Consider the following 72,089-nt stretch of genomic DNA (forward strand, 5'->3'; position numbering starts at 1 on the left):
GACTTGTGCCTCGACCTTTTCATCTATAATTCTGTGGCCTTGAACGAACCCTGGCTTGCCCAGACCAGCCCAATTGTCTTCCAACCAACCAGAATAGAAAGGGGTACAACCGGCATGATATCTGTCTGGCTCAATGGTGTCTTTCTCCATTACGATCTTGCAGTGCCACATGTGCTGGGCTTGGCACTTGTGGGGACTATCATCATTTTGGAAGTCAGCTTGAAGATGGCTCATCTTGTCGACCCTGGGTATGACTTGCTTCCTACCTGCTTGCCTCATAACTCGAAGAGGGACGTAAGGGTATGTTCCTCTTAGACCAATCAGTATCAGGAAAGGTGCATCTCTGGATCAGGCGATGAACTCCTCTGTCGGAAACCACTCGAACATCCACTGAACCTGTTCTTCAGTCAAGTTATCAAAGAGCTCAACCCATTCTTTGGCATTCTCAGGCTAAGCGAACATGTCGGGGATGTAATTCATTCGCTTTGGATGGTGGAAAGCGATGTGGTCATCCCAGGCCCTTCGCTGAATTTCTTGTTGGTATTCGCCCTTTTGGAGATGTTCCATGAGCCAAAGCTGAAGTAGTAGATTGTAGTCTTCGAAGTGTCTTGCTCCTTGTTGACACTTCTCTAAGGCTCGGTATATGTCTGCAATGATCATGGGTACAATGCTGAATGTCTGCCCACCAATCCCCTCCATTAGGGTCTTGGTTACCATAGCCAGCCTAGTATGGATTCTCCCTTTCTTCATTGGAAACACGATCAGACCCACAAAGCAAAACATGAAAACGAATACCCTACGATGGATATGTCCCAAGGATGTGATGGCAAACTCATCATGGTAGGTACGGTATGATTTGCTGTGACCGTACCTTTCATACAGGTAGTCAAAAGGGATGTACGATTCTTTAGGCATACCAATTCTGCATTCTTCTTCAAACCCATCATTTTTAGGAAACCCTTGCCTGTGCGGTTCTCAGGCATTAGCAAACCTGGGGTTTCCCACACTAGACCGGCCAGTCCTCCTATCTCTTCTAGCAAAGGTGACATTTCGATGTCCCCAAAGCGGAACACGGCCCTTTCACTATCCCAAAATAAGGTAACAGCGCCTCTATTATCATGGCGTTAGGCTGGGTCTCCAGGAGGGATGGTAGATTACCCAGATATATTCTGACGAGGGTTTTGTCACTAGAATGCAAATCTTCCTACCAACTCAGCAATCTTGGGTAGATATTGGTGACCTTGCCGAATCTGGGGACTTCGTGCCTCATGTTTCTGCAAGGCAAACAAGGTTAGGCCCTTACCGCCACCAGACTTGACTATTTAACATCAACAATTAGCATGAAGCATTTAGTTCTCCAAATAAATGCACAAAACATGATGATGTCCGTTTGGGTTTAGGGAAACCCAGTGGACTTTTGGACAAGGCTATCTAAAAGCTATTGTGCGGACAACACTTTTAGCCTGGCTAGGTTTGACCATGATGCATGCAACAACAATAACAGAGTAAGGTTTCCATGGGGTTTTAGACTAGTACCCTTGAGCGGACAACTCAAGGGGGAAGGCACGGAACCGTCGACTGCACCGCTGATCGACTAGTTTTACCGCAAAAAGCCTTTCCGAATTTAGGGGTAATGATATAGGAAGGGCGCAACCACTCATCAAGTGTTGCTATAGTATTTTGTTAGGTACGAGTGGAGTATGATGTTGAGCATGATTATGCAATAATTAAAAGCATGTTGTCATGTATTTGCACGTTAAGAAAGCAATAAATACAGTAGTTTTATAATTTAAAACGGTTATAAAGGAAGGAAACAGGAAAGATACGTCAGTTTGCTTTTGAAGAAGAAATTAAACGCTTAAAGGAATTAAACAAATAATTGCACATAGGGGGGTACAAATTCACAAAAACGGCCTGAAATGGTAAAAGCCTAAAAATCCCCAGCGGAGTTGCCATGCTATCGCGCCCCCTTTTTCTCGCGAAATCGGGTTTGTGGCATTTTGGTTGAGACAACTCAATCCTTTTGGGAAAGGGGTTTGCATTTTTTGAAGAGTCGCCACCTAACGATTTAATGTGCGTTAGGGCACCTATAGGGTTTATTTATAACTACGTTTGGTAACCAGAGACAGGGTAAGGGCTTGAAATTATCCTAAGGGGAAGGTGTTAGGCACCCCTCAGGATCCACTAGTGTGGTTCCCGGCCAAACAGTTTTTGTGGATTTGTACAATTAGAAAATAAACAAGTATGGCTCAAATAGTAGGGGATTTATGTTTAAGTACACAGATGTTTCAAAAAAAAACAGTTAATGAAAAGCTAGAAAAAGAAGTACAATCTAAGCATATTTGTGAACGTAAAAAGGTGTCCTAGGTTGGTTAGCCTATAGGATCACATCAGTACAATGCCCGGTAATCACTCCTTAGAAAGGTGCTATGGGTGGCATTAGCGCACCGGTCATCATATCCATGTCTACCATTCCCGTCCCCTTATTGGTCATGCAAAGCGAGTGTTGGTCTCGGATTCCTATCGTGTGCTGCTACCCGTCCCTTCTTAATGATCCTGGAGGGAGTTAGGACCTCTACCTATAGGTGGTTCTAGACGTACCCCTAAGGTTTTAAAAAGGCAAAAATTCTAATGCGACAGTCAAAAACATTTAGGACTTTCACACTTAATGGGAGCATTTAAAAGGCTCAGAGTTTCCTCCTCAAACAAACACATAAGCAGCACGACTCAAGCACAGTTAAGGGCAGTATTCAGATTCCTAAGGCATGACATCTAGGTGCTTTTTAGAAGGTAAGCAGATAGCCGATTTGTTGTATTACTCAGAAAGGCCTAATCAGTTTGCCTACTGATTTTAAAACCTGTTGAGAATTTAGGCAGCATACACAAGAAGGCAGATTTTTGATTTTAACAGCTTGGTTGCCTAAGACTTGCTTAGTTGTGAGATAGTATACCAATCCTCAAAAATAAGGAAAACTAATTGAAAACAGGTTGTTTAAACATGCTATTCTACGTGTTCAGCACATAGAATTATCACCAGTTAATTGTAAGAACTGAGTAAAATTGTTTTGTCCCCTTTTTGTGCATTCATAGTTGGCCTAAGCGCGCGTAAGCAAATATAAAATCTTAAAGACATGGTATCTAATGCGCAAAGATGCAGAATCCTAAGCAGGATTTCTATATGCACAAATATTACAGCCTTTGAACATGATTTTCAGAATATGCAGGAATGATATGTTTGTTAGTGTTGTTTAGCCTTAAAACAGGATCTCTAAGTGCATATGGCAGTAGGAACATGATCGCAAAAAACACCGGTTATTAACACATTTAACACAGGATTTTCTAAGTGATATGATAGCGAAATGGACATGCTGAAAACAGTAAGTGTAAGTCCTAGGGAACATGATCTCTAATGCATGAAATGAGTCCTAAGCATGGTTTCTATTGCGCAAGTAGGAATATAAACCTAATAACGTGTTTTCTACCCTTTTAATAGCTAAAGCATGCATAGTCACCCCTTCCCTTTCCACTATCCATCCCCGGAGTTGTTTACAATAGTTATTACAAACCATTTGCATAAATTACACAATTGAAATAAGAAAGAAAAAAAGTTATGCTATAGGGAGCCTACTGATAGGCCCAAAATCTCCAGAATGCCTCAAATGCCATGATTCTTAGCCTTTCTCATATCGGGGTGTGTCAGAGTTTCCTAAGGACCTCAAGGGATCCCGGGCAGTGCTCACACCCAGATTTTATAGCCAAGACAGAGTAAGTGCAGTGTGGAAAGGCCAACTTTTGTATGTCCAAGTTCTGAGGGAGCTCAAGGGTCCTAAGGTAAGGCTCACACAAAAGGGGCAGAACTTAGTGGTCTAAGAGTAGAGTGAGAGTGCTTGACATATTTTTGAAAAGATTTAAGCAGGAAAATAGTTTGAAAAGAGACTTGTTTGTAATAGTTTTGTAAAACAACAGAGGGAGTTATTAAATAAGACAATTTGAAAAGGGTAAGGTGACTAACAATCAATCAAACCAAATACAGAACCAGAAGAGGTTCATCAGCACTTCAATACATGAAATCAAACAAGACACACATCCACTCAGGGGTAATGGGGATTTGGGCTAAGTATAGGGCACATAGTAAGCAAAGTGCACAGAGTTACAGAATCAAAGGAGCCTTGAAAGGGGTCAGGGCTTTTAAAGTACAACACGAACTTTAGGGCAATACAGAATCAAACAGACTTAGGATAGACAACTACCTTACATAGAAAGGTGCATGCTAGGGATTAGAGAAACATAGTCACATTGGGGTACACTAGAAAGGGATTCAAGAGCAGGCTAATCCTAAGGGGGTATATTTAGAAGCATGTAGTAAAGAAGACAGTGAATTAGACATGTTAATTGCAGGTTGAGCAACAAAATCATAGATGGAAGCATATTAGAAACATAACAAATTGAAGTAATAGGAGAAGCATATTGTTTTGGGACTTGAATTGAAATTAGAACATACCAGTAAAGAAGATAGTAAACACAAAGTGAGGAGCAAGAGAGTAGAGTAAAGAGCATTGGCTTGCAGCCGGCTGACTTGGAACAATAGCAAGTAACCAGAGAAAAGAGAGCAGAAGTGTTTTTTTTGTGTGTGAAAGAGAGCTTTTGAACTAATGTGTTCGTGTGTTGTGTTAACGAAAAGCAGGGTATTTATAGTTTAAAGGACAGGCAACAAATAAGGCAGGAAACATAGTTCGGCAGTAATTAAAGCAATATGTATCAATTAGAACCAAATCAGCATAGGTAATTCCCTTAATTAAGGAATTAAAAAAAATCAAACGGTAATAAGCAGTGACAAATAAGGAATGAAATCATGTAAGACTGAACATGACATATAAGGAGATAAGCATAGTACAGAGCATGTAATAGAGGCTAGGTTCGACAAATTCTAATTAAGGAAAATGTCTAAGAATCAATTTGATAGCATAGTCAACCACAAAATAAGGCAAGAAAGAGGTTGAAATCAGTAGAGAATATCACAAGAAATCAGTGAAGGATCAGTCACAGAGATTCAAAGATTCAAAAATAGCAAATAGCACTGATTTAGCACAACTTTACGAGAACAAGCACATAGTAAGCAAAATCAGAACTCTAAGAGGCTGAGTAGGGCAAAAATCATATAAAAAAATTAGGGATTCATGTAGAGCATAGCATGAGTTAATAGAATAAACATGACATAGGCGGAAGAAGTAAAAGTAAGAGGCACTGATGAACAAGATAGGGTAAACCCACAGAGAATCATAAGGCTCGTGAGAAACAACACATATACAGATTAAGCGAACATGTTATCACAAAACAGACTCAGAATCCAGGATTAAAACCAAGAAGCTTAGGGTTTTTAACATAATAACTCAGATAAAAAGAGAAAACTCAAATAAACGTTTAAACATAGTGAAAATCATAGATTAATACTAAAATCAGAAGGAAAAGCCATTTTGAAAAGGGGTTAAGAAACCCTAGTTTGAAGACGAAGAGTCGTTTTAGAAGAAATCGGAGAAATCCTTAAGAAAACAGTAAAGACAACTCGAATAAACTCAGATCTTGTTACAGATCTTAGAAATCAAGAGTCAAATAAGGGTTTTAGAGAGAGAACCCAAAGAGAGAGAATCGGCTCAAAAATCACAGGTTCTAGCCGGAGATGGCAGGATCTTACTCGGACAGGCCAAGATTGGCCTGAGAATGACATGAAAAACCATGGGGGTGAGTTGAACCGCCTCTGGTTCCTTGAGGACCTTAGGGTAGCAATAATCTGGCATGGGGGGAGCCATGGAGGCTAGGGGTAGTGGTGGAACCGCCATTGTTACCGGCGAGCCAACGGCCGGTGAAAGGAACCATGGTTTAGCAGAGGGAGCTTGAGAGAATTTGAGAGAGAATGGGAGGGTGTGTCGGCAGAGAGTGATGAGAGAATGAGAGAATCGGGGGGGGAGGGGGTAGTCTATTAGGTTAAATTAGGAAAGGGAGGATCTGGACCGTTGATTAAAATTGATCAACGGTCCAGATTGGACCAGGGATTGGGTCGGGTAGGATTGATGGATTGGGCCTGGGGTTTGGGCTGTTCTAATTGGGTTGGGGTCTGATTTAATTAGGCTAGAATTGAAATAAAATTGGCTATTTGTTAAATACCCAATTAAATTAAATAAAACAATTTACAAAAATAGCTGATAATTGTACAAAATGAATTTTATGCATAGAAAATAATTAAAAATGATTATTTAATATTTTAAAATATAAATGATTAATTTCTGGTAAAAAATAGTATAAAATCATATGCTTGGGCTATAATTGCAAAGTTATTGCAATTGTAGCCAAATGATGCCAATTTGGCTAATTATGAAATAATTTGGTTTAAATAGGATCATGAATAATAAATTAAATTGAGAAATGCTTTTGAAATCGTTTGTAATGCCATTTTGTAATTATTTATTGGAAATAAAATGCTGGGTAAATTAATAAAATATAGAAAAATTATGAAAAAATACCAATTGCTATTGATGCATGATTTTGAAGGTATATATGCAAAATAAAAAAATATCTTGGGAAAAATTGGGTATCAACAGCTGCAAAACTCAAAGGCAGCCTAACGTAACTCAGGAAGCAATAAAGTGGTTGTTGTTTCCATTCTCAGTGACAGGAGCTGCTCAGACTTGGCTAAACTCACTCCCCATTAACTTCATCACGACTTGGGAGGAGTTAGTCAAGCAATATGTAAATAAGTTCCATCCACCCAACAAGATTGCTCAGCAAATTGATGAAATTTTGAGCTTCAAACAGAAACCAATGGAAACTCTGCAAGAAACATGGGAACGATTCAAAGGAATGTTGGTTATATGTCCGTACCATGGTATTCCAAAGCAGATGTTGGGGCAGCGATTTTACATGGGTCTGACAGATGGTGTGAAGGCAAATGTTGATGCTTCAGCTGGTGGAGCATTTTTGAGCAAAACATGGAGAGAAAGCCAGGTCCTTCTTGACAAGATGGCACAGAATTCGGGGTGGACAACCAGAAATGCACCTATCACCCCAGTAGTTCACTCAGTGCCCTTAGATCCATCCAACACTCTTGCTGAAAATATGGCCACATTAATGACATAGATGAGTATACTCACCAAAAAGGTGGAAGAGTCAGGGCAGAAGTAGCAGGTACACATTGTAGATACTACCAATGGGGGCTTATGCACATCTTGCATTAGTCAGCCAATTGGTAACCAATGGAATGCAGAAAGTGATCATCATCATTACCTTGAGGACATGAATTATGTGGCTAACAATGGGGGCCAGAGACAGGGTGGTCAGAATTGGGGCCAACAGAATCAGCCATACAGGCCAGTCCAGCCACAGCTCAAGAGTGGAAATATGGGAGGTATGCAACCTCACAATAATATGGCGCCTTATCAAAGGCCGCAGGGATACGATAATCAAAATTAGCAGCAGGGTTATCATCCTCCTCAGCAGCAGCATGGTGGGAGACAGGAAGCTGGGTTTGCCAGACTCGAGGCAATAACGCAGCAGGTTGTTGGGTCAAATGCAAAAATGAGTGAAAGTGTAGATGCACATGAGTCAGCTATAAAGAATATTGAAGTGCAGATGGGCCAGATTTCGATGTCTTTGAATAATCTTCCTCATGGGACATTTCCTGCAGACACGCAGGTAAATCCAAAAGATCAGGGCCCGAAGCAGTTGATGACAGTGAGTCTATGAAATGGCAGAGACTTAGACTTAGAACAAGAGAGGGCTCGAGAAAGCAGACAGGCTGAGACACTTGTACCAGTGCCCATTGAGCTGGATGATTCAACAAAACTGACAGAGGTGATAGTATAGCTTGCCCAGGAAGAACCCAGCACACACATTGAGGCTGAGAAAGAAGCTGAGGCAGCCCGGGAACCGGTAGTTGAGGTAGTGTCTGACAAAGAGAAAACCCAAATCATTGGGAAGAAGAGACCTCCAGCACCATTCCCACAGAGGCTGGCCAAATACCAGAAAGAGGAACAATACCAAAAAATTTTGGAGATGCTGAAACAAATCTAGGTAAATATTCCATTGATTGACGCTTTAAAGGAGATGTCGGGTTATGCAAAAATGATGAAGGACTTGATGTCCCGAAAATTTAATTTCCAAGACTTGGCCACGGTGACTCTAACTCAGACCTGTAGTGCTGTGGTGACTAGACCAGTTGCTGAGAAGTTGTCTGATCCACGAAGTTTCACAATTCCCTGCACCATTGGTAACTTTGCTTTTGCCAAGGCACTTTGTGATTTGGGGGCTAGCACAAATATTATGCCCCTGGCGATCTATAAGAGGTTGGGGATTGGAAGAGCTAGATCCACGTCTATGTTATTGCAGCTGGCTGACAGAACAGTGAAAAGACCCTCTGGTATCTTGCATGATGTGTTGATTCAGGTAGGGAAATTTGTGTTCCCTGTAGATTTTGTGATTCTAGATTGCAAGGTGGGTGAAGAAATTCCCATAATTTTGGGAAGGCCGTTCTTGGCCACAGGGAGAGCTCTCATTGATTATGAAACTGGGGAGCTCAAGATGAGGTTGAACGATGAGGAGATAACATTCAATGTGCATAAATCTATGAGGCAACCAAGTGAATTTGCCAATTGTTCTCTTATTGATGACGTGTATGTAATCGTAGAAGCAGATGATGAGACGTTGACTATTGAGGACCCTCTTGCTGCATGTCTGGTAAATTTTGATGAGGTGAATGGGGAAGTATTGGCAGAATGGGTGCTGGCTTTAGAGGGCAGAGGGTTTTGGGATAGAACACTTGAATTCGAGCCCCTACACTTAGAAAATAGAGAAACTCCTCCAGCCAAGCCATCCATAGAATAACCACCAAAGCTGGAGTTAAAGCCACTGCCCGCCCATCTCAGGTATGAGTTCCTTGGACCTAATCCACATTAACTGTTATTATCTCATCTAGTTTGTTAGATGTGCAGGCACAACAGCTTTGCAGGTACTCAAGGAGTGCAAGACTGCCATTGGTTGGACCATGGCAGACATTAAGGGAATCAGCTCGGCATATTGCATGCATAAAATTCTGCTGGAAGAGGGGCACAAACCTTCCAGGGAGCACCAAAGAAGGCTGAACCCCAAGATGAAGGAAGTGGTGAAGAAAGAGGTGATTAAGTGGTTGGATGCAGGAATCATTTTCCCTATCTCTGACAGCAACTGGGTTAGCCCGGTGCAATGTGTTCCTAAGAAGGGTGGCATGACGGTGGTCAAAAATGATAATAATGAGCTAATATCTACAAGGACCTCCACAGGCTGGAGAATTTGTCTGGACTATAGGAAATTAAATCTGGCCACCCGGAAAGACCACTTCCCACTTCCCTTCATTGATCAGATGCTTGACAGATTGGCAGGGAGGTCCCACTTCTGTTTTCTGGATGGGTACTCAGGGTACAATCAAATCTCCATTGCACCAGAGGACAGAGAGAAAACCTCTTTCACATGCCCATATGGCATTTATGCTTTTCGGAGGATGCCCTTTGGCCTATGCAATGCACCTGCCACATTCCAAAGGTGCATGATGGGCATATTCACTAACATGGTCAAAGACATAATGGAGGTGTTCATGGATGATTTCTCAGTGGTGGGAAACTCATTCGACGAGTGCCTTATAAATTTGACCCGAGTGTTGAAAAGATATATTGAGACTAACCTGGCACTTAATTGGGAAAAGTGCCATTTCATGGTACAAAAGGGCATAGTCTTGGAACACCGGGTATCAAGCAAGGGAATCGAGGTGGATCGTGCTAAAGTTGACGTGATAGCAAAGCTGCCACCCCCACTTCAGTCAAGGCAATCAGGAGCTTCTTCAGGCATGCCGGTTTCTACCGGAGATTCATAGAAGACTTCTCAAAAATTGCCAACCTTCTCTGTAAGTTGTTAGAAAAAGATCACCCTTTCTTTTTTTTTGATGATTACAGGGTAGCATTCAAGGAGTTGAAAAGAAGGCTAGTCACAGCACCCATCATTGTTGCCCCCGACTGGGAGCAACCATTCGAACTCATGTGTGACGCTAGTGACTATGCAGTAGGAGCAGTGCTGGGACAGCGGAAAGACAAGCTAATGCACCCAATTTACTATGCCAGTAGAACGTTGAGTGGAGCTCAGCTGAACTACACCGTGACTGAAAAGGAGATGCTGGCGGTGGTGTTTGCATTCGACAAGTTCAGATCATACCTGATCAGCTCTAAGGTAATTGTATATACTGATCATGCAGCTCTCAGGTACTTGATTGAGAAGAAGGAGTCCAAACCGCGCCTGATTCGTTAGGTGCTGTTACTACAAGATTTCGACCTGGAGATTCGTGACAGTAAGGACACAGAAAACCAAGTCGCTGATCATGTATCGCGACTTGAAGGAGCTGAAAAAGCAGTTGAGGTAGAGGATATTCTGGAAACCTTTCCAGACGAGCAGTTACTCGCCACAAGCCTTGAGGAAGTGCCATGGTATGCAGACTTTGCAAATTACCTGGCAAGTGGTATAGTTCCCTATGACCTTTCCTCTGTGCAAAAGAAAAAGTTTTATCGTGATTGCCGCATATATTACTGGGATGAACCTTATTTGTTTAGAATATGAGTTGATAATATGATCTGGAGGTGTGTCCCCGAGATAGAACAATCTTCTGTTTTGCACGCATGTCACGCATCGGCATATGGCAGGCATTTTGGAGGAGTCAGGACGGCAGCAAAAGTGCTAGAAGCCGGTTTCTACTGGCCAACAGTGTTCAAGGAAGCACATCAATGGGTGAAGGGCTGTGATGAATGTTAGCGAATTGGGAACATTACCCATCGCCATGAGATGCCCATAAACCCAATTCAAGATATTGAAGTGTTCGATGTATGGGGGATAGACTTCATGGGCCCCTTCGTCAGCTCTTTTGGCAATAGGTACATACTTGTTGCTGTAGATTACGTGTCCAAATGGGTGTAAGCTGCAGCATTTCCCACCAATGATGCAAGAGTGGTGGTGGGGATTTTGAAGAAGAATATATTCACCCGTTTCAAGACCCCGAGAGCTGTTATCAGTGACGGAGGCACTCACTTCTGCAATCGAGCCTTCGAGAAATTGCTAGCAAAGTACGATGTGCGCCACAAGGTGGCAACGCCATATCATCCTCAGACTAGTGGACAGGTCGAAGTGTCAAATAGAGAGATAAAGAGTGTACTGACCAAGACTGTGAACGCCACAAGAACTGATTGGGCGAAAAAGCTAGATGATGCACTCTGGGCCTACAGAACTGCTTTTAAAACACCAATTGGTATGTCGCCATATAAGTTGGTGTACGGGAAGGCCTGCCACTTGCCTGTGGAACTAGAACATAGAGCTTGGTGGGCAATGAAACAGCTGAATCTGGACATTGAGGCTGCGGGAACCACTAGAGTCACAGAATTGCATGAGCTAGACAAGTTCCGATATCTTGCTTTCGAGAGCACGAGGTTATATAAGGAGAGAATGAAGAGGTTGCACGACAAGAACATTCTAGAGAGAAATTTCAAGCCCGGAGACGTGGTATTGCTTTATAACTCAAGATTAAGGTTATTTCCGGGTAAACTCAAGTCACGATGGTCTGGACCATTTCGAATGGTCGAAGTATTCCCCTCAAGTGCCGTAGAGATTGCCTCAGAGAATGACTCTCATACATTTAGAGTCAATGGGCAGAGATTGAAACTATATATGGGCATGGATAAACCAAAGGAAGTGTTAGTGATCCATCTGACTGAACCTCAGAGGTCGAGCGAGCCTTAAATGCCCTTATCTGCGTCGTGCCGCGACGTTAAATCAGGCGCTGCATGGGAGGCAACCCATTGATTTGTTGTAACTGTCGTGCCACGATATTAACTAAGGCACTGGTTGGGAGGCAACCCAATGATAGTTAGTAGTTATTAATTTTGATTTTGGAAAGTACTAAACAATGCAGGTGAGCTTGGGCAGGTGATAAGTTCATCGGACGCGGAAAGAACAGGTGAAAAAATGAAAAAATTTCGTGCCCAGGAACGCGCTCGCGCTACCGACCGCGCTACAGGCCGCGCATATGGGCAAACATTCTGCCTCAGCATCTCCATCACTAGCGCGACCGCGCTAGTGGCCGCACATATGGCCAAGTACAATATTTTGACTAGCGCGGCCGCGCTAGTACCGCGCTACGACCGCGCTAGTTCAGCCTGTTTAACTTAACATTTTGTTTTATTTTTTTATTTTGTATTATTATTTAAGTGTTATCTCCCTAACTATCCCCCCCCCATCCACCCACTCTAATTACTCCCCTCTTCTTCACTTCCAAAATCCCCAACGCTCAAAAATTCCCAACCCTAAGTCCCTTCTTCTTAAAAAATTCCCTCTTCTCCATTCCCAAACTCCCCAAGGCTCAAGCCCAACCCTCCCCTATTCTTCTTCACTTCTCACCATCTCTCTCACTACAGGTAAGGTTTCTCTTTTTTCCAATTTTCTTTTTTTTTACAGATTTTTGTTTTTTATTTATTTGTTATGTAGTAGCTTTTGCTTTTCTTTTCTTAGTAGAAAATTGTAGTGTGTGTGTAGTGTTTGTGGGTGGTGATGTTGGTGGCATTGTATCTTAACTTAGTAGGTGATTTTGGGGTAATTGTGGTGGTATTGTGTTACAACATGTTTGAATTGGGGTGTGGGTATATAATGCCCACAAGGTGTTTGTTTAAATGCCACAGTGAGCGTAAATGAGTAATCGTGACCAATTGTGCGCGTGAAGTCTGAGTAACCGCATTGAGTCACATTTTTTTTGGGCTGTGCTAATGTTATTCCTTTTCCATGTACTATGGCTCCATCCAGGAAACGCCGCACCACAGGTGCTTCTTCCAGCGGTCAAGCTGGATCGTCCAGGGCGCGCGGGTCAGCTCCTACTCGTCCCTTCGATAGTAGCAGGTTCCTAAGTCAAAAATCACCTGACGGAGCTAACGAAACCGACGGAGCTACATTTCGGAGTCGTCTTCACACAGTTCAAACTACGGTCAAAATCCTAGGACTTAAGCTTCTGTTTTAGGGACTAAGTGTCCCAAATCACTCCGAAACCAAAAATAAAACCTCCTGGCAAGTCACATAAGCAATAAATGATATGGGAAAAGCGATAAATAGGGGATCGGGGCTAATACTCTCAAAAAAACCGGCCGAGTCGTTACAGGAGCAACCTGGCTAGGCCTGGTCTGGGCGAGATTGGGGACCTAGCCAGGTTTGGTGCGAGATTGGAGACTTGGCTAGACGAGGTATGGGGCAAGATAGGGGACCTAGCCTCCTACATGCCTTGCGCCAATTCTCCTTTCTTTCTCTATTCTTGTACTTTCAACATCGTTGTATGCACTTTTTATTCTTCTTCACGTTCAAATGGTTCTACACATAAAATCAATTCAGTTAAGCTTAAACGCCATACAATTTATCATTAAAACACCAAAATATAAGGTAAGTAACGTACTAAAAATATAGAATTATAGCCAAACATGAGTCATCATCTCCAAAGTAAAAATTTTAAACAGTCAGAGGACAACAATTTTACATACTCTTTTACACTTAACACTTCGATACAGTGGCGGAGCCACTCATTGGCAAGGGGAGTCAATCGACACTCTTTCGTCAGAAAATCAAATTGTGTAAATACGTTATATTCTTAATTTTATGTTTTTATACTATATATTGACTCCCCTTGATTTCTTTGTGTGCTTATTTATTTATATTTTGACTCCCCTAGTTAAAATCCCGGCTCTGCTTCGATACATAAAATGTTGCACATGTGGCATCCAAATTGTTCCGCCAATGTATCACCTACGAGATCTTTGCCACAATCTCAAATAGAAGTACATTAGAGGAAGATTCCATGTTCAAATAGCAAATGGCACATGTACAATTCGATTACCTCTACAAAAGAACAATCAATCTTTTTCGGAACAATCAAAACGGCTAGAAAGAAAGGAAATAGAAATGCCAAAGAAATTAAGGAAGGTGTCAATTGAAATACGTACGTCAACTGGAAGCCTCCACCAATTGTTTATATAGATACCGGTCCAATATGGCAACTCACGATCACACATTTCCCAAAGCAAAAGGGATAAAACACACAGGAAAAGGGAAAATAATCAGTAACTTTGAAACAAGATTAGTCATAATTTGTAGTACCTTATATGTCAAGATAATACCGATAGACGAGAAACAATTCGAGAAATTATACGTTCACAATCTCTGAGAGACATTGATGAATTAAACATTTTATGGCTTAGGACCGCTTTGCGGAGAAGGCCCCTAAGAAACCCATTCCGGAGAGGGGCATAGATATAGGGTCGCTCCAGCGGGGCTGCCCTAACTTGTATCAGGAGCTGGTCAGGCGGGGGTTGCAAATCTTCTCTGAAGAGCCGGACGAGGGGAATTTGATGGTTGTCCGTAAATTCTACGCCAACGTAAAAGAACATGTGAATGGCGTAGTGACTGTGCGTAGAAAGGTTGTGGATGCCTTTGTAGAGACCATTCGGAGGATATACCAGTTGCCCGCACCGGTGGATGAATATGAAGATTATTATGAAATGTATGGGAGGAAATACCCAGTGGGAGTTGTTCTTCGAAACCATTTGTGTACCCGGTAAGGAAATTGTATGGATGATGTATGGGAAGAAGTTTCACTCCTCGGCGCTTACTTTTGAGGGGAAATGTTGGTTATATGTCATTAACAACCGCCTGATCCCGTCTTCCAGCACCACGGAGGTGAATGCTCCTCGAGCTGCTCTGATTTGGTGCTTTATGAATTGCCACAATTTTGACGTGGCCAGGTGATTCATGAGGAGATGTTCACCCGTTGTCCGGTGAAAAGGTATGGGTTCTTCTTCCCTTCTTTAGTCACTCGACTTTGCCGGGCAGCTCGGGTGCCGGAAAATCTGCCTGTGGATGGGATAGTGCCAAAAGACCACAAGTTCCGAGCAGATAAGGTCACTACTGGGAAGGAGCCGGTGGCAGCAGGTGGTGATGATAGTGGTGAATCTGATGACTCTGAGGAAGCGGAGGCTGACCAGGAGGATGTGAGGGCCGAGCACCGGCCCATGAGCAAATTGCGGAGGCTGCCGCACCATCTGGGGCTGCTCGGGTTACCCAGTTCACAGCTTTGGAGAGGGAGGTGGCCGGATTGCATACCTCGGTCGCTGACTTAGGTACACGTGTTGACGCGGTGGCTGCCCAGCAGGTGAAATCGGAGAAGAAAGTCTTGGGTTGGCTGAGAGCTCTGGGTCGTGCTTGCAATCTGAACCCAGACACGGTTTCCGATCAGGAGTGATCAATCAGGGGAGTCCCTTCACCTCACTGTTCTTTATTTTGTATGCCATGAGGACATGTCTTCCGTTTAAGTGTGGGGTGGGGGATACTTCAATGTATGTGTGTATATGTAACAACTTGACTGTTTTATATTTTATTTGTTTTTCTTGATTGTTTTTGGTGTTTGTGAGTAATAGTCAAATTAGGTAAGTTGACTTGTCCCGCCGATGGATCTTTCGACGGGGTTCTTGAGGGTCTAAGTCGACGTGAAAAAAAACAGAAATATGTTGGACTCTTCCTGATGACGGATCTTCGAGCAGTTTTCTTGAGGGAAGTAAGTCTCAAGAAAATACCAAAAAGATTTTTGTTTTGTTTTAGGTAGTGTAGTAACTCCCCTTTGGTTTTTCTTTGGGCCATGGTTCTTTTCCAAGGATTTTGCTTGAACCGGGTGTAGTTAGTTTTTGTTTATTTTGTTTCTAGTTTTTAGTTAGTATTGATGGGCGATGAGCTGAAATAGAAAGAGAAAATTTCTTGGCGTGGATACACCTGAACACAGTAGACACTAGAGTGTGACACGTAGTCTCAGTGGTTGATTCTCGTTAAGAGTGCCTTAAATTGTATGTCTGTAACTGACTTGAGTGCTCGATTGAGAGTGTCTTCATGAGCCGATCTGGAGTGAGTCATGTGCCATGTGTGTGTGAGTTGTTTTGTATTCTATGCTCTACATTTGATGCCTAGAACTTGCCCCGTGTGTTTGCAAACGAAATAGTAGCTTTATTCAGTCTTAGAAGTGATATAGGCATTTCTTTGTTAAGCCAGATATATAAACTAGACCCATCTAAATGTGATAAATCGTAGTTAGCCCCGTTGAGCCTATAAGCATGTTTCTTTGGCAACCACATTACAAACCTTACCCAATTGTTTGAACGGCCCATCTGTTTGAACTCCTTTACCTCCCATGAGCACTTGAATGGTTATGAAATATGCAAAAGCTAGAGTGTGGGGTGGTGGTTTGATTTTTGAGTGGAACCGATGAAATAGCGAAAAAGGTGCAGTAATTTGAAAAAGTAGAAGAATAAGCACCACAGAAAAAAATAGAAAAAAAAAGAATGAGTAAGTGTAGTACTTGATAAGTGGTGGCTTGATACAATTGCACCTAATGAAGTTTGGGGTATTATAAATAGAAGTGGGGTGGAATGGCTGGTTTGACATAAGTATGGCTTCGGAATGTGAATGGTATTGTATTAATAGTTCTTAGGGAGGTTAGTTACTATACCCAACTATATCCTACCCGTCCCTTAGCCTACATCACAACCAAATGAAGACCTACTTGATCTTAGACTGTATGGGCTCGATTAGTAGAGTAGTACACTACGGGCAAGCCTATGGTGCATCTGTGTGGCATATGAATTTCTTTCTAAGAGTGAGCGAATTTTGTCTATCTAAGTTCCTAATTGTTCTTAATATTATAATTTGTGGAACTACTCTCTTGTGTGATGTGAGGGCATGTGATTCACGAAGGAAAGGTAAGTCTTGATCTCCGTATAGAGTAATTTGAGTAAGTAGGAATATTGCACGGCACGTGAGAGTCTAATTTTGAGGCAAAGATTGTACACTACTAGACGTAACTTTGGTGAATTGTTCTTGGTGTGATACGTTAGGGGAAAAGCTTAGTGAAGGATCCTTTAGAGAGTAGAGTGGATTGCTCGAGGACTAGCAATAATTTAAGTGTGGGGTGTTGATAATAGGCTAGATTCATGTAGTTTGGCGACTATTTATGCCCCAACTTGACTATGCTTCACTGTTCTAAGATGGTTAAATGACGATTAATTGGCTCTAATTGTGAATTTCATGTTTTGCAGGAGCGAGTTGCGCTTATGAGGACTTAAGACAGTTTTTGAAGCTAAATTGAAGCAAGGGAAGCCCCTCGGAGCTGAGTACAGCCCCTCGGAGCTGAGTACTATGAAAGAAGAGAGCAAAGAAGAGCTAAAATGATGAACCAGCTTAGCGCGGCCATTAGCGCAACCGCGCTAGCCCAGGAACTCGAGACAGAATACTATGCTATATGCGCGGCCGCGCTAGTCCAGTTCGGATTTCATAATTGCAGGGGTAAACTTGGAAGTTCGGGGGTAATTCCACTTAACCTATAAGAGGTCCAGCTCGCCCAAAGGGACATTATCAAGGTTTTTACAATTGAGTTGAAGGCAAGAAGAGGCAAGAGGCAAGGAGGATAATTCGACATCGAGTTCTATCTTTCTTCCTTTTGTATTTATCATGTATGATAAATTTTGATGCTATGATGAACACGTTTATGAGTAGCTAATTATTTAGTCTAGGATTTTGATGGAACCTGTTGAAGGATAAACTTCATGTTATGTTAATATAGTTTGCCCAGTTTAATCTCTATTTGTTCAACTACGTTCTTGTTGTAGTTAATTGATAGGATCCTCAATTAGCTGTGCCTATTTAGTAAGTATTACTCGGGAGAGAGTGCATATTTAGGTAATTGTTCAACAACACCACTCCCAAAGTATATGAGGGATCAATAACTGAGGGTTTAAAGGCGGGACTAGGGATAATGAAGCCTTGGGTGTGATCTAAAGTGAGCTGTAATAAAAGCCAGCTAGCGTAACTTGGGAGAGTGCGTCTAGTAAATTGTCGTAATTACTAGGGAGAGATTTGCGGTAGTAAGAGTGCTCATGATCGATAGAGACGATTATGCAAATCTATATGAAACATAACAGGAAGGGATTCCATCAATAGGGGAAATCACAACCTTAGATCCTTCTCTAATTTGCTTACAACTCAATCATAGTTAGTTGTTAGTTTACTTAACGTTCTTCAGTTATAGTTAGTTAAAACATCACCAATTGTTATTCAAAATATTTGGGAAGTTGACAACGAAGAATTTAGTGAGTCTAACAAAAGTAATTGGTAGGTTAATTCCCTGAGGATTCGACTATGGGCTAAATACTCAGATTATACTTGCAACGTCCGCTTGTCCTTTTTATAAGGCATAGTTGATCGTGATCATGGAGTAACATGTAAAACCCCTAACTTTTTTTAAAAGCTAATTTGGACTAATTTAATAGCTCAATGATTTATGAATAGTGTGTAACTAAGAAGTTTGAAAAATCAGTTGAGAGGCGTTAACAGATGTACGGGATGTTATGGAATTAGTAGGGATATTAGCAGTGGCGAAGCCAGAAATATATTCAAGGGTGTTCAAACTTAAAAGAAGTAGAAAAAAAAATTCCGACAAAGGGTGTTCAATATACGTTTTATATATCTAAAATCAATATATTACTTATATACACAGTGTAATTTTTCGTAATTTTTCAGCGAAGGGTGGTCAGTTGACCATCCTTTGCTAAAGGTGGCTTCGCCCATGGATATTAGGATGGCTTGAAAATGTTATTGACTCGGGCTCTACATTTTTTGTTTGGCAAATAAAAATATCTTGCTTACCGGTGAGAAATTCAAAAATAGCCAGATTTACAAGTGGTCATTCAAAAATAGCCACAGTTTCAAAAGTAATCGAAATTTAGCCACTTTTCATGTAAATATAAATCTGAACAAAAACAATGTTTAAAATTCGGAAAATACTCCAGCATAATATACTAGAGTTCCAGCATAAGTATACTGGAACTCCAGTATATTATAATGGAGTTTTAGCATAAGTATACTAGAACTCCAGCATATTATAATGATGTTCCGGCATAAGTATACTGGAACTCCAGCATAATATACTGGAGTTCAGTATAATATGCTGGAAGTTCACACAAGTGCTCCAATCTCCAGTATATTATGCTGGAACTTTCCGCGTGTTGGAGTTCCAGCATAATATGCTGGAAGTTCATACACAGGTGCACTGATCTCCAGTATATTATGCTGGACCGGTCCCTGTTGTAGCAAAATAGTAGCTATTTTTCAATGACTTTGCAAACGCTGGCTATTTTTAAATGACCAGTCCGAAAACTGGCTAGCCCATACTATTTTAACTGCTTACCAAGTAAACTATGTATAGGTTAAATTTTTAAACAAAATAAAAGAAACAGCCTAGAACGGGCGCATGCTCTAATTACAAGGGTAACCAAATCGACCCCTCTAACCTCCTAACTACGAGCATCACAGTATATCCAAAAACGAATAACCTAAGGACTAGAAATTGAAGCTCCTCTACGCTTCTTAGCTAATCTAGTATCATAGTTCCTCTAGAGGAGATGTCCTGTATTACCAGCCTTGTAATCTGCTCAGCCAAAATGGATTAGAAAAATAATTATCCATCCATATTATCCACTAAGAAATAAGTTGGATAATGACCTTTTTAAAAATAAGGTCAAATATGAATATGGTCCATATTATGCTGCTTAAAAATGAATAACTAATTATGAGTTAACTTTTACATTTGTAAAGATCAACTTAGTGATTCCTCAAGTTTGGGGGACTAGTATTCTCCAAAACATATCATATTCAAAGAGTCATGGATATCTATATTATCCGTCGGCTAACCCATTTTCTATCTGTATTAAATATGGATTGGGTCAGATATTTTATCCGTTTTTGCGTGTGCTCGTTTCGACCTGCCCATATCCGACCTGACCCGCCCGTGTTACCCCTAGTTAAAACATAGCTGTTGCAACTTGCAAGAAGAAATATCTTCCTTGTCCTTTGTATATATTCAGTGCATCTTTAATAATCTACAAGCAGTGTTCCAATATTTGCAGCAGTGATGTTTTACGCAATGTATGGTGCCTGGTTTGATCAGGAGTACACAAAATCATGATTTGTTAAATTTGGTGTGACACTATTATATTGGAGATGCCGTGAGTAAGGGTGCACTATTTTTTGCACCAAATATGGTGTGACACTATTCATCAACATCAAATTTGATTTATTATTATTTTATTTATCTTTTTATTTTTTGGACTTTTTAATATCATATATTGTGTATATAATTAATTTTTTATATTAAGATCTTTATTAATTAATTTTATGTCCATTTTTTTTTATATATCATTTTGGTAATATATTATATTTATATAAAATTATAAGTTAATTTTATTATTATTATAATTGTTAAAAAGAAATATAATCATTATTTAAAAATGAAAAATGCAAATGTAAGATATCTAATGTTGCTAAAATTAAAAAGTGAAAACTAAAATTTAAAAAAGAAAATTAACAATACATAAAATAAAAATACATTAAAATTAAAAGTACATCAAAGGAGGATACATTAAAATTAAAATTATATTAAAAAACATAAAACATAAGTTTAGTAATCCGGTATGTCATTTCCAGGTGCACCAAAATTACTAAAAAACTGAGAGAACGGGGTAGAAGATTGTTGTGCTTGTGGTTGTTGAAATTGTTAACTTCTTTTATCGATTATTCATTTTTGTTCTTGTCACAAAAATTCACGAAGATTTGGATCGTCAATGGAATTCAACCTCGTTAATAAAATTTTATTTTCTTCTTTGAATTCTTTTTGTCTCGAAGCTTCATTTCTTGAGTTACTTGACTTTTCCATCGCCTCAACAAGCAGATTATTTTCTGATTGGATCATTTTCACGTAATCTTCATCAATTTTTCTCTTCAATTTTGCTTTCTTTACCCCAATAGGTCATTGTAATGATGTGGCCTCACCTGCAACATCCTCATTTAAATTTAGTGAAATGATAATAAGTTAGGAGACGATACCAACGGTGAATCAGGAATAGGAGCCTCAAACTCCGATGATACATAAGTAGAGCCATGCTTTCTTGCTTTTGTTCTTCCAAAATCAACATCGCTAAACTTCTTAAAATCTTTCATCATATCCCACACATGATCAAATTTAAAGCCATTTTTAAAGTTCGGATCTTGCGTAAGTAAAGTTTTTGCTTGTGCAATCTGCAGTATTTAAGTAAAAGTAAGATAAACAATAAGCAAATATATATAAATATAGTATAATCAAGTAACTAAAAAAAATACTTACGATATCTTTTTCGGAAGCACCACTTGGATGTAAATTTTCGACTTGACGAACACATCCGTTTAATTTTCTAACAGCCTTCTCAATTGTTTGAAGTCGACATTGCACCGATCTTTGGTTGCGCTCCACCCAATTCTCTTCCTTTCCACGATTGTAAGCTGCGACGACTCGATTCCAAAAATTATCTTTAGATTGATAGATTCCCGTTACAGGATCTTGAGAAACATCTAAATAAACTTGACATAATAATTTATCTTCATTTGCAGTGTATCCTGCCGGTCGACCGGACATTTTTAAGTGATTAGAGGAAAAATGGATTATATGATAACAAAGGCTAGTTGTGGTTATGGATTAGTATATTCCCACTTCAATATATAGAGATAAAGTAGACAAGGATAGATTTTATCTTAATATCAACCGTCTGATGGATTTCATCCCAATATCCCAATAACAGATGCCACTGATGAATATGTCAAAATTGGAGAGTCAACTGCAATTGAAAGCATGAAGAGATTTTGTCGAGCTCTCATAGAGGTTTTGGCGATCAGTATTTGAGATCACCAACAGCTAACAATGTTGCAAGGCTTCTGTACATCGGTGAACAACGTGGTTTTCCAGGAATGCTTGGCAGTTTAGATTGCATGCATTGGAGATGGAAAAATTGTCCAACGGCATGGGCCGGACAATATGCAGGTCGTAGTGGATCCCCAACAATTATTCTTGAAGCTGTAGCTGATTACGACCTTTGGATATGGCATGCATATTTTGGTATACCCGGCACCAACAATGACATTAATATTTTTGAATCATCAGATTTATTCTCCAATCTCGCTAATGGTATTGTTCCTCCAGCCCGTTATGTTATTCAAGGAAAAGAATATGACATGGGTTATTATTTAGCTGGCGGTATATATCCAAAATGGTCTACTATTGTGCAAACTATTCGAGAGCCACGTTCAGCAAAGAAGAAATATTTTGCAATGAAACAAGAATCATGTCGAAAAGATGTTGAACGTGCATTCGGAGTTTTGCAATATTGTTTTGCAATTGTTGCAGGTTCGTCACGTTTTTGGAGAAAAGAGGTGCTACGTGATATAATGACCACATGTATTATACTGCACAACATGATAATTGAGGACGAGCATGATATTAATGCACCAATTCAAGATGCACGTGAATGTCTAGCTCCTACGGTAGAAATGGTAGTAAATGAAGATCACCGATTTGAATAATTTTTAGCTCGACACAAAAAAATTAAGGATAAAGATGCGCATTTCGCACTTCGTAATGCATTAATCGAGCATTTATGGGAGAATACTTCAGTAGTATCACTTGAAAAATTGCAGTGGATGCTAGATGAATTCTTTTTACTTAATGGGGTGATCAATCTTGCGGATTGGGTACCTTTACTGAGTTGGTTCGACTCACAAGGGTACGTAAAGAGAATGAAGGCATTGGGAAAGAGTGTTGTAGAATTTCACAACTCTGTGCTTGAAGATCACAAGGCTAAAGCAAAGGAGAATTCAGTTCCAAGGGACATGGTTGATGTCATATTGCAGCTAGCTGATGACCTAATCTTGAAGTTAAGCTTACTAAGGATCACTTGAGGGATTAATACATGTAAGCTTTCTTGTTATATAAAACATAGCATAATACATCAAAGTCCAAAAAGATCGTCCGCATTCCTTCTTAGAGAAAGGGTTGTAGCCGCAATTTAACTATATTAAAGGATTGTTTAGAGTAATTGTTTACCTCGAAAATACGAGTAACAATTAAATTTGATTTGTGGTTTTAAAGATATATGATTTAGTTCAATACCAATAAATAATCAAGAAATATGAACTAGAAATGAAAGAAATAAGTGAATCAAACCAATGTTACTCAGCAGTGGTGACCTCAAGCTTAATGACCTCGAGATGAAGTGATGAACTAAGAGCAATAAAGTAAGAACAGTAAATGTAAAGGGCAATTTCGATGAACAGTACGAGAGAAAAGTAGGATAGTATATTCTTTGCCAATGATTAGATGGTGTTACAAATGATTGGGGTCCCCTTTATATAATAGGGGAACCCTAAATAAGGTACATTTCTATTTACAGTAAGGAATATTATTGGCACAACTGTCTAACCGCCTAGTACGGAATCATACAATCCTATTTTGGGATTTGCGCCATGATCTTGGGGACGTGGCAAGAATCTAACTCATTCTATTACAAATCCATAATGGTACAATTTCGGGGTTGAGCATACTTAACTTCGATATTCCTCGCACTCCTATCTTCGGGCATTGCATTCCGTCTTCGAGCTCGAGTCTAGTCTGTCGACCTTGAACTCGAGCTTACTTGAACTCGGACCTAAGGCGATCCCTCGAGCCTGGGAAATCGGGCGTACCTAATTTCGACCGTATACAGATAGTCCCCGCGTTTCTTAGAGCAAGGTGATAAGAAACGACTTGAACCTCGATTCTCCGGAGTCTCTAACGATGATGTCATTCCCATGACGTGGGCGCTCAAAATGACTGAAACATCCCGTCGGTTCACTTCCCCTAAACATTAAATGCATGCCAGTAATGGTCGGCCACTAGCACCGCCGAACCGTCGTTGCTCATCTATAAATGTGAGGCTACTTGTTTGAATTGAAAACTTTACTCCTTCATTCACAATTACTCTGATCATCTCTCTTCTTCACCTTTTTCTCTCACCATCTGTTTCCACCACCCCTTTAAACGCCGGAAAATGCCAAGTTCTCGTAAAACACCATGTTCTGCTACCGTCTGTATTCTTTAGCTTAGAATCATGGCTAAAACTTCCAAAACAGTTCCCAAAAAAAGATAAAGCGTTGTCTTCTTCTTCCTCTCGGCCGGACAAACCGATGGTGCCGCCGACTTTTGAAGAAATCACCCTCGGCCCTTGCGTGATTAAAAAGGACTTCAATATTGAAAATCCCCCTAATATCCCAGGCCGATGCGAACATGTATCTCGGTATATTTGTTCAATATCGAAGAAGCTCCTCAAAGCCATGAAGAGGGACTGCGGCTGGGGAGACGAGGTCATGATTCAGATCCCGAGCCCCGAGGAAAGCATCACCACCCACATGGAGGGATTCTTGAGTGTTTACACTTACCCCTTCACACTGGGTCCCCTCGATCCGGTAGTGATCGACTTCTGCAAAACATATGATGTCACCCTCGGCCAGATCCATCCCTCCTTTTGGCGCATCATGATCATGCTGCGCTATTTTTTCGCTAAGGCCGAGGGGTTGGAATTTACCCTCAACCATCTTATTCGACTGTATCGGCCTCAGCTGTTTCGAGGGCTCATCGAGCTGCAACGTCGAACAAAGAAGGCCTTCTTCGCTAGTAACGATGAAGACAAAGATCGAGGCTGGATGAGCCGGTTCATCAGAGTAAGGACTTCGGATGTCATCCCAGGGATAAAATATCGTTCCACGAGAAATGGAACTTTAATCGTAAGTGGAGTTCTTCTTCCCAATATCTATTCATATTCAGCTTCCGCATCTCATAATGCCTTTACCCTTTCTGCAGCCACTACTTGGGCGCCCCACGCGGTCCCCGACCTCGAAGACTGGGTCAGAAAGTTAGCTGCCACCTCCTCGTACGATGAGCACAAATGGCGTGAATTATCGAGGGGCAAATGGGGGGCCCGACATCATGGTAAATTTTCTTCCCGAGTTTCAGATATTTTTCATTTATTGGTGGCGTCAACTCATTCATGTTTATTTGTGCAGGCATCGGAGATGTATCCGAAGCCCCGCCCAGGGAAAAGACTGCGTCCTCGATCCCGAAATCGGGGAAGGACAGTAAAAGAAAGAGGGCTTCAAAGCCTGAAGATTCACAGGACGAGGGGACTCCTACTCGAAAGTCGAGGAGGAAACTTGTACATGCGGATTTGGATTCCGCCACTCAATATCTAGAAGATGAAGAGAACGAGGGTGAAGAAACAGCGTTGGTACCCCGAACTAGGAAACCAGTCGAGGCCGTCAATCCCTCCGAATGTGAGACTTCTTCTTATGGTGGAGGAGCTCTGGAAAAAGACTTTGGCAAAGCCCTCGAGTACCCGGAGATTGAGATCATTCCCCTTCCTTCAATAAGTACGCCTGAGGGGATAAATGCTGAGAAGGCCGCAGCTAATCAGAGCGCCCCGAGTGAGGAGCTCGGGGCCATGACAATGGGTCACTCACCATCTCTACCACCCTACTCCGATGAGACCATAAAGGATGCTCGGGCTCTACGAACACACGACCCGAGCAAAGTCTTCGAAGAAGACCCTTTCCGGGACTGTTTCACCGGGGTCGACGATGCTGTTGATCTTAACGATGCATCCACCCTCTTCGAAGAGGCTCAACGTCTCCTCTCTCGGGTAAATACTAACTTTCATTGTTGTAACTTTTTCTTTTCTTCTTTTCCTTTGACTGACGTATCTTCATTTCATGTATAGGCCATCGTCAGGTTTAGAGTTGAGTTGAGCCAATGTGAGGCCGAGCTCAGGAAGGTTTCGGGCGAAGAGAAGGCCCTGAGGCTCCTCTGTGGCCAAAAGGAGGAGGAGCTTAAGGTCCTTCGGACTGAATTGGCCAAAGCTCGGAAAAACGAGACCGAGCTAGATGAGTAGGTAACTGTGATTTTAATAGAGTATGGTCTCTTTGGCCTTACTTAACACTTCGATGTCTCAGCTGCAGTAGAAGTTGGAGATGATTGGACAGCTCCAGAGCAAGGTTGGCCAAGTTAAGACTGACTGCCGTCGATGGAAAGAGAATATGGATCAGCTCGCTGCCGATAGGGAAGCTGTTACAGCCCAACTAGCCTCGGCTGAAACTCAACTGCGAGGCATTAAAGTGAAGGTTCTGGCCCAAGCCAAGAAAATTGAGGAGTTAGAGGCAGAGCTTGCTAGAGCCCGGGCCGAAGCTGTATAGGCCAAAGCCGAAATTGAGAAGACGAAGGCTACGACAGACAAGACTATCGCCGTATATTTGAAGGATGGCGAGGCAGTTCAAGCTGAGTTGAGGGAGACCTCCGACCGGGAAAAACAGAGTAATGATTTGGCCAAGTTCCAAGCCCGGAGGGAGACTCTCGAAGAGATCCATGCCCGAGGATTTGAACTCACTAAAGAAATAGCCCAAGCAAAGGCGATGGAAACCGATGCCCGATTCTGGTTTCTTCTGATGATGAAGACGTTGCGAGTGGTTCCGAGGGCGGGGAAGGTGAAGAAGGAGCCCTCGAGGAGGTGGAGGTTCCCGAAGATAAAGCTCCCGAGGATGCTGTTCCTGAGGTTGTTGCTTCGGGGGATGTAGCCCCGAAATATATTAGGTTCTTTATCGTTTCTTTGTTTTTGTGTAAGGGACCCTCGTGGGCGTTGTAAATATACTTTGTAAATCATCTCTTGTAAATATAAAAAACCTTTTTGCTTTATCTCCAATTTGTGTTGAATTCCGTTTCGTCTTCACCTGTGAAATTTTTTATTGTATAACTCTAATGACCAGTCCGAATACTGGACTCAGCACATAATAAACCCTTAGGTTTTTTATTGATCAACATAATACCTCTTAAGGTTTTAGATAATCCTTGAGCTAAGATTAAATCAATTTGATGCGAGCTCGGAATAATGGGACTCTTGGGTCCGAGTTGAGTGAGAATGAGGTCTCGAACTCTATATGTTTTGGCCTTTAAGCTCTTTTAAGTTGGCCCTTAGGCTCTTATATATCGACCCTTAGGCTCTTTAAGTTGGCCCTTGGGCTCTTATATATCGGCCCTTAGGCTCTTTAAGTTGGGCCGATTCGGCCTCTAACGTGGCTATAATTTTTTCCTCTTTTCGGCTAAAAGACTTAGTGAAAATTTTTGTATACCTTAGCATGTGTTTTTTTTGTACCCGTTGGGTTTTCGAAGGTTCGTTCGGTTGGAACCTCATTTATAACTTGTTTATGTAATGATAATCGAATACCTCTTGAGGTATTTCTGGAGGCTGATATTATCGAAGCCTTTAAATTATTCGAGGGCTGACTTTATCGAGGCCCCTTTATTATTTGCTTTTGCCGATCGTAGCCTGAATTAACAAATTTTTTCAAAGTGTTTGAAGGTCTTCAATTTATGGCGGAAGTCGGACGTCTCCGAGCCGCATTATTTCGGCCGTAGCCTTTTTATATGACCGTAGTCTTTAATATGGCCGTAGCCTTTGATATGACCGTAGCCTTTGGGTATCTCTCTTGGACTTGTTTCCCGATAACCTTTCGAACTTGTCCGAAAGGTTAGTCCCCGAGCATGTTGGCCTTGGACTTTATATCGAGGGGATGCCTCTTTGAGGTCTTATGAGTCCGAGTTTTCGATGACTCGAATATACTGACTGTCGATGACAGTCCCCGAGTATCTCGGGGGTGCATTCGTGCTCTGGCTCTTGAGTCGTTTCCGGTAGGATTATAAGTGTAGAGCTCGTATAATAGTAGACTTCTTTGAGACACAAAGTGTTTTTGATATAAACAGAATGCTTCTTCAAATAATTGATACATGCGTACATGTTTTACCGTCGGGGCTCGACTATTCTATATGGACACGGTTTATCTGACCGTTTGGCCCATTACAAAGTTCTCCTATCGAGGTCCTCTTAGGCGTGAAATATATTCCTCGAAAACGTAACATCTGAAGGTGATGCCCCCTAGTATGAGGTTGATTGAAAAGAAACCTTGGATACTGTTGATTTCTCCTTAGGTAGCATATAGTTATTTCCTCGTTATAAACCTCGCCGGTAAAATCCATTTGGGATAAAATCCAATCTAAGGGAAAAAGAATGCAACGCATGCTTTAAAACCTAAGGCCTTTGTGTAAAAATGGTGCCTTCGATAGCTTCGATCGGAAATCTGCAATGAGTTAGTTTCAAACTCAAATGGACAAAAGGATAAAGTCATACCTTAGTAGTAGTATCGTTTGAGTAAAGATATGTTCCAATTGTTTGGCAGTTGTTCACCTTCCATTGTGCTAAGTTTGTAAGATCCGTTACCGACAACTCTAAGGACTCACTACGGTCCTTCCCAATTCGGGCCTATATTCCCTTCATTCGGGTCTCGAGTATTGAGGGTGACTTTTCGTAGAACTAAGTCCCCGATTCCGAAGTGCTGAAGGTTGGTCCTTCTATTGTAGTATCTTTCGATCCTTTGCTTTTGCGCGGCCATCCGAACAAGCGATGCTTCTCATTTTTCATCTAATAGCTCGAGGCTAGTATTCATAGCCTCATGATTTGACTCCTCCGATGTATGTCGAAACCTGGCACTGGGTTCCTCGACCTCGACAGGAATAAGGGCCTCGGAGCCATATACTAAAGAGAACGGAGTAGCCCCCGTGCTAGACTTCGATGTTGTTCGATATGACCAAAGAACCTCGGGTAGAACTTCTCTCCATTTCCCCTTTGCATCGTCCAACCTTTTCTTCAGGTTTCGAATGATAGTTTTGTTTGTTGACTCAGCCTGTCCATTTCCAGTTGGGTGGTATGGTGTCGATAAAATCCTTTTTATTTTATATGCTTCGAGGAACTCCGTCACCTTGTTGCCGATGAATTATTTTCCATTGTCACATACAATCTCAGCAGGTATCCCAAACAGCCATATGATGTGGTCCCAGATGAAGTCAATAACTTCTTTTTCTCTGACCTTCTCGAAGGCCTTTGCTTCCACCCATTTAGAAAAATAATCAGTCATAAACAAAATAAATTTAGCTTTACCTGGGGCCATTGGTAGAGGGCCGACTATGTCCATTTCCCATTTCATGAAAGGCCACGGGGATAGGACCGAATGGAGTCGTTCTCCGGGCTGGTGGATCATCGGTGCAAATCGTTGGGACTTATCACATTTCTTGACAAATTCCATAGTATCTTTTTCCATGTTATCCCAGTAATATCCTGCTCTAATAATTTTGCGAACCAAAGACTCGGCGCCGGAGTAGTTTCCACAACTGCCTTCGTGAATTTCTCGTAGAACATAATCGGTGTCCCCCGGCCCCAAACATACCGCCAATGGCCCATCGAACGTTCTTCAGTACAATGTTCCATCTTCATCTAATGCAAACCTAGCAGCCTTGGTTCGTAGGGCCCTCGATTCTTTATGGTCCGACTAGAGTTTTCCACTTTTCAAATAATCGATATCCTTATTCCTCCAGTCCCAAGTCAGACTGGTTGAATTTATCTCGGCATGACCCTCTTCAACCACAGACCTCGATAATTAGACGACAGTTCTCGGGACGATATCATCTTCTTCAACCAAGAATCCCAAATTAGCAAGTGCATCGGCCTCACTATTTTGCTCTTGAGGCACATGATCCAGAGTCCATTCTTTGAAGCGATGTAATGTTACCTGTAGTTTATCTAAGTATCATTGTATCCTATCTTCTCAAACTTCAAAACTTTTGTTTACTTGGTTTACCACCAACAGTGAATCGCACTTGGCTTCAATGACTTCTGCTCCCAAGCTCTTGGCTAGCTCGAGACCTGCAATCATGGCCTCATACTCGGCCTCATTATTAGTCAACCTAAAAGTTTTGATAGATTGTCTAATGGTACTACCCGTAGGTGGCTTTAAGACAATGCCAAGCCCGGACCCTTTCACATTCGAGGCACTATCCGTGAAAAGGGTCCATACCCCCGATGATGTACCCGAACTTAGCAGGAGTTCTTTCTCCACTTCGGGTATGACGGTCGGAGTAAAATCGGCCACGAAGTCAGCTAGGATTTGAGACTTGATGGCCATTCGGGGTTGATATTCGATATCGTATCCGCTAAGTTCGACGGCCCATTTGGCCAGCCGGCCCGATAGCTCCAGCTTATGCAAAACATTTTGAAGGGGGTAAGTGGTTAAGACACATATGGGATGTCATTGAAAATATGGGTTTAGCTTTCTAGATGCGTTTATCAATGCAAGTGTTAATTTTTCTAAGTGAGGGTATCTGGTTTCAGCATCTTCTAGAGTTCGGCTTACATAATAAACAGAAAATTGCGTACCTTGCTCTTCTCGAACTAGTACCCCACTTACCGCTATCTCGGATACTACCAAATACAGGTAAAGTTTTTAATCTACCTTTGGGGTGTGAAGCAAAGGCGGGCTTGATAAGTATCGCTTTAGTTCTTCTAAGGCTTGTTGGCATTCCGGGGTCCATGCGAAATCCTTTTTCTTTTAGATCAAGGAAAAGAACCAGTGACTTTGATCTGATGACCTCGAAATGAATCGACCCAAAGCAGTTATTCGACATGTTAGCCTTTGCACGGCCTTCACGCTATCCACGATCGTGATATCCTCGATGGCGTTGATCTTATCGGGGTTAATTTTGATGCCCCGATTCGACACCATGAAGCCGAGGAACTTACCCGAGCCGACTCCGAAGGCACATTTCTCCGGGTTAAGCTTCATATTGTATTTCCTCAAAATTTTGAATGTTTCCTGCAAATGAGCTAAATGGTCCTCTGCGCGCAGGGACATAACCAACATATCATCAATTTAAACTTTCATTGTTTTACCTATTTGTTCTTCGAACATTTTGTTAACTAGGCGTTAGTATGTAGCTCCTGCATTTTTTAGCCCGAAGGGCATTACGTTGTAATAATAGGTTCCAAATTTAGTAATAAATGAAATCTTTTCCTAGTCCTCCGGGTTCATCTGAATCTGATTGTACCTAGAGTAGGCATCGAGAAAAGTTAGGATCCCGTGGCCGGCCGTGGAGTCGATCATACGATCGATGTTCGGTAGTGGGAAAGAATCTTTCGGGCATGCTTTGTTCAAATCCTTATAATCTACGCACATTCTAAGTTTATTTCCCTTTTTAGGAACTACAACTATGTTGGCTAACCATTCGGGATATTTTACCTCCCGAATGGACCCTATTTTAAGAAGTTTGGTTACCTCGTCCTTTATGAATGCGTGCTTCACCTCGAACTAAGGTCTACTTTTTTGCTTTACCGGTTTGAACCTGGGGTCGAGGCTAAGCCGGTGCGTAGTTATTTCTGGTGGGATCCCTGTCATATCTAAATGGGACCAAGGAAATCAATCCATGTTATCAATAAGAAATTGAATGAGTTTTTTCCTGAGTTCGGAAGTTAATCCCGTTCCCAGGTATACCTTTCTCTCGGGTATGTATTCGATCAGTATGACCTGCTCCAGTTCCTCGATCGTTGACTTAGTTGCATCGGACTCTTTGGGAACGACGAAAGTTCGAGGAGTAAGGAAATCCTCATCTTCGTCTTCGATTACCTGTTGCTCCGATTCTGTCAAGGCTGGAGGCGGTGATTGCTATTTGGCCGCTTTCTTATCTTTGGTGTTCGACTTTTCCGAGGTCGAAGGCTCTAGTATCGGCGTCACTTCATCGACTGCAAACATCTCCTTTGCAGAGTGTTGCTCCTCGTAGACCGTTTTTACTCCCTCCTCTATTGGGAACTTCATCATCTGATGAAGAGTTGAAGGTACTGCCCTCATGTTGTGTATCCATGGTCTTCCAAGGAGTGCATTGTACCTCATGTCGCCTTCGATGACATGGAATTTTGTATCTTGTATGGTCTTGGCTACATTTACTGGCAGGATAATTTCTTCCTTTGTTGTTTCACTTGCCATGTTGAAGCCATTTGGATCCGAGACGCAGGTACAATCAGATCATGTAGGTCAAGTTGCTCTACGACCCTTGATCTGATTATATTTGCTGAGCTACCTGGATCCACTAGAACATGTTTAACTTGAATTTTATTTAAAAGGATAGAAATTACCAGGGCGTCTTTGTGTGGCTGAGATATGCCCTCTGCTTCCTCGTCGTAGAATGATAAGGCATCCTCAGGCACATAGCTCCGAGTCCGTTTTTCTCTTGTGATCGACACCTTGGTGCGTTTGAACACAAGTCCTTGTGGGATATCGACACCACCAACGATCATGTGGATTACATGTTGTGGTTCTTCTTGTTCATTTTTCCTTGCATCTCTTTCCCTAAAGTGATTCTTAGCTCAATTACTTAGAAATTCTCGAAGGTGACCCTCGTTGAACAACCGAGATACCTCATCTCTTAGTTGCCTGCAATCTTCGGTTTTATGACCATGTGTGCCATGATACTTGCACATCAAGTTTGGGTTCCTTTGGGAAGGATCGGTTTGTATGGGCCTAGGCCACCTGGTGTCTTTGATTCTTCCAATAGTTGACACGATCCCTGATGCATCTACGCTGAAATTATACTCTGACAATCAAGGTGCCTCTACGGGGTCGGTATGCTTATCAAACCCGCTCTTACTCATGAGTCCTCGAGAACTTTGGCCTCGATCGCTCTCCGATCATTTCGAGGGGCGTCATGACCCGAGCCGTTGTTTCTCCGATCGACGTATGGCTGATACCATTCCTTGTTCGATCTTGATTCCCTGTCTGCATCCCTCGGGGGCTTGGCTGCGAATCTGTTAGGATGAACTGAACCCGAGGGGGCTCCCAACTGGTCGTCCTCGACCCTGATTTTTGATTGGTAACGGTTGTGCACATCTGACCATGTCACAGCTGGATATTCGATCAAGTTTTGCTTTAACTGCTAAGATGCAATCGAACTCCGTTCGTTCAAACCCTGCATAAAGGCCTGTACTGCCCAGTCATCGAGACCGGCGGTAATTCCATTCTTTCCATCTGAAACCTGGACACAAACTCCCTTAACATCTCGTCGTTCCTTTGTTTTTTCTTGAAGACGTTCGATTTCCTCGTAGCCACCTTTATGGCCCCGGCGCGTGCTTTCACGAAGGCGTCTGCTAACATAGCAAACGAATCAATAGAGTTAGGAGGCAAGTTATGGTACCAAATCATGGCTCCTTTCGACAATGTTTCCCCAAACTTTTTCAATAATACTGATTCTATCTCATCTTCATTCAAGTCGTTTCCTTTGATCCCGCAAGTGTATGTAGTAATATGCTCGTTAGGGTCGGTTGTCCCGTTATATTTGGGTATATCGGGCATGCGAAACTTCTTGGGAATGGGCACCGGAGCCGCGAACTGAGGGAAATGATTTTTTTATGAACTTTTTGCATCTAAACCTTTCAAAACTAGAGGTGCCCCCGGTATTTGGTCAACGCGGGAGTTATAAGTCTCCACATTTTTATCATTGTCCTCAATTTTCTTTTCCCTGGACTCGATCCTCTTGGTGAGCTCTTCGAGCATCCTCATAATGTGGGGTCAGTCCCCGAGTCATTTCCGTTCGACCTCTCTGGTGTTGGCTCAACATGTCGAGTGTTTTCATGTTCAGCTACATTCGGAGTCTTATTTTGACTTTGAAGTTGAGTGATGGCGATCTGTTGAGCTTGCAGCATCTCGAATATCACTTGAAGGCTGATTCTCCCATCTCCCATTCCTTGTGTTCCCTGGCTACCAGATCGGGCTTCCCTGCGTACACTCTCTCCGAGGGTCTGTGCCTAAATCCGCGTTTAGAACAATTTGTGAACTAACATCAACTGGTTCCACATTTGGCATTTTCCCTAGGTTTATCGGTGGTACACCGATCCCTGCATTGCTGTTTTCTCCAAGACCTATGCTGTCATGAACATGTGCGTTTTGTGAGCTACACATGTTTCAGCCTGAGAATCAAAAAATCTTGACAAGAAAAAGTGTTAAAACAACGTGTGTAATGAGAATCAGTAATGAAATAATCACTATTATCTTTAGCCCCACTGTGGGCGCCAAACTATTTACCTCGAAAATACGAGTAACAATTAAATTTGATTTGTGGTTTTAAAGATGTGTGATTTAGTTCAATACCAATTAATAATCAAGAAATATGAAGTAGAAATGAAAGAAATAAGTGAATCAAACAAATGTTACTCAGCAGTGGTGACCTCGAGCTTAATGACCTTGAGATGAACTAAGAGCAATAAAGTAAGAACAGTAAATGTAAAGGGCAATTCTGATGAACAGTAAGAGAGAAAAGTAGGATAGTATATTCTTTGCCAATGATTAGATGGTGTTACAAATGATTGGGGTCCCATTTATATAATAGGGGAACCCTAAATAAGGTACATTTCTATTTACAGTAAGGAATATTATTGACACAACTGTCTAACCGCCTAGTACGAAATCGTACAATCCTATTCCGGGATTTGCGCCATGATCTTGGGGACGAGGCAGGAATCTAGCTAATTCTGTTACAAATCCATAACGGTACAATTTCGTGGTCGAGTATACTTAATTACGATATTCCTCGCACTCCTATCTTCGGGTATTGCATTCCGTCTTCGAGCTCGAGTCTAGTCTGTCGACCTTGAACTCGAGCTTACTTGAACACAGACCTAAGGCAATCCCTCGAGCCTGGGAAACCAGGTGTACCTAATTTCGACCGTATACAGTAATTTATTTCTACTTTTTAGAAACCTAAAACTGTATATCATTTGAAAAGTGTCAATCCCAGTTTTATTTTCTCAATTATAGCGCACAGAACACTCTATTATAGCTCATAAAAGCTTCAACAAGTTCATTTTAATAGTTGCTTTTTTTTCCTTTTTGGCTATCTATTCTAGGATTTGCTGACAGGTGGAACAGATACTTCAGCTGTAGCAGTAGAATGGGCATTTCAAGAACTTTTGAGGAATCCAAAGGTTATAGAGAAGGCAAATCAGGAACTTGACAGAGTTAATAGGAAAGAACGATGGATAGAAGAAGAGGACTTTTGTCGCCTACCTTATATAGATGCCATAATCAAAGAGACATTTAGACTGCACCCACTATGCGCATTGCTTCCTCCCCATTACTCTATTGAGGACTGCGAAGTTGCTGGTTATGACATACCAAATGGAACAACAGTATTTGTAAATGCATGGTCTTTAGGAAGAAATCCTAAGTATTGGGATAGAGCAGAAGAGTTCATTCCAGAAAGGTTGTTAGAAAATGACATTGACATAAAGGGACAAAACTTCACACTGCTGCCATTTGGTTCAGGAAGGAGGAGGTGCCCCGGATATAGCCTTGGGATTAAGGTCGTTCGGACAACGATAGCTAACTTGTTGCACGGATTCAATTGGAAATTAACTGGAGGTATGAAAGCAGAAGATATAAGCATGGAGGAAATTTATGGATTGACTACCCACCCAAAGAAGCCGACATCTATCATCATGGAACCAAGACTTAGCATCCATCTTTATTAGTACTTTATTGAGTTTATTAATCTTTATCAGCATGAGTGGTATACTAGCATTTAGAACTCTACTATTTGAAGAGATGCAATACCAATTGAAATTTCTTTGCTTTCACTTGCGTTTAGCTCTGAGATATCTTTTACATATATAAGCTGCAATTAATGGATCTGCTTTAGGAAAGACTGAGCTAATCAAGTAGGCATTTTAAAAGTATACTGACCAAGAGGAAGGTAAGAATAACTCTAAATATATGGCCCCTACCTGAGCCCTGAATTTCCTAGATATTGTGTGACTGATATTTTCTCGGTAGTGTTAGGCCAAGCTGTGCCCTGCTTGGTCCCCTCCCCAGGACAGTGGGGTTAAAGTCATGAGGCTATTATTATCTAATTTCCAATGGCGAGAACAATAACGTCAAGATTTTCACAAGAAAATCTCTTCCTTTTCTGGCTTGTTTGTTCCTCTGTCACTTCATCCATCACATCTAGCACTGAACAGACTACCTTGTATTTATCTACACTTCTGTGTAACTCCACCGAAACCAAAAGCATAGCTCCAATCTTCATCTTGCAACACTGATTTTTACTCAATGCACATTGTTTTTAGTTATAAGTGTACATGAATCTCCAGGATGCCCATCTATGAATGAACTACGATTATTATCTTAATAGACTAAAAGGAAAAAACAAAAAGAAAGAAAAAAAAAAGGACAAATTCCCTATTTTACCTAACAGTTATAGGAGTACTTGATTAATTAGCCAATGGTTTTACAAAAAGAATTTAATTGCACTGGATGGTTCTAAAGGTAAGTTCCAAAGTAATAAAGGCAAAGGTCCACCTAGTCTCAAGTTATAATGAGTCCAAGTTAAATTCATAAAGAACTGCAAGCAACAGCTGATAGAGGAAAAAGTTCCATAAAGAAGAAAACTAGCAAGCTTTACATAACACGTAGAAGGATGGCATTTCAATTTTTCAGAAATACTTAGACCACAACATCTAAATAACCTTTGGTAGAGTCCATCACATAAATGATGACATTAAGATACCTAAATTAAGGTCTCTTTCAGATATAGGGGCTTCGAAGGGCTACAAGGTCAGAATAGTTCAATTTAGTATGAGCTCCAACTATATCCTAGTGATATAGTAAGTTCGAGGGCTCGTAAGATTTATAGCCGGTCTGTCCAAGCTTCTCCAAGGCTAAAAGCACTTTTATTTTTCAAAAAAAAAGTACTTTTTGTCAAAATTGAGGTGTTTGGCCAAGCTTTTAGAAAAAAAAATTGAGTAAAAGTAGAAGCAGTTTTTGAGAAGCAGAAAAAAGGAGCTTCTCCCCGAAAGTAATGTTTTTAAAAATCTTTTGAGAAAAATACACTAATAAGCACTTTTTTAAAACCTTGGCCAAACACTAATGGCTACTGAAAAGTGCCTTCAAATTAATTAGTCAAACACAAACTGTTTCTCACCAAAAGTACTTTCTTTGACAAACACCTTTGAAAAAAGTATTTCTCAAAATAAGTTGATTCTAGAAGCTTGGTCAAACAAGCTATTATTAGGTGACGTTAGAGCCGTTTTTGAAATATATTTGACAATTCAAACAGATATTTTGTGTTTAGATAGTAATCTTTATAAACATAAATGATTGGTTTTGAGTTATAGCTATAACTTCAATTAACAATGTTCACAATTTTCTTTTTCTGATGGTCAAGGGCCATGTATTAGCTCCTGACAGCAATAGCGCTGAAATGGGGAAACAAGATGATATTTCTTAAATTCTGACGTACAAAAAGATCCATAGAACCTTTCCAATATTAATTACTCCATCCGTTTCAATTTAGATGAGGTAGTTTGACTCGGCACAGAGTTTAAGGAAAAAAAGAAGACTTTTGAAACTTGTTCTCTTAAAAGCTTAAGGGGTAAAAGCTTCTCATTAAGGGTAAAACGGGTAAAATGAAGAGTTTAAAGTTGAATTATTTCCAATTGTAGAAATGTGTCATTCCTTTTGGAACGGACTAATAAGGAAAGTGTGTCATCCAAATTGATACAGAGGGAGTACTTCTCAAGGTTGCTAAGAATTCCAAACAGTTACTACCCAAAAAGAAAAAAAAGAATTCCAAACAGTTGGAACTGTATTTTGACATTGTTGTCCGACTCTATTTACATATATTCCTTTTTCAGGCTTTAAAAACTAGCAGATAGCATTATAAATCTAAAAGCTTCCCCTGGCACTTCCTATATATTCAACTGCAGTAATCCATTGTACAATCATGGAGATTTCTTCGGTATTCATAGCCTTGGCATGGCTGCTAGCATTAGCTATTATTTCAAAAGTTATCAACCATCTATGCCCCAAAAGAAAGCTACCACCAGGACCGAAGCCATGGCCAATTATTGGCAATTTGAACCTTATTGGTTCACTCCCACATGAGTCTTTGCACCATCTCTCACAAAAATATGGAGATCTAATGCACCTAAAGTTCGGTTCCAGGCCTGTTCTGGTAGCATCATCCCCAGAAATGGCTAAAGAGATTTTGAAAACACATGATGCCATCTTTGCTTCTCGCCCTGCGTTAGCTGCTGGTAAGTACCTTAGCTTTAACAACTCAGACATGTCATGGGGACCTTATGGTGCACACTGGCGCCAAGGTCGAAAGATTTACATAACCGAGATATTTAATCCCAAAAGGCTTGATTCGTTCAAGTACATTCGTATTGAGGAAAGTAGAAATTTGATTTCTCGTCTTTTTGCACTATCAGGAAAGCCAATTTTTCTTAAAGACCATTTACCTCAGTTTACACTTTGTACCATAAGTAGGATGGTTATGAGTGGCAAGTACTATTGTGATAAGTCAGAATCTAATGATACAATAGTGACACTTGAAAAATTGCAATGGATGCTAGAAGAATGGTTCATCCTCGGTGGGGTGGTTAATATTGGGGATTGGATACCTTGGCTTAATTGGCTTGACTTGCAAGGGTACGTAAAGCGAATGAAGGCTTTGGAGAAAACCCTGGTAGAATTTCACAATTATGTACTTGAAGATCACAAGGCTAAAGCAAAGGAGAACTCTATTCCAACGGACATGGTCGATGTCTTGTTGCAACTAGCTGATGACCCTAATTCGGAAGTTAAGCTCACGACCAATCACCTAATGGGGTTAATCCTCGTAAGTATATCCTTTCTCTTATTTTCTTTTGGACTAATTGTTAGTATGGTGCGACAACTAGAGTCCAAAAAGATTAATCATCTTTTTAAGGCTTTTACCCGCACTGGCATATATTACAGGAGTACTACTTTGATAATTAAATATTTTTTTTCTTAAACCTAAAAGCTTAATATAGAGTTGATCCCAGTTTTATTTTCTCAATTTTAACATCTAAAATTTTCTGTTATAGCTTATAAAACCTTCAATATATTTATTAATACTTGCATTTTTATTGTGTTATAAATATAAATACCAGGATTTGTTGGCCGGTGGAACAGATACTTCAGCAACAACAGTAGAATGGGCATTTCAAGAATTAATGAGGAACCCAAAGATCATTGAGAAGGCAAACCAAGAACTTGACAAAACCATTGGGAAAGAAAGATGGGTAGAAGAAGAGGACCTTTCCCAACTACCTTATATAGAAGCCATAATCAAAGAGACATTTAGACTGCACCCTTTAACTACATTACTTACTCCGCATTACTCCATTGAGGACTGCAATGTTGCTGGTTATGATATACCAAAAGGCACAATGGTTTTTGTAAACTTGTGGTCTTTAGGAAGAAATCCTAAGTATTGGGATAGGCCAGAAGAGTTCATTCCAGAAAGGTTCTTAGAAAATGACATTGACATCAGGGGACAAAACTTCATACTACTTCCATTTGGTTCTGGAAGAAGAAAGTGCCCTGGATATAGTCTCGGGATTAAACTTGTTCAAACAACACTGGCTAACTTGTTGCACGGATTCAACTGGAAATTATCTGGAGATATGAAGCCAGAAGATATAAGCATGGAGGAAATCTATGGATTGACTACACATCTAAAGAAGCCAATATCTATGATCATGCAACCAAGACTGCCCCGCCATCTTTATTAGTACTTTCTTGAATACTTATCAATCTTGATCGATGTAACTTGTACTAGCGTTCAAAATTCTACTACTTCATGGAATAATTCATAAAATTGCTTCGTTTTTCCTTCTTATTCCATCCTGTAAAAGCTACTGCATATATAAGCTAGAGGTAATGAATCTGCTTTTGAAAAGACTCAGTTTTACAAGTGTACTGGCCAAGAGGAAGGAAATGTTACAAGAATAACCTAAAAATATATGGCCCATTCATATGGACCCTGAATATTCTCAGTGTTGTGTGTCTACTATTTACTCGATTGTAGGCCCTATATTGCACGGACTCTCCAAAAATACAGCCACACCCGTGTCGGATCCTCCAAGAATGCACTACTTTTGGAGGATCCGACACGCACTCACTGGCATTTTTGGAGAGTCCGAGCAACCGAAATTTTGTACCATATCTTACTTTTGGGTGTTACTATTTGTTAGATGCTGTAAGACTTTTCCAATCAATGATGGATGAGACTATTAACACTGAAACTTTCATAAGAAAATATCTTCCTTCCCTGGCTTGTCTCTCCTCTTTCATCACTTACGTTATATAAGAAATTAAGTCTATGTTACATCAACCACTGAATGGACTCCTTTGTCTTTACGTTCCTGTGCATCCCTTACTAAACTAAAAGCAAGTTCCAATTTTCTTCTTGCAACAACAATGTTTTATGCAATTGTGATATCTGATGGGTCATTTAGAGTTTTAAACCTTATATCTGTGTTTCGAAGCCTCCAATAGCTTCTTTAAGCCTTCCTCGATTTTCGTGCGCGGTCAGTGTCTTTTTTCGGAAGGTTTTTATGTGAAAAATTGATAAAAATGTGAATTTGTGCCTTAAAAGTCCATTTGAGTTGACTTCGGTCAACGTTTTGAGCAAACGGACCCGGATCCGTGTTTTGACGATCCCGGTGGGTCCGTATCGTGATTTGGGACCGGGGTGTATACCCGGAATCGAATTCGGAGGTCTCTAGCTCGAGTTATCACTTTTTGTCGAAATTTGAAGTTTAAAGGTTTAAAGAGTTTAAAAATTTGACCAAGGTTTGACTTTATTGCTACCGAGTCCGAATTTTGGTTCCGGAGCTTGGTATATGTTTATTACTATATTTATTGCTTGTCTGCAAAATTTGGTGAAAAACGGAGTTGGTTTGACGTGATTCGGACGTCCGGTTGTTAAAATAGGAATTCTTAAGTTTCATTGAAAATTGCATTTGATTTGGTGTCCGATTCGTAGTTCTAGGTGTTATTTTGGCGATTTGATCACGCGAGCGAGTTCGTATGAGGTTTTTGGACTTGTGTGCATGTTTGGTTTGGAGTCCGAGGGCTCGGGTGAGTTTCGGACAGGCTACGGAAGGATTTTGGACTTGGAATTATAGCGGAAGCCTTTGTGCTTCTGGTGTCTGCTGCAGACTTCGCAATTGTGAGGTCTGGCTCGCAAATGCGAGCCTCACATTTGCGAAGGAACCATCGCATATGCGGCATGGGCTAAGGGATTGGTTTCTCGCAATTTCGAGTACTCTGCCGCAATTGTGAAAGAGTCAGGTCCGCATTTGCGAACAAATTATTCGCATTTGCGATGGGGACTGGGGAAAGTTTGTTCACGTTTGCGATCAATTCGGTCGCATTTGCGGTAGGGCCCAATTTGCATTTGCGAATAAATCATCGCAAATGCGATGATAGTAGAAATGTGGGACTTTGTATTTGCGAAGGAAATCTCGCATTTGCGGGGTTAATTGCGACATATGCGCCTGGTCAAAAGCTGAGTTAGACGGGATTTTTCTCATTCTTTCAAATTTTCAAACCTAGAGACCTTAGAGGCGATTTTTCCAAGAGCTCTTCTTCTCCAATTTGTTGGTAAGTGATTCTAACCTACTTTCTTTCAATTACCCATTACATTTCATAAAATTTCAACCTAAAATCTAGGATTTTCATGGTAGAAATTGGGGATTTGGGTCGAATTAGGGATTTTTGTAAAATTAGAATTTAGACCTCAAATTGAGGTCGGATTTCGAAACAAATTACATAACCGGGCTCAGGGGTGAATGGGTAATCGGGTTTTGGTCCGAATTTCAGGTTTGGACCAAGCGAGCCCGGGAGTTGACTTTTGTTGACTTTTTCAATAATGACCTAAATTGAACCTCTTTCATTTGTGGGTAGTTCCTAAGGCTTATTTTGAATCGTTTGGTTGTTAAATTGCTAGATTTGATTGGCTCAGAGGCTTGTTCGAAAGGCAAAGCCGTGGTTGAGCTTTGAGTCGATTTTGGAGCGAGGTAAGTGTTGAGTTTAACCTTGATTTGAGGGATTAAGAAACCCTCGGACTATGTGCTATGTGAAATTCATGTGTTGCGGCGTATATGCGAGGTGACTAGCACTTATACGCCGCCGAATTACTTGTTTCCCTGATTTTTCGCTTTTCCTTAATTATTTCCTTCCATGCCTTAACTGTTATGTGCTTTAAATGCCTCCCATGTTTTATTTGCTACTTGTTAATCATTGTATCTCATGTTAAAAATGTTAGACATTTCCATGCTTTCATGACTCGCTGCTATTTGTCTTAATTGACTTACTTGCACCTTTTAGCTGTCATCTACTGGACTTGTCTTGCCGTGTAATATTACATATGTGAATTCCCAAGTTGGTACGATGCTTCCTTTCTGATTCAGCCTCATATTCATCAATCGTAGAGGTTCATGTTATTTGAGTTATTGAATTGATTTTACTCATTGAATATTTGATACTGATATGATGGGATCGGGTTGCACGCCGCAACAGGTGAAATAATGGTGGATTGATATAGTGAAATAAGGGTAAATTCGCACTGATATGGTGGGATCGGTTGCACGCCGCAACAGGGGAAATAAGGGTTGTTTGATACGGTGAAATAAGGGTGAAGACACTGATCTTGTTATATGGTGGGATCGGGTTGCGCGCCGCAACATATATTTATTTATGATTGTTGATATTGTTACGGTGGAATAAGGGAAGATTGTATTGTACGGTGGGATCGGGTTGCGCGCCGCAACAATCTATTTGTTTCTATTTCCATGTGCTGTGTTGGTTTTCGGTATTTTTCATACGAAACTCTAAGGATTGGTAATTCCGACCTTCACTGGCTTTCTTTGAGGATTGAGCTATTTTCTTCGGTTAACTGCCTTATTTCGTTCCGCATTTTTCTTTCCTGTCTTATTTTATACTGTGTACAGGTTATAGTGTAAGTGACCCGCCTTAGCCTCGTCACTACTTCGTCGAGGTCAGGCTCGGCACTTACAGAGTACATGGGGTCGGTTGTACTCATACTACACTCTGCACTTCTTGTGCAGATTTTGGAGTCGATTCTAGTGGCAGTCATTAGCGTGCTCGGGTTGGCTAGCAGTGTGGAGACTTGAGGTATAGTTGCTCGGCGTCCGCAGCCCCTAGAGTCCCCTTTCCTTTTTATTAGCTGTGTATTTTCTCTCAGACAGCTCCATGTTTTATTCACACATTTATTTGTACTATCCTAGTAGCTCGTGCACTTGTGACACCGGATCCAGGGTTGTATTAGATATTTCAGTTGTTATGATTTTCCGCACTATATTTTAGATTATGGCAGTTAATTCAGTTTCTTTCTTATTATTCAATTTGAATTGTTGAAAATGGATAAATTATTCTAACGTTGGCTTTCCTAGTAAGTGAATTGTTAGGCGCCATCACGATCCCGAAGGCGGGAATTCCGGGTCGTGACAGCAATTTAATCACTATACAAAAAGTCATGATTTATTAAATTTGTCATAATTCTGTCAGAAATTCAATTTAGTAACAGATTTGAAACGAACTTTTCACTGTCATAATTCTGAGCAATCACAAACTTTGTTAACGGATTAGCAGAACTATCAAAGCTTTTTGTGGCAGATTAAACGGATCCGTCACAACTGTTGGGGTTTAAATCCGTTACAGTACTGGATTTCATCCCAAATTTTTTGCTTGTGGCAAAATTTGTGACAGATTAATCCATCAAGGCACCCGAGGGTGAGGCGTAGTGGTCGTTGAAGTGGGAGAAAAAACATGAGGCCTCAGGTTCAAATCTCAGCGGAGGCAAAAACACTAAGTGATTTCTTCTCATTTGCCTAAACCTTAGTTGGCACAGTTACCTAGGTAGCAGGTACCCAATGAAATAGTAAAGTGCATGTAAGTTGGCCCAGACACAGCCGTCATAAAAAATCCATTAAAACAATTTTAGTTTGTGGGTTATTTGTTAATTCCAGTTTACATACATGTGTTATCCCGATAAACATATTTAATCTTCAGTTAAACCAACGGTACTGTTGTTTTGGTCCAATTGCGCTATTTAACAGAAATAGAGAAATGTCAAGTTGTATCAACGCCAATTCTGGTGTATATCAAATTATGGTAAATCTTCAATGTTTTTATCAGATTTGGTTTAAATGCTATACAACTGCACTTTTTATGCCAAAATAGCTTTCAATTACAGGGTTTGCTCTTGCCCAATGGGGCAAGAATGCTTCATTATTTCTTCAATTCTCCATGTAGCCGGCCAAAGTGCAAAAGATTTTTTATTTCAGTAATAAAACGCACTGAGGCAACAATATATTATACATCAGAGAGGAGAATTCTAACCTTCTTCTGTGACCTCTTGCGATGTTCACGATCTTATCCTCTATCAGCATTGAGCAATCAACCACAAAGATTACATCTTCTTCTTCCCCCCATTTGAGCCCCCGACTAGTCATGATTTAAGGGAAAAGAGCTAATTTTGTCCATGAAATATTCCAACTCCATTCAATTTTCGACTCAAAAATATCTTGCTCTCCCGCTCGAATAGAAAAAGGACAATTTACCCCTAAACTATTTCAAATGGAACAATTTTGTTCTTTGTCAACGGGTCAAATTTGATTAAAGTGTATACTTCTTTTATTAGGAAATAGAAAAATAATGTGTTTGTTTTTCTTAAATAATGATTTTGGAAAATTGATGGTAGTGTTTTTGCAACCTAAAATTAATAAAAAAGAATGACAGTTCTCCATAAAGTAAACTTAATTTGGGTGCTACGAAATGCTTTACTCATTTTAAGAAAGAATATCAAATTATCTACTTAATTTTCTTTTAATCTTTGTTTTAAGTATTGTAACGTCCTGGCCGGTCGTTTTGTGTACTTTAGCCTCGTTTCCCCTATTTGATGCTTTACATATGTGTAATTGTAGTTACGTGACTTGCCGGCTGACCTCTCCAATGAACCTTCACTGATGTTATATTCTTCGACCTCAACTTTCGAAGTTGCCTGTCCAAAATGGCCACCGGCTCCACATCATAAGTCAAATCCTCACCCAGTTGCACCGTGCTGAAGTCCTAAACATGTGACGGATCACCATAATACTTCGGGAGCATGAAAACATGACACACTGGGTGAACTCCTGATAGATAGGAGGCAAGGCAAGTCTGTAAGCCACCTCTCCACTCTGTCAAGCACCTCAAAAGGACCAATATACATAGGGCTCAACTTTCCCTTCTTCCCAAACCACATATATGCAACCTAGAACCTTCTCACCCACTATATATGCAACGTCACGAGCCTTCCTGTCAGCATAACTCTTCTGCCTAGATTGTGCTGTACGAAGCCGCTCCTAAATCAATTTCACCTTCTCCAAAGCATCATGGACCAAAGCAGTCCCCAACAACCTAGCCTCCCCAGGATCAAACCAACTAACCGGAGAATGACATCGCCTCCCATAAAAGGCCTTATAAGGAGCCATCTAGATACTCGACTAATAGTTGTTGTTGAAGGCGAACTCTGCTAGCGGTAGAAACTGATCCCATGATCCTCCAAAATCAATGATACAGGCTCGTAACATGTCCTCCAATATTTGAATAGTGCGCTCGGACTGCCCGTCTGTTTGGGATGAAATGTCGTGCTCAGCTCGATCTGTGTGCCCAACTCACGCTGCACCGTTCTCCAAAAATACGATGTAAATTGCGTGCCTCGATCCGAGATAATAGACACGGGTACGTCATGAAGGCGAATAATCTCTCGGATATAAATCCGAGCCAGCCTTCCTATAGAAAGCGTCGGCCACCACATTGGCCTTTCCCGGTGATAAAGAATGGTGATATAATAGTCCTTTAGTAGCTCTAACCACATCCGTTTCCTCAAGTTCAGATCTTTTTGTTTGAATAATTGTTGGAGACTCATGTGATCTGTGAACACCTCACAACATGGACCGTAAAGATAATGCCTCTGAATCGTACACTGGGCAGTTCTTCTCATGGGGCTTCAACTTACGCGAAGCATAAGGAATTACTCTACCCTCCTACATCAACATACATCCAATACCAATCTGTAAAGAATCACAATAGATTATATAAGAACACGATCCCGAAGGTAAAACCAGAACTGGGTTGTAGTCAATGAAGTTTTGAGCTTCTAAAAGCTCTCCTCACACTCATCAGACCATCTAAATTGGGCACCCTTCTACATCAATCTAGTCAATGGGGTTGCTATAGATGAAAACCCCTCCACAAAACGGCGATAATGCTCAGCCAAGCTAAGGAAACTCCGGATCTCAATAGCAGAAGATGGTATGGGCCAACTCTGAACTGCCTCAATCTTCTTCGAATCCACCTTAATCCCCTCATGGGACACTACGTGGATCAAGAATACCACAGAGTCTAACCAAAACTCACACTTGGAGAATTTAGCATATATCCTCTTCTCCCTCAAAGTCTGGAGCACGATCCTCAAATGCTACTCATGATCCTCCCGCCTGCGAGAATACACCAATATATCATCAATGAAAACTTTGATGAAGGAATCAAGATAGGACTGAAATACGTTGTTCATCAAGTGCATAAAATCTGCTAGGGCATTGATTAGCCCAAAAGACATCACCAGAAATTCATAGTGGCCATGGCGAGTCTTGAAAGCCATCTTCGAAATATCTAAAGCCCGGTTCTTTAACTGATGGTACCCTGATCTCAACTCAATCTTCGAGAATACCCTGGCACCCTGAAGCTGATCAAACAAATCATCAATACGCAGTAGCGAGTACTTTCCTCTTGATAGTAACCTTGTCCAGTTGCATGTAGTCAATGCACATCGTCATCAAACCATCTTTCTTCTTCAAAAATAGTACCGGTGTACCCCAAGGTGAAACACTAGGCCTCATGAAACCCTTATCAAGCAACTCTTGTATTGTTCCTTCAACTCCTTCCGCTCTACTAGTGTTATGCGATATGGTAGAATAGAGATGGGATGAGCGCCTAACACCAAATCAATACCAAAATCAATATCTATGTCGGGTAACATGCCCGGCAGGTCTACATAGAACACATATGGGAACTCAGGTCTACATACAACACATATGGGAACTCCCTAACTATCAGGACTGACTAAATAGTAGGGATATTTGCACTAACATCCCTCACAAAGGCCACATACGTTAAACACCCCTTCTCAACTATTCGTTGAGCCTTCAAATATGAAATACCTCTACCGTATTTTACCCTCAGATGGATAAGCAGTCTGAGTGGACCATTCAGATTTTTGAAGATATGTTGAGAGCCTATGTCGTAGATTTCAGTGAAGAGTAGGATAAGTTTCTACCGTTAGTAGAATTTGCATACAACAACATCTACCAATCGAGTATCCAGATGGCTTCGTATGAGGCCTTATATGTGACGCGATGTCGTTCTCTGGTTGGTTGGTTTGATCATGGCAAGGCTAGGCTATTGGGCACAGATTTAGTTCGAGATGCTTTGGAGAAGGTAAAATTGATTTAGGAACGGCTTCGTACAATGCAGTCCAAGTAAAAGAGTTATGAGGATAGGAAAGCTCGTGATGTGGCATTCATGGTAGGTGAGAAAGCTCTACTCAGAGTTTGGCCCATGAAGGGTGTGATGAGATTTGGTAAGAAGGACAAGTTGAGCCCTCGGTATATTGATCCATTCGAGGTCTTGAAGAGAGTTAGTGAGGTAGCTTACAGACTTACTTTGCTACCCAGCTTATCAGGAGTTCATACAGTGTTTCATGTTTCTATGCTACAGAAGTACTATGAGGATCCGTCACATGTGTTGGATTTCAGCTCGGTGCAATTGGACAAGGATTTGACTTATGATGCGGAGCTAGTGGCCATTTTGGATAGGTAGGTTCAAAAGCTGAGGTCGAAGGATATTGCATCGGTGAAGGTTTAGTGGAGAAGTCAACCGATCGAGGAGGCAACTTGGGAGACCAAGCATGATATGCAGAGCAAATACCCTCACCTTTTTGATATCTCAGATATGATTCTAAACTCGTTCGAGGACGAACGTTTGTTTAAGAAGGGGGGAATATAACAAACTCACCGGTCGTTTTGTGTATTTGAGCCCCATTCCCCTATTTTATGCTCCCAATATACTTAGTTTTCGTTTTATGACCTGTAAGGATGGTTGGTTTGATTTAGGATTTGACCAAGGTTTGACTTTTGTGTAGATGACCTCGGAATGGTGTTTTGATGGTTCCAATAGGTTTGTATGGTGACTTAGGCGTATGTCCGAATTTGGATTTGGAGGTTCCTACATTGAATTGGTTCTATTTGGTAAAAATTGGAAATTTGAAGGTTTGAAAAGTTCACAGGTTTGACCGGGAGTTGACTTTGAAGTTATCGTATTTGGATTATTATTCCAGAAGTTGGAATAGGTTCATTATATCATTTGGAACTTGTGTGCAAAAAATTTGGGGTTATTCCGAGTTGGCTAGATGAGGTTGAGGATGAGTCTTAGAAGTTTGAAAGTTGAATAGTTCACTAGGCTTGAATTAAGGTGCTATTTGTAGGTTTGATGTTATTTTTTGTAATTTGTGACCTCGAGTAAGACGGTGTTATGTTTAGGGGCTAGTTAGTGTGGTTAGACCGGGTTTCGGGACCTCGGGTGAGCTTTGGATGGGCTTCGGATAATTTTGATCTTGTTTGGAAGTTTTTGTTACTGGTGTTTTCACACCTGCGAGGTTATTCCGCAGGTGCGAGGCTGCAGATATGGACAGGAGGTCGCAGATGTGAAGGCAAGCGAAAGGCAGCAGTGTCCGCAAGTGTAGAGCTTTGCACAGGTGCATTAGTTTGGTCGTAGAAGCGGCTCCGCAGAAGCAAGAATTACTTTGTAGAAGCGGAGGGTTGGGGAGTCAGTGAACTTCACAAATGCGATGGGATGGTCTGCAAAAGTAAATGTGCTGGGCAGAACATATTTTATCGAGGGTTAACTTCATTTAATCATATTTAGAGACTGGCAGCTCGGATTGAGGTGATTTTTGAGGCTTTTTTCACGCACTTAAATTAGGTAAGTATTCTTGACTCGAATTTGATTATTATTCATGATCTTATCCTTGATTTGGTATTTGATTGGTGAATCTAAGTGACAAAAATTGGGGATTTTGGCAAAATGTTTCTAAATGATGGAGATTTGAACCCCGATTTGGAGTCGATTTTGGATAAGACTTGTATATTTGGAGTCATATTCGAATGAGTAGTCGAATTTTTTGACTTTTGTCGGGGTTTCGGAAAGCGAGCCCGAGTTAACTTTTTGGTTGACTTTTTGATATTTGATAAAGATCAGAGCTATTACTTGTGATCTGTTCCTATGGCTTTGTTTGATATTAATGAGTTATTTTTTTTGCTAGATTTGACCCGTTCGGAGGCCAATCCAAGAGGAAAGGGCTTTTAAGAGTATTGATTTGTCTTATTTGAGGTAAGTATATTGCCTAAACTTGTGTGAGGAAATACCCCCTTAAGATTTGGCTTTAATTGCTTATTCGTGTTATGTGAATAATGACGTCTAGAGACGTGCGTGCACACGGGTGTTATGTGTGGCTTATGAATGGATTAGACCTTAGGCTATTAATATGCCTAAATTTGAGGATGTATTTTATATGAAACATGCTTAATCACTTTGTGGATAGTGAACATGATCACTACAATTATTCTAGTCGTAGTAATGCTTTATATGTTAAACACCCATCCGCATATTACTATTTTCATGTCCTTGTGCATCTTGTTTATAAATTATGAGCTTATATCTTTGATGAAATTTTGGCTTTATTATTTTGTGATAATTGTGGAACATGTGGACACGTTGAGCGGATTTATTATGTGTTGGCATGAGGTCTTTGCTGTGCGATTGTGATTATTATTGTGCGCATGTGGCGAAATAAGGGTGATATTTTCTTTTGTTGCCCACATGGAGAAATAAGGGTGGTGATATGTGCATGTGGTGAGATTAGGAGGGAGTTTATTATTATTTGCGCATGCGGCAAAATAAGGGTCGTATTGTTGATGATGTTATGTGATGAATTGGGGGTGTTTCTCACGATGTTGTTTATGTATTGAAACAGAGTTGATATTATAGTAATATGCATGTTTCTTAAAACTCCGTCTTGTATTTTTAATGAGTTAGTTGAATTTTGACTTGCTATCATATGCCCCCACTTCTATTTGATGATTTGTTGACAAAGGTGGATTCTTCGATGCTGAGTTGTTATCACATGTTCTAACGAGATTTTTGATATTGTTTTCCATTACCTATTGTATTGCTGATTATTGATGTATTCCATAGGTTATATGACTAGTAAGTATCATATGACTTGAACCTCGACACTACTTCACCGAGGTTAGTCTTGATACTTACTGGGTTCCCAATATGGTATACTAATACTACACTTCTTTATTTTTTTGTGCAGATCTAGGTGTTGGAGGTAGCGGGTCTTGAGAATGAGAGCTTGTATCAGCCGTGAGGATTCAAGGTAGAGTTGCATGCTATCGTAGTCCCTTGGGGTCTTATCCTTTATGTTGATATTATAAATTTTACATTCAAACAATATTGTATTTTGATTATTCTGTATGTATTCAGTTAGAGCTCATGACTCTGCACTACCTAATTATGAGGAGATATTTTGAGTAGCGCTATTTTGGCTTGTGTTAACTCTATTTTTGCTTTTATACTAAACTTTCTTATTGTATCACATTTTATTTATTTAATATTGTTAAGTAATAGACTTACTTAGTCTTAGAGTTTAGGTGCCATCACGATCCCTTTGGTGGAATTTGGGTCGTGGCAAAGGGTTAAAACTAACAATGACAACCATGCTACTCCCTATCTCTATTAATCCCCCCCCCCCCCAATTCATCCGCTTCCACACTCTTCTCGTCTACTTATTCTGCATAGAACATAACGTACTATCTGCACATCACAATTAAACATCTCATTATTCTGAAAATCTCCCTCCCTGGACCAAATTGAAAACATAACATGAGAAGGAAAGCAAATGTAGAAAGAGAGTAGAGAAGGGATAAAGTTGAGGAGTGATGCACTTGTGGTGGGTGCGGCTTTGGAGCAGCCCATACGTGGTGGTTCTAGCAACGGTTGAGGAAGAATTAAGTCATTAATGGACCACTATATTTAATTAAATTGACAGTCAAACCTATTCAGCTAGATAAGACGAAACACTAGTCCTCCTTTAGCACTAAAAAATCTAGGCAACATATATTATCTCAACTTCATCCTTCACTGCCTCACTTACACCCCTTCCTTTGCCTTTTTGGCCTTCAATCTCGATATTACTCTTCTTGTGATTATCATTGCACCGAATAATCATTTCTAGAGAAGAAGAAATAAAATTTTGATTGAGTTTTCTTCTTACCCTTTCCTTTAATCGAAGCTTTTCTTTGGAGAACTAGGGTCATAAATGTTGATTGAAGAATAGGGGGAATGAAGAATGGGGATGAGATTATAGCCTGTTTGGCCAAACTTCTTTTTGGCCAAAAGTATTTTTGTTTCAAAGTTAAAGGTGTTTGGCCAAACTTTTAGAAGGAAAAAAGTATTTTTGAGTAGAAGCAAAAGCAATTTTTGAGAAGCAGAAAAAGAAGCTTTTTTCCAAAAGCCATTTTTTGAAAAGTATTTTTAAAAATACATTTAGAAGTATTTTTTAAAAGTTTAGCTAAACACTAATTGATGCTCAAAAGTATTTTTTTTAAATTAATTACCTAAACAAAAATTGCTACTCACCTAAAATACTTTTTCGAAAAGCACTTTTTAACATAAGCTAATTTTAGAAGTTTGGCCAAACAGTCTATTAGCTTACCGCTGGATTTTGGTTGTAGAGTGTGGAAGTGGGACAAATTAGAGGGGGTGGGGTGGTTGCTTGGTTCTGTTTTTTAAGGAGAAAGGTGAGAAACACGTAGGCCTTATTTGTTTGCACTTAATGTGTTACACCCCATATTATCGTACATGAGAGTACGTCGTAAGTCAATTGATGTGAGCTCAGAAATGAGATCGTCTTTGAAAGTACATAAAGTAAATTAATCATGTTACCTTGGAGGTTACTAATAATTAAGATCATGGATAACAAGTACCATGAGGGTTGAAAGACTTAGAAGTAAACAAATTGAAGAAAATAAGTTTCATCGAAAGTCGATAAGTTTGGAATGTTATAACATGCACTTTGGGGTGATACTAGGGTTTTTAACATGATAAGGAGGTTATTTTATGAGTTGTTTTAGGCTTATGATAGTCGTGTGTTACGTTTTGAAGTCAAGTGATTTGTGGAACAAAAGTTGGCAAAGGTCATCACAAGTTACATTCATAAATATGTTGAAAATTAGGTCAAATGTAGCAGAGCTTTTATCCCAATATACTTGGATCTACGGGATGATCCATATATCAAATTGAAGATCTATGAGTCTAGTTTACAACTCATTAAACCTTTTGTTGATACGACATCAGAGTACAGAGATATTTGTATTTTCACGAGACTGCACACACTACATAGGTGACAAGTAGGTGTGTACTGAAGCTTTTTGAGCAATATATTTAGTGTGTTGTATGAGTTATTTTTGGGGAATATTATATACCAAATTGAAGGTCTTGTAATGTAGTTTCTAACACTCTTAAACGTTAATTCATAAGACATCCGGATAAAAAGATATAAGCATCGGAAGAAGGACCAATACTAGGGTGCCAAGCTAGCACCTCTTTGACTTTTCAAAAGTTGATATATATAGGTTTTAAATCGTCTCTCTCTTCGCTTATCATAGAAAACGACCGGATAACCCCCATAAACTTACCCTTAAGCTCTCTACAAGGGTTTCAAAGAAGATTAACATCCCGGGTACGAAATCAAGAAGCGATAACATTAGAACGATCCCTAAAACGTAAGTATCGCTATATCGCCTCTCTTTTTCTTTGTAGTTTGAGTTTTGGAAGGTATTTCATAGTTAATAAAATGCCTACTTTCTGTATTTAAGCTTTTCAATACCAAGGAAGGTTGATAAATTCGTTTCCTAATAGTTAGAACTCACGGGATGGTGATCGGAGCCTACTGTGGCTGAGCGCCTATGAGCGAGCCCAGAATGGCCGAGATACAGAGCCTAGCATGACCGAGCGCCTATGAGTGAGCCTACTACGGTATAGCAGTTACACATATCAAGCCTTATAGGGCCGGACAGCTATTTTACCTACTATATTGAGAGAGATGAGTTAGTATCAGCAGGTAAGCATATCTTCAAATTATATTTGACTCCAGGTACTTCAGTTATTATATTACTAGTTCAGTTTCAGCTTTCAGTTATTCTGTTGCCTTACATACTCGGTACATTACTTCGTACTAATGTCCCTTTTGCTGGAGACCCTGCATTTCATGAGGTACTGATAGACAACCGGATAGACCTTCCTAGTAGAAAAAGTCAAACATCAGCTTGGTTGGTAAGATCCACTTCCTCAGAGTTACCAGGTCTATACCTTGAAGTCCATTTTATATATACAGGTTTGATGGGTAGGTCGAGGCCCTGTCCCGATCATGATACAGTTTAGTCATCCCTAGAGGCTTGTAGACGAGTCCTGTATATTTTTTATATCAGTATTGTGGCTTTTCCAGCCCTATGTAGATATTTAGTTTGGTATTGCTGGTTTTAGACGTTATTTTCAAATGATTCAGAATATGGACTCATCGGCCTAAGTTGAGGGTTACCCCTCCAGAGTTCACAGTTATAGAGTGGTAGGCTCGGTTGGAGTATGGCACCGGGTGCCGGACACGCCTCTTCAGGTTTGGGGCGTGACAAACTTGGTATCAGAGCAGTTCTATCCTAGGGAGTCTACAAGCCGTGTCTAGTAGAGTCTTGTTTATGGGTTTCTTGTGCACCACACTAATAAGCAGGAGGCTACAAGGCATTTAGGACTTTCACTCTTTCTTCTTACTCTAGATCAGGTGGTAGAGCTCAGTTGTAAGATTCAAACTCCTAACTTTTATTTTATTCGTAATACTATGATACCTACATCCAGAAAGACAATTGGTGGCTGTAGAAGAGTTGAGTCAGAAGAACTCGATTTTGCATCATGCTTATGATGAGTAAATTTGAGGTCTTTAGCAGATCATATGTGTACTAAGACGTGTAAGCTTATTGATAAGGAACCCTAAGGCATGAATATATATCCACCTATATGGTAAAAAGCAATAAGAGAATCAGAATGTAGATACAAGTTTCAATAAGTAAAAGAAGCAAGGTGGAGAAACGTACGAGTTACCCAATTAGTGAAGATTATCAATATTTACAATTCAGGCAGAGAAATATAAGCATTCTGAGTTACTTTCTACAGTAACAGAGATATATACAATTGGCCACACCCATCTCAATTATGCCCTATGGGAGCTAACATTTATTGTTTAAGAGAAAGATGGAACATCAGGATCCAGCTGGGGTTAGAGTAACCCAAAATGGTGGATGAATTGTTATCATTAGCAAAAAAATTGAAGGATAGTGCAAACATGGTAATAGGTCTCCTTGTGAGACACCCAGATGGTGCACTCTACAATAGAACAGTCAGATATAAATAATAGAATGTTCAAAATTTTTAGAAGATAGGCAGTGGAATCCTAGAAAGGATAAATATTTACCTTAGTATGGCTCCCATCCCTAGTCAAGAGATAATGTTAGGCGACCCGAAGAGCCAGTAGATGAGCAAGGGGAGCTAAAAGCGAAAGAATGTTTTGTTGAAGTTTTCAGAATAAGGTAATAGACAGAGATATTGGCATGAGAATAAGAAGAGAGTAAATGAAGTATTATGAGTAAGATGTGATAAATTGGTGGTAACAGTAAATAAAAATATGATAGGATGACAGAGTCTATAGTCAAGTTAAGGAAAAGACAAGAGGTGACAGGCGTTGATACAATAAAGAGTAAAAGCCATAAAGTCATAACCTTATTTCGAGAAATGAGTTGGTGACTCCAACATGCTTACTAGAAGGCTCAGTTAAACCTCCGGAGTAATAGAAATTAGTATGGGCTAGTAAACAAGAAAAAAATCGAACATGATTTAGGGACCGAAAGATTTGATAATAGTCGGCATCGTGGGAAATTCAGAGATCGCGTTCTGGCAATAATTGAATGGACAACGGAAGAATAACCTTTAAAGGTCATTCAGGAAGACGCTTCCCTAAACCAATCACTTTGAGCAGAGTTAAGCTTAAGGGACTATGTGTACAGTTACACTAGGTGTCACCCTCATGCATAAGAAATTTAGTTATCCGGGGCACAGAAATGTTACCGCAAGGCGAGTAAGAGTCAGTGAAGACGTGAAAAGACGTCGAAGATGAAGAGGTAAAATATTTATAAGTAAATCTTCATAGCATTCGGTGTTAATACTCCCCTAAAGGGGGAAGTTGGTGTGATATGGTATTAAGTCGGAGTTAAGTGGTTCAGGTAACTATGCAATAGTAAAGGAAGAATGCGGTAAAATGGCGATATGAATGATATTGCATTTATTCAGATCCTACAGATATGCTACGACTCCAGAACATTATGCAAGCACGACACCGGGGAGAGGCAATAAGGGTTCCCACACCAGCTGTTAGTGATAAATAAGTGCAAATGAACACTTGATACATTAGGAGCCAGTGCAAAAGGTAAGTTAAGACAAAAGACATAACCCAAGAGAGGTTGCGCAGAATATAAATATGAGCATAGACTGATGAGTAGTTAATAGTTAATTCAGGAAGATCTTAGTTATGGCTAGATAAGAGGTCTTAGATATATTAGTAGATCATGCAAGATAAATATAGTGAAATCCAGCATAGGAAATTCAGTCTCGCAAATACGATATCGTAATCCTTCAGAAATATTCAGATAGGAGTTGGGGTAGTAAAAGGTACCGTATAAGTGTTACGGAAATAAAAGAGAGTACCACAGGGGAGACTATCAAAATTTGGGTTCAAAAGTAACCCTACGATCACAAGGGCACAGAGGTAAGTGACTAAGGATAATTATAACATCAAAAATTCGGTCGGGCATAGAATGTAATACGCTCGTATTTTTACAAGAGTCGGAGGATCTCCCCTAAGTGCTACCACAAAAGACTAGCTGAGGAAATAAGGAAGAAGGCTTCAACCTAAGCATAGTGACGTAAAGGAGAAATGATCTTGGAACAACAGTCTCACTACAATATTGTATGCACTCTATAAGAAAGTGGCACCTATTGTAGCTAATGAACGAGAAGTAAAAAAAATCAAAGTAATATTCGAGATTATATGGTTTGTGTTACACCCCATATTTTCGTACGTAAGAGTATGTCTTAAGTAAATTGATGTAAGACCAAAAATGAGATCATCTTTGGAAGTATATAAAGTAAGTTATCATGTTACCTCGGATGTTACATATAGAAGATCATTAACAAAAACTACAAAGAGGGTTGGAAGGTTTAGAAGCTAAGGAATTAAAGAAAACAATGTTTCGTCAAAAGTCAACAAGTTGGGAATGTTATTACATGTACTTTTGGAGTGAGACTAGGGTCTTAACATGATAAGGCTAAGCCTTTCTTCATTTTGGCATGATCCCGTAACTACATGAGTTTGATAACGAGGCATAAAGAGAAGTTCGTATTCCTAAACTTATGTACATTATCCTAGTCTCATAAGTTACAGTATTATCCCTTATCGAGACTTTATATTCAGTTAAGTATTGTCTTCTTCCAGTCAAGATAGCAGAGGGTCTATATATATACAGTATTACGGTATTTTCACCACCATCGAGCTATAATCGGTGGACAGGCCCCTATTGGGCAACCTCTGATCAGATAGTAAGTTATATACCGAGCCTACTGTGGCTGGGCGCCTATGAGCGAGCCCAGAATGGCCGAGATACAGAGCCTAGTATGACTGAGTGCCTATGAGCGAGCCTACTACGGCAAAGCAGTTATACATACCGAGCCTTATAGGGCCGAACAACTATTTTACTTACTATATTGAGAGAGATGAGTCAGTAGCAGCAGGTAAGTATATCTTCAATTATATTTGACTCTCAGGTTCTTTCAGTTATTATATTATTAGTTTAGTTTCAGCTTTCAGTTATTTCGTTGCCTTACATACTCGGTACATTATTTCGTACTGACGTCCCTTTTGTTGGGGACGCTGCATTTCATGCCTATAGGTCCTGATAGACAGTTGGATAGACCTTCCCAGTAGACAAAGTCAAACATCAGCTTGGTTGGTAAGCTCCACTTCCTCGGAGTTACCAGGTCTGTACCTTGAAGTCCATTTTATATATAAGTTTGATGGGTAGGTCGAGGCCCTATCCCGATCATGATACAGTTCAGTTATCCCTAGAGGCTTGTAGACGAGTCCTGTACATTTTTTATATCAGCATTGTGGCTTTACCAGTCCTATGTAGATGTTTAGATTGGTATTGCTAGTTTTAGACGTTATTTTTAGATGATTCAGGATATGGCCTCATCGGCCTATGTTGAGGGTTACCCCTCCAGAGTTCACATTTATATAGTGGTACGCTCGGGCCGAGTATGGCACCGGGTGCCGGCCACGCCTTTTCAGGTTTGGGGTGCGACAAACATGGTATCAGAGTAGTTCTATCCTTGGGAGTCTACAAGCCGTGTCTAGTAGAGTCTTGTTTATGGGTGTGTTGTGCACGACACTAATAAGCAGGAGGCTACAGGGCATTTAGGACTTTCACTCTTTCTTCTTACTCTAGATCAGGTGGTAAAGCTCAGTTGTAAGACTCAAACTGCTAACTTTTATTTTATTCGTAATACTACATTACTTACATCCAGAAAGACAGTTGGTAAGAGAATGAATGTGGCTATGGAAGAGTTGAGTCAGAAGAACTTGATTTTGCATCATGCTTATGATGAGTAAATGTGAGGTCTTTAGCAGATCATGTGTGTACTAAGACGTGTAAGCTTCTTGATAAGGAACCCTAAGGCATGAATATCTGTCCACCTATATGGTAAAAAGCAATAAGAGAATCAGAAGGTAGATACATGTTTCAATAAGTAAAAGAAGCAAGGTGGAGAAGGGTACGAGGTACCCAGTTATGAAGATTATCAATATTTACAATTCAGGCAGAGAAATATAAGCATTCTGAGTTACTTTCCACAGTAACAGAGATATATTCAACTGGCCACACCCATCTCAATTATGCCCTATGGGAGCTAACATTTATTGTTTAAGAGAAAGATGGAACATCAGGATCCAGCTGGGGTTAGAGTAACCCAAAATGGTGGATGGATTGTTATCATTAGCAAAAAAAATTGAAGGATAGTGCAAACGTGGTAATAGGTCTCCTTAGTATGGCCCCCGTCCCTAGTCAAGAGAGAATGTTAGGCGACCCGAAGAGCCAGTAGATTGAGCAAGGGGAGCTAAAAGTGAAAGAATATTTTGTTAAAGTTTTCAAAATAAGGTAATAGACGAAAATATTAACAGGAGAATAAGAAGAGAGTAAATAAAGTATTTTGAGTAAGATGCGATAAATGAGTGATAACGGTAAATCAAAATATGATCTGATGACTGAGTCTATAGTCAAGTGAAGGACAAGACAAGAGGTTACAGACCTTGAGACAATAAAAGAGTAGAGGCCAAAAGTCATATCCGCATTTTGAGAAATGAGTTGGTGAGTCCAACGTGAATACCAGATCAAAATTTAGACCCCCGGAGTAATAGAAATTGGCATGGGCTAGTGAACAAGATAAACTGAACATCAATTAGGGATCAAATGATATGATAATAGTCGACATCAAGAGAATTTCAAGGATCGCATTCCAGCAATAATAAAATGGACAACAGAAGAATAATCTTTAAAGGTCATTTAGGAAGACGCTCCACCAAAGCAAAAACTTTGAGCGGAGTTAAGCTTAAGGGACTAAGTGTGGGAGGATGTAACGACCTGGCCGGTCGTTTTAAGAATTTACGCCCTAATCCCCTATTAACTACATTCCCCGTGTTTGTTTCTGCTATTGTGAGTTGCCGGGAGGATTTATTTGGAGTTTCGGAGAGTTTTGGGACACTTAGTCCCTAAATGAGAGTTTAAATTTTAGAATTTGGACCGTGGTCGGAACAGTGTGAAGACGGCCTCGGAATGGAATTCTGTTGGTTCTGTTAGCTTTGTTGGGTGATTTCGGGTTTAGGAGCTTGTTCGGATTGTGTTTTGGAGGTCTGTAGCTTATTTAGGCTTGAAATGCCGAAAGTTGAATTTTTGAAGTTTCCGGTTCAATAGTGAGATTTTGATATCGGGGTCGAATTTCGCAAGTTGTAGTAGCTCCGTAGTGTTGAATGTGACGTGCTTGCAAAATTTCAGGTCATTCGGACGAGGTTTGATAGACTTTTTGATCGAAAGCGTAAATTGGAAGTTTTTGGAATTCTTAGGCTTGAATCCAATGTTAAATTGGTGTTTTGATGTTATTTTGAGCATTTCGAAGGTTGAAACAAGTTTGAATGATTTTTTAGGATTGGTTGGCATGTTTGGTTAAGGTCCCGGGAGCCTTGGGTGAGTTTCGGGTGCTTAACGGGAGTTGGATTGGACTTAGGAAGAATTTGAGGTTGCTGAACCTGTCATAACCGCACCTGCGTGAATGGGACCGCAGGTGCGGTGCCGCAGAAGTGGCTGAGAGACCGCAGAAGCGAGATTTGGCCAGGCTCCAGAAAATCGCAGGTGCGAAATAGCGAACGCACCTGCGAGACCGCAGGTGCGGTAAAGGAATCGCAGGTGCGAAAAATCGATCTTTAATGAAACGTCGCAGATGTGACTTAAGTTCCGCAGAAGCGGGACCGCAGGTGCGGTCCCAGGGCCGCAGATGCGGTTTCACTGGTTAGAAAAGGGGCAGAATCGAGGGTTAAGTTCAAAACTTGGAAAAATCGATTTGAGCTCGGTTGAGGGCGATTTTGGGAGGATTTTGAAGAGGAAATCAGTGGGTAACGATTCCTAATCCCTTTCTAGTTGTATTCCTATAATCTAATCTTAGTTTTGTCATTTNGATTATTGGGCACAGACTTGGTTCAGGATGCTTTGGAGAAGGTTAAGGTGATTCAGGATAGACTCCGTACAGCCCAGTCCAGACAGAAGAGTTACGCGGGCCGGAAGGTTCGTGATGTTTCCTATATGGTTGGAGAGCAGGTTTTGCTTCGGGTTTCGCCTGTGAAGGGCGTTATGAGGTTTAGGAAGAAAGGGAAGTTGAGTCCGAGGTTTATTGGCCCTTTTGAGATATTGAGGCATGTTGGGGAGGTTGCTTATGAGCTTGCCTTACCTCCCATCTTGGCAGGAGTTCATCCGGTATTTCATGTTTCGATGCTCCGAAGGTATCACAGTGATCCGTCGCACGTGTTGGATTTCAGTTCAGTCCAGTTGGACAAGGATCTATCTTATGTTGAGGAGCCGGCGGCAATTTTGGACATGCAGGTTCGAAAGCTGAGGCCAAAGAACATTGCATCAGTGAAGGTTCAGTGGCGGGGTCAGCCGGTCGAGGAGGCAACTTGGGAGACCGAGTAGGATATGCGTAGTCGTTACCCTCATCTTTTCACTACTTCAGGTATGTCTCTATGCTCGTTCGAGGACGAACGAATGTTTAAGTGTGGGAGGATGTAACGACCCGGCCGGTCGTTGATAAGAATTTATGCCCCGATCCCCTATTAACTGCATTCCCCGTGTTTGTTTCTGCTATTGTGAGTTGCCGGGAGGATTTATTTGGAGTTTCGGAGAGTTTTGGGACACTTAGTCCCTAAATGAGAGTTTAAGTTTTAGAATTTGGACCGTGGTCGGAACAGTGTGAAGACGGCCTCGGAATGGAATTATGTTGGTTCCGTTAGCTCCGTTGGGTGATTTCGGGTTTAGGAGCGTGTTCGGATTGTGTTTTGGAGGTATGTAGCTTATTTAGGTTGAAATGCCGAAAGTTAAATTTTTGAAGTTTCCGGTTCGATAGTGAGATTTTGATATCGGGGTCGAAATGGAATTCCGGAAGTTGGAGTAGCTCCGTAGTGTTGAATGTGACGTGCTTGCAAAATTTCAGGTCATTCGGACAAGGTTTGATAGACTTTTTGATCAAAAGCGTAAATTGGAAGTTTTTGGAATTCTTAGGCTTGAATCCGATGTTAAATTGGTGTTTTGATGTTGTTTTGAGCGTTCCGAAGGTTGCAACAAGTTTGAATGATGTTTTAGGATTGGTTGGCATGTTTGGTTGAGGTCCCAGGGGCCTCGGGTGAGTTTCAGGTGCTTAACGGGAATTGGATTGGGCTTAGGAAGAATTTAAGGTTGCTGAACCTATCATAACCGCACCTGTATGAATGGGACCACAGGTGCGGCGCCGCAGAAGCGGCGGAGAGACCGCAGAAGCGAGATTTGGCCAGGCTCCAGAAAACTGTAGGTGAGAAATGGCGAACGCACCTGCGAGACCACAGGTGCGGTAAAGAAGCCGCAGGTGCGAAAAATTGATCTTTAATGAAACGTCGCAGATACGACTTGAGTTCCGCAGAAGCGGGACCGCGGGTGCGGTCGCAGGGCCGCAGATGTGGTTTCACTGGTCAGAAAAGGGGCAGAATCGAGGGTTAAGTTCAAAACTTGGAAAAATCGATTTGGAGCTCGGTTGAGGGCGATTTTGGGAGGATTTTGAAGAGGAAATCAGGTAACGATTCCTAATCCCTTTCTAGTTGTATTCCTATAATCTAATCTTAGTTTTGTCATTTAATTTCGGAATTGGGATGAAAAATTGAGGAAAAGTGGAGAAAAGTTCTTAGGCCTAATTTTGGTGTTTTGATCTAGATATTGATGTCAGACTGGAATAGTTTTGGTATAAATGAACTCGTGAGAGTATGAAGTCTCTAAATTTGTAAATTTTACCCAATTCCGAGATGTGGGCCTGGGGGCATTTTGGTCATTTTTCCTAATTTCGCGTATTAGTTTAGAATTAAATAGTTGAATCAGTTACTTGAAGTTTTATTTACATTATGCAATTGATTTGAGTAGATTTGGGCCATTTGGAGTCGAGTACTTGTGGCAAGAGCGTGGTTTCGGGTTGATTTTGAGCCTGTTCGAGGTAAGTGGCTTGCCTAATCTTGTGTGGGGGAAACTCCCCTTAGGATTCTGTATTGTTGATATTTGAAATGCCTTGTACGTGAGGTAATGAGTGCGTACTTGTGCTAATTGTTGAAAATCTTGTTTTCATTAAGTAACTCTAATTGTGTTTCCTTTCCTGCTTATACTATTTGCAATTTAAGCCTGCTGTTAGCTTAGGGAAGCATGTCTAATTGCCTTAATTGCTTTATTTGCTCAAACTGCCTTATTTGGATTATGTGTGGCATGCTAGGTTAGAAATACCTGTTTTTACCTTGGTATGAAATTTGAACTAAATTGAGTATTCTTCGTGTTGCTGATGTGTGTTTACTTTGCGACTATGGGACGGTATCCCGGGAGATCCCCCTGCTTGTTTACTTTGGGAATACGAATTTGTATTCCCGGAGATCCCCTGCACCTATACTGATTTGGAGTGCGGGATACCGAGAGATCCCCAGCACGTATATTAAGGATACTAAGAGATCCTTGAGATACCGAGAGATCCCCAGCACGTATATTGAGGATACTAAGAGATCCTTGGGATACCGAGAGATCCCTAGCATATATATATTGTGGATAGTAAGAGATCCTCAGGATACTGAGAGATCCCCAGTATACATATTGAGGATACTAAGAGATCCTCGGGATACTGAGAGATCCCCGGTTGTTATCTCTGTGTTTAGCGGTATTCCTTTTGTAATTATTTTGTCTCTGTTATAGTTGTTGTTATTCTTATTATCCTGTGATACTTCTTACTGTTACCATTTAATTATATTGTCGTATTCCATACTGTTTTACCTCGTTTTTCAGCTATAATCAGTAGGGCCCTGACCTTTCTCGTCACTACCCGATCGAGGTTAGGTTTGGCACTTACTGAGTACCGCTGTGGTGTACTCATGCCCTTCCTACGCATGTTTTTCATGTGCAGATCCAGGTACTTCGACTCAGCCCAACTATCCTTGAGGCGGGGTGATCCATCAGAGACTTCGAGGTATGTTTGCCGCGTCCGCAGATCGAGGAGTCCCTTTCCATTCTCTCATAGTATTAGCCCTTCTGTATTTACTTTTCTTTAGACACTCTGGAGTTAGAACACTGTAGTTATTCCACAGCTTGTGATTTCATGAGATTCCGGGTTTTGGGAAATGTAGTTCCAATTTGAGAGTTGTATTGTATATGACTAGCGGCATCTTTAAACCTTCACTATGATTATTACGCAAGTTTTATTTGAATTAATCTGTTGTTTCTTTTTCCGCAATTTGTTAGGCTTACCTAGTCGTAGAGACTAGGTGCCGTCACAATAGTTCATGGAGGGCGAACTGGGGTCATGACAGCTAGTTACACTAGACGTCACCCTCGTGCGTAAGAAATTTAGTTATCCCTGGTAGAGAAGGGTTACCGCAAGTGGAGTAAGAGTCAGTGAAGACGTAAAAATACGCCAAAGATGAAGAGGTAAACCAAATATAGGTAAATCTTCATAGCATTAAATTCTAGTACTCCCATAGAAAACAGTGTGATGTGGTAGTAAGTTGGAGTTATGTAGTTCAAGTAACTATGGAATAGTAAAGAAAGAATACGGTAAAAAGGCGAAGGAATGAGATTGCATTTATTCAGATCCTATAGATATGTTACAACTCCAGAACATTATTCAAGCACGATATTGGGAGAGGCAGTAAGGGTTCCCACACCAGATGTTATTGATAAATAAGTGCAAATGAACATTTGATACATTAGGAGCCAGTTCAAAAGGTAAGTTAAGACAAAAGACATAACCCAAGAGAGGTTACGCAGAATATAAATATGAGCATTGACTGACGGGTAGTTAGTAGTTGATTCAGGAAGATCTTAGTTATGGTTAAACAAGAGGTCTCAGATAAATCAGTAGATCATGCAAGATAAACATAGTGAAACCCAGCATCGGAAATTCAGTCTCGCAGATACGACGTCGTAACCCTAGAGAAATATTCAGATATGATTTGGGGTAGTAGAAGGTACAGTATAAGTGTTACGGAAATAAAAGAGAGTGCCACTAGGGAGACAATCAAAATTTCAATTCAGAAGCAACCCTACGAGCACAAGGGCGTGGAGGTAAGTAACTAAGGATAATGATAGGCGAGTAAGAACATCAGAAATTCCGTGGGGTATACAATGTTATAAGCTCGCAGCTTTAAAAGAGTTAGAGGGTCTTCCCTAAGCACTACAACGAAAGACTAGCTGAGAAAATAAGGAAGAAGGCTTCAAGCTAAGCATAGTGACCTAAAGAGGAAATGATCTTATAACAACCGTCTCACTACAATATTGTATGCACTCCATAAGAAAGTGGCACCTATCGTGACTAAGGAACGAGAAGTAAAATCCAAAGTAATTTTCGAGATCATATGAGTTGCACGAAATTCCAATATGTGTGGGCACTAAGATAAGCCAAGTATTTATGCAGCAAGTGGCAGGACGTCCAGGAACGATAATTGCTTATGTTTAAAGACAACTGAGATGGCACAAAAGGAATTATTCGATCTACGATCCAGAGTTAGATACATTATGAACGCACTTAAGATTTCAGAGTATTATCCATACATCATATGTGTTGACATTCAAACAGCTATTGGAGACTCTAGCATAAATTAAAAGAAAGAATTGAGTTCACGTCACAGATAGAGGCTTGAATTGTTAGAAGATTATATCATGGATGTTCCATAGCTTCCACGAAAGGCTAAAGTAATAACTAATACCATGAGCCACAGATCGGAAGATAGCATAAGACTACTTAAAGGCTGAGAGAGAAGAGGAAACTAACGAGTTACATCAACTAAGTAAATTAGGAGTCTGATTTAGATCCAGATAATTATAGAAATCGTGATTCAGAACATTGCAGAATCACTCTTAATATCACAGGTACAAGAGATATAGTACAATGGCCATATTCTATAATGGCTCTATGATAAAGCCAGTTAAAAGAGTACCAGCCTCATCAGAAATCAGTATAAAGCCCCCGCAAGATTGTGTATACACTAGAGGTGCAAGTATTATAGTAGAGCTTCAAGGTGTGGATGTGAATTCCACCTATGTGGAAGGGAGGTTATAAAAGAGGCGAGATGTACGATGCGAGATTTAAAGGTAAGTAAGATGAAGAAAAATAAAGTACGAGATACTCAAGTACAGAAGGTTATGAATAGTACAGATATCATATAGAGAGCTGGAAGCATCGTGATTCTGTATCAAGAAATAATAGTGGTGTCGTCAGTGGCATATCTTCTAGCCTATGGTTTCCAGGTACAAAGAGGTCTAGTTAAGAGAGTAAAGAAGAGTTAGAGATGATGTGATGTCTCTCTTGAGGTTCCAGAATAACATAACAAAATTTGTGGTGCTATCAAGTTAAAGGAAGGTTGCGAGTAGTATAAATAGATATGTGTAGGTCGCAAGCTAAAGGCCAAGTCAGAAAAAGTGAAGAAGGGTTTTACATAGGTCGAGTAACAGAGAAAATCAGTAAGCAATGGAAAGAAATCAATCAGGCTATACTCAGAAGGAAGCTTGAACTAATTGAGAATCATTTAGAGGGAAATTCATCACATATAAAAAGCATGTGAGCATGAAAGAAGACTGGCATGTTACTGTAAAATCTATAGAGAAATCCAGTGTAGAAGAGTTTTAGTAAAAATGTCAAAATCACATGAAAACAAGGAAGCCCCAAACTCAATTCAGAGTCTTGGAGTTGGTCTGAAAGAATTAGGGGTTTTGAAATAAAACCCTAGTTCAATCAAATCTTACAATCAAACTTGGCGGAATCCCCAAATTCTAGGGTTTCCACCTTGAATTAAGTATAGAGATGAGAAGGCAAGTAGTCGAAATAGGCTCAGAGGTTTCAGAACTAAAACCTCTTGCATGTTCCTTTCAGCAGCAGAAACTCATAAGAAAACATGATAGCAGAACATAGTAGAAGCATTCAAGGAAAAATAAAGGAAAATACTGATAGGAACAGTAGGAGAAGCATGCTTAAAGAGGTTTTCTAGAAGAACTTTGAAAAGGGCTCTGTAGAAGGAAAATAGTAAAACATTTAAGAACACAGTAGAAAAATATAGTAGGCGAGACATAATAGAACATGGTAGAAAAGCATACACGAATATAGTATAGAAAACATAGTAGAAGAACATACGCGAACATGGTAGAAGAAAAAGAACAAGAACACAGTAAAAGCCTACGAGATCATAATATGGGAANAGCATACGTGATTCTGTATACAAGAAATAATAGTGGTGTCGTCAGTGGCATATCTTCTAGCCTATGGTTTCCAGGTACAAAGAGGTCTAGTTAAGAGAGTAAAGAAGAGTTAGAGATGATGTGATGTCTCTCTTGAGGTTCCAGAATAACATAACAAAATTTGTGGTGCTATCAAGTTAAAGGAAGGTTGCGAGTAGTATAAATAGATATGTGTAGGTCGCAAGCTAAAGTATGATAGTGCGACAAGGTTTTAGGTAGACAGGAGTAAGGATAAGAAAAGGTTAGTGAGAAGGTAGCGAGAATAGGTAAGTCCTCAGGATTAAACCCATCGAAACAATAGAGTTGATAGTTTCCGTAAGTTATAAAAAGCTCAGTACAGCCTGAATGGACTCGGAGAAGTTTAAGACTAGGAGCATTTAGAAAAGAGGGAATGATACCCTGGTAGTAGAATACCCCCCTAAGATGAATCACGTTGGGATGCTATGAAATATGATTATTGACGATTAGTATCGTCCCTAGGTGGATCAGGCAATTAACTTCAGATGTTCCCCGATGAGACGTGAGCCCTAACGACAATTTATTACGTAAGAGGTTTTAAGTTATCAGTGGTAGAGTATAGATCAACATTAAGGTGAATCAAAAATAGGAGGATAAAAGGTCCAAAGTATGAGATGAGATTAGGCCATCATTCTTAAGATGAATAGTAATGAGGAAGAACTAATGGACTTAGATTTATACATATAGGATAAACAGCGAGAGAGTAACCTGGAGCTGGGTAGAAAACCTCGGTAATAATAAACCGAAGTAAGTGTCAAGGTATAGTATAACCTACCTAGATGTAGTAAAGCCAAAAGGAAAGATATACAAGGCTACGAAACAAGATATACCAACAGTTGTAAGTTCAACAAAGTACCGAGAGAAGAACTTCAGTACACCTATATATACCGGGCGGAACAACTTGTCATAGTTCTGTATATGTTCCCAAAGTGAGGCTGAGAGATTGGCTAAAAGCTGGAGGAAAAAGGACAGAAGAGTCGCCTAGGCGCACATACAAAGACAAAGTTGTAGAGTCTGCATGAAAAAAGGTCGCAACAGTTACGAGATTGGAAGAATTTCGACAACAAGTCGTGGTGTGAGAAAGAGGCCTAAAGGAGGGAATGCCCTAGCCTTCGGATTTATTCAAAGAACAGTTACCTAGATGGAAAGGACAGTATTAAAATATTCGTAACAGCTATGGGTTATGAGACTGATAAGCGCATCAGCCAATATTCGAGGACGAATATTCCAAAGGGGGGAATGATGTTACATCCCATGCTTTCGTATGTTAGAATACATCTTAAGTCAATTGATGTAAGACAAAAAATGAGATCATATTTGGAAGTATATGAAGTAAGTTATCATGTTACCTCGGATGTTACATATATTGAAGATCATGAACAACAAGTACAAAGAGGGTTGGAAGGTTTAAAAGCTAAGGAATTGAGGAAAACAATGTTTCGTCGAAAGTCGACAAGTTGAGAATGTTATAACATGTACTTTTAGGGTGAGACTAGGGTGCTTAACATGATAAGGAGGTTATGTTATGAGTTATGTGAGTCGTATGATAGTCGTGTGTTATGTTTTGATGTCATGCGAATTGTGGAACAAAAGTCGATGAAAGTCATCACAAGTTAAGTTCATAAGTTTTACTGAAAATTTGGGTCAAATGTAACTACGATTTTCTCCCAATATACTTATAGTTATGGGGTGTTCCACCCATCAAATTGAACCTATATGAGTATATTTTCAACTCATTAAACCATTTGTCAATACGACATCATAGTAGAGAGATATATGCATTTTTGCAAGACTGCACAGGCTGCTAGGTGACAAGTAGATGTGTCACCTACTTGCTTAAATGAGAGTCCAAAAGGGGGCTATTTTGGGTCAGCCAAAGATCCCAATTTAAGGTATTATCTCCTTCAATATAACATCCATTACATAACATAATAACCAGATCTAAACCCCTGCAAACATCCTCCCAAAAATTTCCCACAAACCCTAATTGATTTTCTCTCCCTTTCAAGTTCTAATTGGAGGTAAAACCTAGAGTTTAGAGAACCAACATAGGAGCTGAGTTATCCAACAAATATGGTAAGTGTACTGCTATATTTCATCCATTTTTTCTTCTGTAAATGCATGGTAAGTCGTTCTATATTTGTAAGAACACATGGGACGGTGATCGAAAGCTGTGAGTTCGAGTTATTCACTTGTAGCGGACTGTTTTGTGGACTGTTTTGTGTTGCTGTTGGGCTGCGTGTTTTGCTACTGTTTTGTGGAGTTTTGGAGGAGGAAGGGTGTGGAGAAACACCACATAAATGTAGGGTGATGGTTTGCTCATTCGTCGCAACATTTTCGGGCTGTTTGACACCACTACGGTGGTCGTTTTGTGTTTGAAGAGATTGGGGTGTGTTGGGCTGTTTTATAGTATTTTGTGGTGTATATAAGGTTGGAAAATAATGGATATATGTTTTTATTGTTGTGTTCTTGTGTTGTTGGTGTTATCTTGAATTTGGAGGGAGTAAGGATTATAGGGGAGATGCTGCCCGTTTTAATACAAAATAAGCTTGTCGTTCATTGTGCGATAGTTGTACCTTTCGTAACTTAATGATAGTATTATTATATTTGTTGTAGATTAAGGTGCTAAGAGGCGAGTTCAACTTGGTGATTGGAAAGATTGTGATAAGGTATGTTAAGGCTAAACCTTTTTTCATTTTGGCATGATCCCGTAACTACATTAGTTTGATAACGAGGCATAAAGAGAAGTTCCTATTCCTGAACTTATGTACATTATCCTAGTCTCATAAGTTACTGTATTATCCCTTATCGGGACTTTATCTTCAGTTAAGTATTGTCTCCTTCCAGTCAAGAGAGCAGAGGGTCTATATATATATATATATATACAGTATTTTTACTACCATCGAGCTATAATCGGTGGGAAGGCCCCTATTGGGCAACCTCCGATCAGATGGTAAGTTATATACTGAGCCTACTGTGGCCGAGCGCCTATGAGCGAGCCTACTACGGCAGAGCAATTACACATACCGAGCCTTATAGGGTCGAACATCTATTTTACTTACTATATTAAGAGAGATGAGTCAGTATTCAGCAGGTAAGCATATCTTCAATTATATTTGATCCCAGGTACTTTCAGTTATTATATTATCAGTTCAGTTTCAACTTTCAGTTATTCTGTTACCTTACATACTCGGTACATTATTTCGTACTGACGTCCCTTTTGTTGGGGACGCTGCACTTCATGCCCGCAGGTCCTAATAGACAACCGGATAGACCTTCCTAGTAGAAAAAGTCAAACATCAGCTTGGTTGGTAAGATCCACTTCCTCGAAGTTACCAGGTCTATACCTTGAAGTCCATTTTATATATACAGGTTTGATGGGTAGGTCGAGGCCCTGTCCCGATCATGATACAGTTTAGTCATCCCTAGAGGCTTGTAGACGAGTCCTGTATATTTTTTATATCAGTATTGTGGCTTTTCCAACCCTATGTAGATGTTTAGTTTGGTATTGCTGGTTGTAGACATTATTTTCAGATGATTTAGAATATGGCCTCATCAGCCTAAGTTAAGGGTTACCCCTCCAGAGTTTACAGTTACAGAGTGGTACGCTCGGGCCGAGTATGGCACCAGGTGCCGGCCACGCCTCTTTAGGTTTGGGGCATGACAGGTTACATGGAATTCCAATATGCATGGGCACTAAGATAAGCGAAGTATTCATGCAACAAGTGGCAACGATTAGGAAATGTGATTGTATACATTTAAAGGCAACTGAGAAGGCATGAAAGGAGTTACTCGATCTATGACCCAGATTTAGTTACGTTATGACCACACTAAAGATTTCAGAGAATTATCCATGCAGCATATATGTTGACATTCTTACAGTTATAGGAGACTCCGGTATAAGTTAAAAGAAAGAATTAAGTCCATGTCATAGACAAAGGCTTGAGTGGTAAGAAGATTATAACATGGATGTTCCATGGCATCCATGAAGGCTAAAGTAATAACAAAAACCCTGAGCCACATATTGGAAGATAGCTTAAGCCTTCATAAAGGCTGAGAGAGAAAAGGAAGCTTGAGAGTTACAATAGCTAATAAACCAGGAGTCTAATTAGTAGACCCAGATAATTGTAGAAATTGTGATTCAGAACACTGCAGAACCACTCTTGACATCAGAGGTACAAGAGAGATAGTACAATGGCCATATTCTATAATGGCTCTACGATAAAGCCAGTTAGAAGAGTATCAGCCTCATAAGAAGTCAGTATGAAGCTCCCGCCGGATTGTGTATGCACCAGAGGTGCAAGTATTAAAGTAGAACTCTAAAGTGTGGATGTGAATTCCACTTATGTGGCAGGGAGGTTATAAAAGCACAAGAAGATACGATGCAACATTTAAAGGTTAGTAAGGTAAAGGTAAAGAAGGTACGAGATACTCAGGTGCAGAAGGTTCCGAATAGTCCAAACTTCAAATAGAGGGCTAGAAGTGCGTGATTCAGTATCCAGAAATAATGGCGTCGTCAGTATCATATCCTTCAGCATATGGTTTCCAAGTACCGAGAAGCCTATTTAAGAGAGTAAAGAAGAGGTAAAGATGATGTGATGTCTTACTTGAGGTTCCAGAATAACATAAGGAAATCTATGGTGCTAGCAAGTTAAAGGAAGGCTGCGAGTAGTATAAATAGATATGTGTAGGTCGCAAGCTAAAATATAGTAGAGCGACAAGATTTTAGGTAGAGAGGAGTAAGGATAAGAAAATGTGGAGAAGGTGATGAGAATTGGTAAGGCCTCGAGATTAAGCTCATCAAAACAAGAGAGCTGATGGTTTCCGTAAGTTATAGAAAGCTCAATATAGCCTGAATGAACACAAAGGAGTGTAAGAATTGGAGTATTTAGAAGAGATGGAATGCTGCCCTGGTAGTAGAATATGGGTGTAATTATGGTAGATAAGAGGATGGCATTTAGGCCTTTGATGAGTAATAATTTAAAGAAAAGGGATTTCATGGGTGGAACGGGATTAGAGTACCCCCCATAAGATGAATCACGTTGGGATACAATGAAATACGGTTATTGAAGTAGTGTATCGTCCCTAGGTGGATCAAGAAAATCACTTCAGATGCTCCCCGATGAGACGTGAGCCCTAGTGACAATGTGTTATATAAGAGGTTTCAAGTTATCAGTGGTAGATTATAGATCAACATTAAAGTGAATCAACAATAGACAGATAAAAGTTCCAAAGTATGAGATGATATTAGGCCATCATTCTTAAGATGAACAGTAATGAGGAAGAACTAAAGGACTTAGATTTATACATATAAGATAAGCAGCGAGAGAGTAACTTGGAGTTGGGTAGCAAACCGCGGTAATAATAAACTGAAGTAAGTGTTACGGTATAGTATAACCTACCCAGATGTAGTAAATCCATAAGCATAGATAACCGAGGCTATGAAACAAGATATAGAAATGGTCGTCAGTTCGACAAAGTACCGAGAGAAGAACTTCAGTATACCTATAGATGCCCCGAGGGATAGCTTGTCATAGTTTTGTATATATTCACAACGCGAGGCCTAGAGATTGGCCAACAACTGGAGGAAAAAGGAGAGATGATCCGCATAGGCGCACTTACAAGGTCAGAGTCGTACATGCTGCATGATAGAAGGTAGCAACAGTTACGAGATTGGAAGGATTCCGACCACAAGTCATGGTGTGAGAAAGAGGCCTAAAGGGGGGAATGCCCTAACCTTTGAATTTATTCACTGAACATTTGCCTAGATGTAAAGGACAGTATTAAAGTATTGATAAAAGCTACAGGTTATGAGACTTATAGGTGCATCAGTCAACATTCGAGGATGGATGTTCAAAAGGGGGAATGATGTACACCCCATATTTTCGTACGTGAGAGTACGTCGTAAGCAACTGATGTAAGCTCAGAAATGAGATTGTCTTTAAAAGTACATAAAGTAAGTTAATCATGTTACCTTGGAGGTTA

At 40.4% G+C, this 72,089-nt stretch overlaps 3 protein-coding genes across 3 annotated transcripts; 2 read left to right on the forward strand and 1 right to left on the reverse strand.

The window, feature by feature from the left end:
• Positions 1-20,600: 20,600 nt before the first annotated feature.
• On the reverse strand, positions 20,601-21,596 carry LOC109240333 (glutathione S-transferase T3-like). The gene is made up of 2 exons (XM_019406960.1): positions 21,290-21,596; positions 20,601-21,204 (listed from the first exon to the last, which is right to left on the reverse strand). The coding sequence occupies exons 1-2, from the start codon at positions 21,575-21,577 to the stop codon at positions 20,980-20,982; spliced, it is 513 nt and encodes a 170-aa protein (XP_019262505.1). The 5' UTR covers positions 21,578-21,596; the 3' UTR covers positions 20,601-20,979.
• A 4,396-nt stretch (positions 21,597-25,992) lies between these two features.
• LOC109240325 (cytochrome P450 71A1-like) lies at positions 25,993-35,414 on the forward strand. Its single transcript, XM_019406952.1, has 4 exons — positions 25,993-26,208; positions 26,493-26,608; positions 31,846-31,906; positions 34,791-35,414. Exons 1-4 carry the CDS (start codon positions 25,993-25,995, stop codon positions 35,412-35,414), a joined length of 1,017 nt encoding a protein of 338 aa, XP_019262497.1.
• Positions 35,415-37,509: 2,095 nt separating this feature from the next.
• On the forward strand, positions 37,510-39,589 carry LOC109240334 (cytochrome P450 71A1-like). Its single transcript, XM_019406961.1, has 2 exons — positions 37,510-38,563; positions 38,859-39,589. The coding sequence occupies exons 1-2, from the start codon at positions 37,664-37,666 to the stop codon at positions 39,480-39,482; spliced, it is 1,524 nt and encodes a 507-aa protein (XP_019262506.1). The 5' UTR covers positions 37,510-37,663; the 3' UTR covers positions 39,483-39,589.
• Positions 39,590-72,089: the final 32,500 nt, after the last annotated feature.

The sequence above is a fragment of the Nicotiana attenuata genome, unplaced genomic scaffold (genome assembly GCF_001879085.1).
Source record: "Nicotiana attenuata strain UT unplaced genomic scaffold, NIATTr2, whole genome shotgun sequence".
Classification (NCBI taxonomy): domain Eukaryota; kingdom Viridiplantae; phylum Streptophyta; class Magnoliopsida; order Solanales; family Solanaceae; genus Nicotiana; species Nicotiana attenuata.

Excerpts from the sequence above, each read along its gene's own strand:
- LOC109240333 (XM_019406960.1), bottom strand. The coding sequence starts at position 21,577 with ATGTCCGGTCGACCGGCAGGATACACTGCAAATGAAGATAAATTATTA. Across the intron at positions 21,205-21,289 it reads GTGCTTCCGAAAAAGATATC|ATTGCACAAGCAAAAACTTT; the intron begins GTAAGTATTTTT and ends TAAATACTGCAG.
- LOC109240325 (XM_019406952.1), top strand. The coding sequence starts at position 25,993 with ATGATTGGACAGCTCCAGAGCAAGGTTGGCCAAGTTAAGACTGACTGC. Across the intron at positions 26,609-31,845 it reads GTAGCCCCGAAATATATTAG|GATAATTTCTTCCTTTGTTG; the intron begins GTTCTTTATCGT and ends ATTTACTGGCAG. Across the intron at positions 31,907-34,790 it reads CATTTGGATCCGAGACGCAG|GATTTGCTGACAGGTGGAAC; the intron begins GTACAATCAGAT and ends TATCTATTCTAG.
- LOC109240334 (XM_019406961.1), top strand. The coding sequence starts at position 37,664 with ATGGAGATTTCTTCGGTATTCATAGCCTTGGCATGGCTGCTAGCATTA. Across the intron at positions 38,564-38,858 it reads ACCTAATGGGGTTAATCCTC|GATTTGTTGGCCGGTGGAAC; the intron begins GTAAGTATATCC and ends TATAAATACCAG.